This window comes from Vitis riparia, chromosome 17 (assembly GCF_004353265.1).
Source record: "Vitis riparia cultivar Riparia Gloire de Montpellier isolate 1030 chromosome 17, EGFV_Vit.rip_1.0, whole genome shotgun sequence".
NCBI lineage: Eukaryota > Viridiplantae > Streptophyta > Magnoliopsida > Vitales > Vitaceae > Vitis > Vitis riparia.
Window position 1 is genome coordinate 17,058,580 of NC_048447.1, and position 72,089 is coordinate 17,130,668.

At 30.8% G+C, this 72,089-nt stretch overlaps 3 protein-coding genes and 2 pseudogenes across 5 annotated transcripts in view; 4 read left to right on the plus strand and 1 right to left on the minus strand.

Annotated features, from left to right (window-relative positions):
* Positions 1–744, plus strand: part of LOC117905098 (DExH-box ATP-dependent RNA helicase DExH3-like) — a 31,516-nt gene extending 30,772 nt beyond the window's left edge. Inside the window, exons 19-21 of one of the 2 annotated variants that reach the window (XM_034818002.1) lie at positions 1–206; positions 321–430; positions 543–744. The exon at positions 1–206 is cut by the window's left edge and continues 1,007 nt beyond it. The gene's annotated coding sequence lies outside the window, so the exon portion shown is untranslated. Of the gene's footprint in view, positions 207–320 lie in introns of both variants that reach the window. The other variant, XM_034818001.1, reaches the window with a different exon arrangement.
* A 1,980-nt stretch (positions 745–2,724) lies between these two features.
* On the plus strand, positions 2,725–15,764 carry LOC117903987 (annotated as a pseudogene).
* Positions 15,765–17,176: 1,412 nt separating this feature from the next.
* Positions 17,177–18,908, minus strand: LOC117904351 (annotated as a pseudogene).
* A 15,583-nt stretch (positions 18,909–34,491) lies between these two features.
* Positions 34,492–36,964, plus strand: LOC117905102 (protein DETOXIFICATION 16-like). 2 transcript variants are annotated; one of them, XM_034818005.1, is made up of 8 exons: positions 34,492–34,879; positions 34,975–35,519; positions 35,629–35,715; positions 35,886–35,942; positions 36,022–36,260; positions 36,342–36,460; positions 36,583–36,669; positions 36,787–36,964. In XM_034818005.1, the coding sequence occupies exons 1-8, from the start codon at positions 34,625–34,627 to the stop codon at positions 36,844–36,846; spliced, it is 1,449 nt and encodes a 482-aa protein (XP_034673896.1). In that variant the 5' UTR covers positions 34,492–34,624; the 3' UTR covers positions 36,847–36,964. The 2 variants fall into 2 exon arrangements, with proteins under 2 accessions (XP_034673896.1, XP_034673897.1); XM_034818006.1 differs by lacking the exon at positions 35,629–35,715.
* Positions 36,965–46,339: 9,375 nt separating this feature from the next.
* LOC117904279 (protein DETOXIFICATION 16-like) lies at positions 46,340–48,996 on the plus strand. The gene is made up of 8 exons (XM_034816806.1): positions 46,340–46,558; positions 46,661–47,205; positions 47,359–47,445; positions 47,577–47,633; positions 47,867–48,105; positions 48,424–48,542; positions 48,651–48,737; positions 48,828–48,996. The coding sequence occupies exons 1-8, from the start codon at positions 46,355–46,357 to the stop codon at positions 48,885–48,887; spliced, it is 1,398 nt and encodes a 465-aa protein (XP_034672697.1). The 5' UTR covers positions 46,340–46,354; the 3' UTR covers positions 48,888–48,996.
* The last annotated feature ends 23,093 nt before the right edge of the window (positions 48,997–72,089 follow it).

Genomic DNA, 72,089 nt, shown 5'->3' on the forward strand with positions numbered 1-72,089 from the left:
TCCTGCCCAAGCATACAATGGATATGAGCTAGACAATTCTATGACCCAAATATGTACTTGAGTGGAATTGTTGTGACCTTGAATGATGTTGCAGGCTTATATGCTTTTGATGCAGAATTTGCCATACCCATAATAAGATGGAGATGGAGATGCATAAATTCGTGTGTGCTGAACTGCAATGGGTATCTCCCAATCAACATAAAGGGGTATGGGATCCATATCTACAAATTTAGCCATTGCTGGTTTGCTCCATGTGCCTTTTGGTGTGCAATTTCTTGTTGATGTCCTAATTTTTGGTGTTTTGTTGATGAGGTGACCAGCTGTGGGAGGATTCATTTTCAGAAGCAACCTGCTACTCAACTTGCAGACGGTGTGTTACTGTCATCTAACAATCCATCCACGTTGGGGCGAAAGACCTGCACTGTAAGAGGTTAGAATGGTTACCCAGTCAAGAGCATTGGATTCCATTTGTTTCATCAGTTGAATAAGAACTAGCTTTGTTGCATAACTCTTCACTGTTAAGGAGGTTTAAATTCATTCAGATGCGGATATATTGGTTTGTTGCTCATCTGGGAAGATGTTTGATAATCCCTCAAGACAAAATCTCTGGAAAAGACCAGATTATTGGAGTTTGAGAGGTACATATAGCTTACTCATATTTGTCATAGAAGTTTTAGGTACTTGATCATGGAGTGATGATGTTTCTTAAAATATACACTCCAATTTAGTGTAGCATTTAAGTCACCTTCTTCAGGATGAAGCTGTGGGCTTAATCTAAATCAAAAGGAAAAAAAAAATATATATATATATATATTACAGTAAACTTAAAAAGACTGGTGAATGGTAACTAAGATAAGTCATATAATTTTTTTTTTTTCTTTTTCTGTTCGCGACTGAGAAAAAAACGATCAGACTTTTGAACAGGCTGACTTGTAAATTTTACAGGAATTTGTACTAAAAAGATTTAATTTCAAATATTACAGAAATTGTACCAAAAAGATTTAATTTCAAATATCGCTTCAGAGAAGATGAGTTGACCATTGTACTTCTTTCTTAAATAAGAAATTTAAGGAGTACATTCATCCAAAATTGAAGGACGACATCTGAAGACTGATTGATGGTCTGAGAAAAAGAGACTAGCATCCATGGCTTTAGTGAAAAATTATGGGTCGGAATGATTCCTGGGAAAAAGAAAAAAAAAGTTTTTGTGGATAATTTTTTTTTTAAAAAAAAGGGAACAGTTCACCAATGCGACGGTCACAATTTTTTTTTTATATTAATTGGTCCAACTTTTAAGTTCTATTAAAAAAGAAAATTAAATTGGTTAAAGAATTCCATCTTATAAAAAATGTGAAGGGAAATGAAATATAATTAAAATTTTATATATTTAAAAATTATTTAATTTTTATATAATAAATAAAAATAAGTGGAATGAATTTGAATAAATATATAAAATAATTTATTTAAACAAACATTAAGTTGATTAATACCTTAATTTATAGTGCCAAAAATGGTCCGGAATGACTATATCAATTTTTCTTCTGTCTATAACCCTTTTTTATCATTACATTTTCTAGCATTAAAAAATAATTTAGAATGATTATATCAATTTTTCTTCTACACATAACTACATATATTTTTAATTTTTTTTTTATTTTTTATCATGAGTTCTAAATCAAGGAGGCCTTGGATGTATAGGACTTATTAAGGAGTCTATCAATTTTAAAAAAACAATTTAAAAATAAAAATTAAATATTTATTGACACGCTTCTTATTTTTTATTTTTAAAAATAATGTTAATTTATATATAAATAAATAAAAACATTTGTACAAAATTCTCAATTTTTTAAATAATTTACAAAAATTATAATTATTTTAATATAAGTCTTGAAAAACTATCACTTTTTGTCACTAGAAATAGGCAATACAAAATATATCAAAGCTAATTGATATAAAATATTTTCAAATCAAAATCATTTAAGAATAATTATGCTAATTTCTTCTATAAAGTAATTTTTAAAAACAAGTATAGAAAACATATTATTAATTTTCAAATATAATTTATTTACTACATAAACTAAGATAGTATTAGCTGTCTTTTTGTAACATGGAATGCATTTTAATTATTATATGGTATTTATAACATATAAAAAAAAAGAAATTATGTTTAATAGTTAAAATAATTTAAAAATCAACTCATTTAATAGTTTATTAATTAAAAATGAAAAAACCTGATCTCCACCAATAATAGGTTTGGCAGTGTTTATTTTTTGATTGAAGAAAAAATTAAAATATTTAATTTTTTATTGTTAAAAGTAATTTGCAGATATTAATAAATATAATTAAATTGAATATATTAATAATAAATTTATTTTAATTATATTAATTGATATGAATAAATTATTTTTAATTAAATAAAAAATTTAATATATATATATATATATATATATATATATATATATTTTTTTTTATTCAATGAGAAAACTAACACCACCTTTGTGGCTTTCTTACTTGTTTTTATCTTTTCCTAAAAAAAAATAAAAATATTAAAAATAATGAAAGGCCGCTCAAGCCCAAACCTTTCATTTCTGACTCTAAAAACTAAAAAGTGAGTGTCAAGTATGTAAACATCTTTAAATTATTATACAGTAGTGTGAAGACCTCACTTTGACCAGCAGTACTCAGAAGGCTTTTTCTCTCTCTAGCCTGTCCACAACTTTAGTCTCATCTCTCACTTCTCTCTCTCTTCTCTCTCTCAAACTTTCACTCTCACCATTATTACTGGCTCTTCACTAGTCCCTCTCACTTCATTTATACCTCCCCTGAATCCACCCTGGACGCCCAAGATCCTCTATCCTCCTACTCCCCCTTTTCAAAGCCCACTATTCCACTCCTTCCTCCCTACTTCAATAAATACTCAAAACTCTTCCTTCAAAGTTCTACTTGTACCCCCACTTCTCCATTTTCACTCCTCTCTTCATGCCAACTGTATGTATTTTTCATTTTTTGTTTGTGTTGTTAGATTGCTGGGTTTCTCTGATTTTTATTTTTATTTATTTATTTATTTATTTGCTTTTGGGGTTTGTTTTTTATGGGTTGCATGATTTGTTGTTAATAAAGCGCAATGTGGTTTGATTCGTGGTGATGGGTGTTGAACATTCCATTACTGATGAGAAAAGTGTGGAAAATATGTGGGTTTTGATGAAGTTGGGAACGGGTTTTGATGGGTTTTGGATGATTTGGGAGAGATTTGCTTGGCCTGTGTTCGGTTGCTGAGAAAAATGCAGAAAGAAAAGAAAAGAAAAGAAAAGAAGGAAAAGAAGTAACTATTTTGAGTTATAAATATGTGATTTGTGTTGCTTTATTTCTATAAAGAAAGCAAAATGCACACCAAGTAATATAGATAAATAAATTTCAGATTCATAGCCTTTTTGCAGTACGTAATGACAAAAAGTTCATGTACTCATATTTATATTTTTGGGTTAAAAGCAAGCAGTCCTGAGTGATAGTGTTGAGATTATGATGTCCCAATCAATAAAACTAGGCTTTCTTTTCATTGCCCTTTTCTGTTTAATCCTATTCTTTGTTTTTAGATTCTTGGTATTGATTATGAGTTCCTGACCATTGATAGAAGTATACACCTTTTGTTTGATTTTGAGAAGTGTTATGTTGATAGAAGTATTCGTGTAGATTTGTAGTGACTACAATTATATCATGACTGTATAGTGTTATAATGACTTGGAAATGCATTCACATTAATGGTGGATTTTCAGCAACTTTCTTAATAGTTAGTTTGCTTTTACTGACACAGATACAACCCTTTTAACATGGCTTTTAGTATGACTTTTAGTGTGGCTTTTAGTATGGCTTTAATATGACCTTTAGCATGGCTTTTAGTTTGGCTACTTTATGATCATCATCATTATTATTATTTATCATTTTAGTGTCCATTGTATGGAAATGTTCAATATTAGATATGGGAGCATCCTAGTTGTCCTACTTTTCAATTTAACTAATTTTTCTTTCACATGCACAACTGAAGAATGTAGACAATAGTAATGACATCTGGTTCTTGGTGAATGAATGATGAAAGATATTGTTTCCTGATTGATATACTGACATGCTGTTGTGTGTGAAATAGCTGCTGAGTTCGTTTGTACAGGTCACAGTTTATTTTTCTTTCTTTCTTTCTTTTCATTTTGGGTACATGCTTCATTATGTAATTTGTTTTTATATGTATTTTCATTTTTCTGTAGAAAGTTTAAGCAGCTTAGTTCTTCTTTTTGAAAAAATTAAAATAAATATTTTTGTTGAAATGGCTGTTGGTGATGCCGTTAATCTCAGATTTCGTGGTCTAATCTTCTCTTATTTAGATTTCTTTGTGATGCTGAAACAACCTAATCCTTCTCAGTTGAAAAATGGAAACAAGTATGCTGATTTATGGCTGGAAATAAACCTTTGTTTCTTATTCTATACCATTTCATGCATGCCATTTTTAATAGTTTCCTGTATTGTTTAACTCAACCTATTAACTTTGCAATTTGGTTTATTTTCTAACTGCTTCTGGTGATTATGCTGTTGGGCAATCAAGAGTAACCTCACCCCTCAGGAATACCAATGTTTTTACTTTTTTTATTCATCATTTTCTTGAATGATACTGATTGTCATTTATGATTTTTACTAAGAAACTTGCTTTTTCTGGTTGCTAGGACATGGAACCTAATGGGCATAGGAAAATGAGGAGAAGTTATCTTATTACTCAAGAAAGTAGCAGTTTGAACTTGTCAGAAGTTATTGATGAACTTGATCCTTGGACTGCATGGGCTTACAGACCTCACACCATTAAACTTTTATTTATAGGCACATGTTTTCTAATGTAAGTCCTATGTGCTTATCAGTATTATTCTGGTGCTTATCAGTGTTTTAGCTTGTTTTTTATGTGATTAATAACTTGATGGAGTGATGGGATATTATATGTTTATTGGTGCTTATCAGTTGGGCAAGTGGAGCCCTTGATCCAGATACCACTTCATCTGGTGATCTTGTGACCTCTGTGAAAAGGTGTGCATTTTTTAGTGTGATTTCTTTGACTTTGAGTTATGTGATTGGTATTTTTTGAAGCAATTATTTTAATACATATGTTTTATATTGCTTTTGATAGGGGATATTTGCGATGATTGCAGTTTTTCTTGCTTATAGCTTACTTCAAGCGCCTGCAACGTAAGTTAAAAAATTAAAGTTTATTTTGAAACAACTTGCATCCTAAGATATTTGTAGATTAGAAAGGCTTTTCATGGTTACTTCAACTGTTTAGAGTAAATAATTATTTCTTGTGATCAGAAATGAACATGTGCCTATGTTATTTTGGTAACTTCCCTTATTCTTTGACCCATCTTTTGGCTTTAGAATACTTAGCTTCCAATATAGTTTTTAAAAACAGATTTTGAGAGCAGTTTTTAAAAACAATTCTCAATTATTTTCATGGACAAAATTCTATTTTGTAACTCAAATATAAAAAACTGTTTTCGTGACTTTTTTCCCATGAAGTTGTTGTGTATTTACATATAATGCAATTTTCAAAGTATTTTTCATATTTTCAATTGTTCTTAGAATTCTCTAGAAAAAACACTTAAAAATTACTTTAAATATGTTATAAAAAATTACTTATTTTCAGAACAAATTTTCGAAAAAACTATTTTAGGAAAAAGTTTGCCAAATATGTTTTCTAATTGAGAAAATGATTTTCTATTCTAAGAACAAAAAACTATTTTCAAAAACAATTTCCAAACAGATCTTAAAAATTTTGGGGGAATGATGCACTATTGCATCCATATTTAGGAAAGAAACATAATTGAAAAGATCTTCTATTTCAAGTTGCAGAATGATTTTCCTTTTTACTAGAAGGAGCTTGTTTAGGTCGATTCTTTGATGTTTGATGTCGGTGTGCTTGTTGCCTGTTGGCTCAAGATGCGTTGAGGACAGATTTACACAGAGGGGCTAGCATTTTTTTAGGTGGGTTAAAGTAGGTAGGCAATGGCTTTCTTGGCTCATAGACTGCTTGGATAGGTCATGCTATGGTGGTTGAAGACATTGCTCTGAGTAAAATAAAGGGAAAAGGAGTTTGGTATCATATGTGATGTAGTGCCAAAGTGGCAGCTATGCCCTGTATATATCGTGTATACTTTAGGTGCATTTTAGGCGCTTTTAATACAATTGTGTTTACCTATCAGAAAAAAAAAATGCCAAAGTGGCAGCCATGTTGTTGCCAAGTGGGAACTAAGGTGACATGGTTAGACTAGACAAGTGTGTGTGTGTGTATATATACATGATAAGTTGTACTCTATTTGGTACATCATCTAATCAATTTCCTGACTTTAGGAAGTAGATTAGTTGATTTTATGGAATAAGTTGTATTTATACGGGAAATTTTTTAAGTCAATGCTTCTTTTAATATTTTATAAATTTTAATGAGAAGAAAAGAAAAGAAAAGAAATTTGTTAAAAAGAAACAGAAAATTTCTTTGCAAGTTGTCGTCGTTGATCTTAGACTAGAGTGATTTGTTCATTCCATTCATGCATTTGGCTTAGTCTTGTCGAGTAATTCTGCAATTAGCAACGTTCCGTGAGTTTGCTGTGATTCGAGGCACACATCATTCTCTACTTAGATCAGCTGACAAAAAGCTTCCAAGATTAATTTTGTCTCCAATCCTTCAATAAACTCAATCTGCTGAAACTAGCCAAAGTTTGATTAAGATGACCAAGAATTAAGCTAGATCATCAAGAGTCCTAAGGTCTTTGGGTTGCTCATTATACCTTTGTTTACTTGGAAGTTGTGCCTAGTAATCTTAAATGGTGTGCAAACATGCTTAAATCTTTGAAGTTTTGTCACTGTGAATGAGTTATCCATGAAGCAACTTTGACTGACTGAAGTTTGTGAGGCAATTTGCCAATAATATTTTTAGAATAAAAATCCTTGCAATAGCTGTAACTTAGTGTGGATTACCTTCAGTGGCTGGTTATGTAATGTTGGTTGCTTATGTTCTCGGGTTACGGTATAACTTCCAGTTTCCTTGGCTGTTGTCTGCTGGTATGTTTTCTGGGGTGTGTGTGTGTGTGTGTGTGTGTTTTGTGGGGAGGGGGGCAGCATTAGCATTTACTCTTTTTCCTTTTTCACCTTAAAACTTATTGTTTTAAATATTTAAATTCTAGGCTTTTCTTGTCCTCTCATTCAGGGTTCTTATAAGGCCGCATCCTGCAATTTGGCGCTTGGTTCATGGACTGGCAGTTGTTTACCTTATTTCTCTTACGTTTTTACTTTTCCAGGTTGGTTTTTCTTACAGTCAAACTTTTCCCTGTACTAATTGAGTTAATTAATGAAAAACCCTGTTCACTTTCTTGCATACTTTGTTGCTATATGGCATATTCTTTTTGTAAACAAGACTTATATTTGGTATCACTGAAATTGGAGGTAGACCACTTTTTGATTGGACGAAAATCTAAACTCAGTCCCATTGGGATCATCATAGTTTTATATGGGCATTTCAATTCTTGGGTCAACAGTGTTGGAGGTGTTTTGCTACATTAGCTGCTTTGGAACTGATGAGAGTAAGGCTGCTTTGCTTGTTGGCAGTTAATGTTGTTCTGGGATTCATCAAGGGCAGGCATACAACTTAGTGGCCTGTATACCAGTATTTTTTTTTTTTTTTTTTTTAAATCAGAAGGCCTGTATACTATTTCTTCCCTCTCAAAATGACATGATATATCATTGCACACTTTAAAAGTCTCATACTAATTATCTCTTTTTTCTTTAGGTAATAGGGTTGTCTTTTATTCACTCTGATGGCATTTTTCTTTTTCTTTTTTTTTTTTTTCCTTTTTTCTGATCAGAACTCTGATGGCATGTTTCTGGTCTTTTCAATTTGGATGATCTTTTCAATTATGTCTTTACATGAAAAGAACCATGTCTAACTTGAGTAGGAAAAAGTTCAGTAGTGCTGTAACTCAAGATCTCCAAATGCTGTAAAGAAAAATGAAAATTTTCTTTTTCTTCTCCTTCAATGTCTCCTTCTGCCATAGCTGTTTACCCCTTTCTGCAGCCTCCAAAATATATTATTGAGAATGTTGCATAGGTTGGTGATGCAGGATCTTAAAAGTTCCAGCATTGAAGGATTTTCTTTATATCATGAGGTGAAAAGAATAAAAGATGATTGGAAAAGAAGAAATGAAACCCTTGGCAATCGCATCAAGGTTCTCAGGCAATCACACCTTGGGTTTTCTTTGTCCTTGATAAAAACTCCTATTTTTATTTTATCCCTGTTTTTTCTTTCTTATCCTTAAATGTTCTTAAAAAAAATCTTTTTTCATTAAATTCTCTTTTTCTTCAATATAACCATTCGATAGGAGGGTTGAAAGCAAAAGAACAAATCAAGCAAAATCGAATAGTCATAGCTAAAGTGAAATAGGAACATCTGACAAGAATCCATACCCATGTTGTTGGTGTTGACTTGGGTAGGTGAAGTAGGAGAGTCGAATTCTCCTAGGTTATTGAGAAAAATAATGAGCATATAATGGTCACACTTCTATGATTTTGTACCTTAGAACATTTTCTAAAGTTGTAAATTATTCCCAACTATAAATACTTTAATTTCAAAATTTGTTCTTTTCTAAATGAATTTTAAAAGAAAGCCTAAATAATTACATTTTGTATTATAAACAAAAATTAGAATCTAGGTTCATGATATCACAAAAAGGGTATAATGTCCCATGAAAGTCTGGATTATTTTGGTTGGTCAATCTAGACAAACTAAAGCGATAGCATGTCTACAAGACAATGCTTGGAATCTTAAGGGCATGCAAGAGAGGTTATCTATTGGCAACGTAATTGAGAGGCAATTGGCAAATGCAACTGAAGATGAACAAACTTTTACTGCCTATTCTACACATTCCAAATTCATCTGAAGCTGTCTACTTAGATGGGATTAGTAATAGTGGAGCTTTATCAGTAAAACTATGTCATGCAGTTATGTAATTAATATTATCAATATTGTAGTGGAATAAAAATCTCTATCTTAGATTTAGTTGCCTATTGTTCCTAAATTCTGAGAGCAATTTACCTGCAATAATTTTATATATGACACTTTCAGTGATCTGTAAACCGTTTTCCCTTTTCCAGAAGCGAGATGATGCTCGACAGTTCATGAGATTTCTGCATCCTAATCTTGGTGTTGGTATTGCATTTCAGTCTGCAAAACTATTGATTTCTCCAATTAGCTGCTGATGCAGTTCATATACTTGAGATTCATGACTAAGATTTTATGTTATGTATGTTGTACATCATGCAGAACTTCCTGAAAGATCATATGGATCAGATTGCCGCATTTATGTGCCAGAGAATCCCTCGAGCAGGTTAAGAATGTTTATGTATGATGTCTTTATTCACAGTTCACTCACTTTAATTTCTACACATTTACTCTGTTTACGGCATATCTAAACTCAGTTTTAAATACCACAGGCGTCTAACTTGGTTTTTAATTTTTTGTTTTTTTCTTTTTTTTTAGGAAACCTTGTTTGATGAATTTGTGCTTGCTCATATCTTTGGTTGGTGGGGAAAAGCCATAATGATCCGCAATCAACCTCTTTTATGGGTTTTGTCATTTGGGTTTGAGCTAATGGAGGTATGTTCTGATGTTGTTCACTTCACAAAATAGCACGGTTTCTCCTTCTGTTCATTCTTTTGCTTTTATTTTATTTTATTTTTTTCCTTTTCCAAAAAAATGAATTAGAATGTAGCTTAAAGCATGCAGAAAGAGTAAAATAGGAGGAGAAACTTATATAAAAATAGATAAATAGATAATAGTGGGAAATCAGAGGTGAACTAACTATTTAGGAAGGCAAGAATGTGAATACATGTAAACCAATCAGCTAATTCAACAAAAGTTACTTATATTAAAAAAAAAACAGTAATTAAAAGCTGGCAATTTTCAATTTCCCCTATAAAGGTCTATTAACTCTTAATCTTAGATTCTGTATTTTCCCTCTTTTACAAGCTCAGAGATTTCAGTTCTAGCTATTGATTAAATCATAATTTTGGAAGGCAAATGGGCAATGCATGAGGTGTTGATCCACCTTTATGCAGTCTTCGCATGTTATTTTGCTGCTGTATAATTCATTTTCGTATTTGCAGCTCACTTTCCGCCACATGTTGCCAAACTTCAATGAGTGCTGGTGGATAGTATTGTTTTGGACATTCTAGTATGCAATTGGTTTGGTGAGAGTCTTGCTACTTTGTTCTCTATTTGTGATTTGATATGTTTATAAAATTTGAACATCAAGTTTCTCCTTTAAAATTAACTTGTGCTGTTGTTAACTGCATGCCTGATCCTTCTTCCATAAGATTTCTGATTGCCTATTCAGCATGTGTACTTTTCACCTTCCTTTCCAGATGTGTGAGGGTTTGGTCATCGACACCTTTAGGGTTTTCTTAGTGAGCTCTTTTTTAGAGCTCTTTCAGCTTTGTCTATTTTCAGTCCTTTTGCTTCAACCAAATTTATCTGGAAGTCAAAAACTTCAGCTAAGATTAAGCCTTTTGCATGCTTTGTGGATAATAAGAAGGTTGATACCAATGATATGCTTCAAATGAGGAGATCTAACAAAGCTCTTAGTTTAAACCAGTGTGCTATGTGCTTGGAGAATAGAAAATCAGTTGATTATCTCTTTCTTCATTGCCCTTTAGCATTGAGACTATGGCAAAGATTGTTTGACTTGCCAAGATTGATTGGGTACCTCCCAGAGGCATAGTAGATATTTGTAATTTTGTACCTGGGGTTTGGTAGTTAACCTAAAGGGAGAGTTCTTTGGTGAGTGGTTGATATGGTTTTTATGGTTAAAAAAAAAAAGGATCTTTGAGAGACAAATGGAGACTTGTGGAGGTTATTTGGGATTTGGTTTACTTCTTCTGGTCTTTACGGGCCTCTGTATTTGATCCCTCTGTAGGTATTTCTTTGTACGCTCTATTGCTAGATTGGAATAATGTTTGCTACTCCAAGAGGTTAAATAGTAAGTCCATGTGTGGGTGGTTACCTCTTGCTGTAGGTTTGGTAAAGTTAAACTTTGATGGATGTTTTCTTGGTAACCTGGGGCAATTGGGTATAGGAGGTGTGATCAGAAATCATCTGGTACAGTAGTAGGAGCTTACTCTAAACCTGCTGGACTGGGTTCAACTATTGAGCAGATATATTAGCTTTATAAAAGGGCTTGTTGCAAGCTATTTGTCTCTCCAACCTAAACGTAGAAGGAGATTATCCCATTGTTATCTATGGTGTCTTATTGTGAGGGAGACTCTTGGAAGTTTGATGGTTGGCTCTGCAAAATTCTAGTTACTACTGGTGAAATGGGATGCTCTTTCTCTTGGATTCCTCACTCGGCTAATTAAGTTGCAGATTGGTTATCTAAGCATGGAGAAAACACTTGGTTTCTTTTGTTTGAGACTTTTTTCTCCTTGAGCATATAGAGCATTTGTAGTGGTTGTACATTGCTTTGTCTGCTTGTAGTTTGTGCTGATGATAGTAAGTTTTGTGAAGCCTTGTATACATTCTCGGCCATCTCCCAATAACTTAGGTTTTTGGGACAGTTCATAGCTTAGTCTGGCATCAGAGTTATGGTTGACTAGAGTTCTCAAGTTCGAGTTTCTCCTATTGTTTTATTCCTTCTAATTTATCCATCCATGTGCTACAATCCCTTGATTCAGATTTAGATTCAATTATGTGATCTGAATTAGAAAAGCATGCTATGAGTTCTTTGGACCTTTATTCACGATTTTTCCATATATCATTTTCTTAACGAGACCCCTAATCCTGTGCTCTGTACCTGTATTTGGTATTATTCTGATTTTTCAATATATAGTTGTTTTAATTAGAGACCTGATCTTAGTTTCTCACTTTGTGCTTGTTTAATCACAATGTAAAGGGAACTATCAGTGCCATCCAAACTGTGTCTATGTTGGGAATATTTTTGCCCTTTGTTAAGTACTATGTCGTTGTGCTCTTTGGTCAAGACATTTTGGTTATTTTGTTTGTGCATGAAGTTCTTTGTTGTTAAGGTTTGTTTACACAAAAATTTATCTTCGATAAACAAATTTTGCCTTACCCTTCCATGCAATTTTTTTCCCTCCATGGATGGACTTTGCATCAAAAGTTATAAGGAACTTCTCTTTAAAAATTTAAGGTAGTGTCCTGCCAATAAATTATAAAATATGTTCTTCTAAATCCTACCCTTGTTACAGATTGGCAAGTAAAAACATAATAAGGTTGATTGCATGCCCCTACTTGCTAAGCATCCATAATTTTTGCTAGTTTATAAACATTGGTTTCTTGACCAGTTCAAGATTCAGTGTGGGCCTGTGATTTTATTTACTTCTCAGTAGCGTCATTCAATACAAAATCTTGGTTGAATTGTAACCTATAATATTCTCTGATGTCTTCCACCATGTTGGAAATGGTCTGAATATGAGCTGGAATATTCACTGTTTTGTACTTAGCAGATTCAAGAGAGCAGATTCGAGAGAGCACTTTCTCTCTCTGTCCTTGAGCTTAACCGCAGTATTATTAGAAGTATGGCCAAAAAATTCAGAGTTGTGCTGTTGTGAGACCAAAAAGTTCTGGTAGATTGTTAGTTGGCAGAAGATTTGTGTCAAGGCACATGGTGATTCTGAATGGGCCATGCAAACTCAGCCATTAAGAGTGCAGCACAGGAGCATCAGAGCCGGGCTTGAAAGGGTGAAATTAGAACCGTGTGTGATCCAACATGAAATCCATATGATGCTGCTCTTGTACCATTATCCTCATTTAAACAGGTGGAAATTTGACTTGTAGAGTGGAAGAGTGTACCCCAATCTAAAATTAACAAACAATTTGGTTTGTGCAGATATACAAAGAGACCATGATGACAGCATTATTGGCCACCTTTCGCTCATGGGTCTCTTTCGTTTTTATAATCCCATCTAATTGTGACAAACAATATATTGGTGTAATATCTTGGAATTATGTGGCTCCAAAGATCAAAGGGAACTTAAATTGATCTCAATTCATCATAGATAAGATTGGAAGAAATAGTTGCAAAAAAAAAAATGATGCAAAATCTCAACTTTCAGTTAGTTGCTCCAAATTCCTTTGAAGGTCTGTTAATGCAGTCTTTAATATTCAGTAGATGCCTAAGGAGCTTTGAAAGCATCCATTTATGTTGTATAATAACGGATGAGGGCTTTGTTTTTACCAAGCAAAACAAGGCAAAAGAAAAAGAAAAAAATGAGAAAAAAAAGAAAAAGAAAGAAAGGATCCCAAAATTTATAAGCGTTGCACCGCTATTAGTTTAGGACCATATGTTAAGGCAAGAGGAATCTGCCATGTAGTGCCTCACATTTGGTTGTGCTTCTCAGGTGATTTATAACCCTCTAACTTGGCATTGTTGAATGTTGTTTCTCCTCATCTTTGCCTAGAAGTGAGCCTCAAGATTAAATGGTCAAAAGACCTAAAGAATAAATAGTGCCTCACATGTGGTGTGCTTCTCAGGTGACTTAACCCTCCAACTTGGCGTTGTTGAATTGTTGTTTCTCCTCAGCCTTGCCTAGAAGTGAGCCTCAAGATTAAATGGTCAAAAAACCTAAAAGAATAAAATTGATAAAATATCTAGGTTGTTTGTACCAGAATCCTGCTTTCTATAAAATTCTGATCAGAAAATTGATTTAATGATGTTTAGAATTTTATTTGTTTAGTTCCCTGAAGCGTCTCCTCTCTAAGTTATGAAAATAATTTCTCTTTTTTCCAGCTTCTGAAGACATGTTTCATATTTTGTTGGCAGGCATATGGGCAGGCATGCGTACTGTTCGATACTTTGATGGGAGAACATATGAGTGGGTTGGTATTAGTCGACAACCAAACATCATTAGTAAAGTATGTTCCTTTTAAGTGTTCGGCAATTATATTTCAGCCTTCTCTGTTAAATGTCTATAAGTTTACATATTTTGTTACCTATCAAAAAGTTTACATATATTTGTTATACAAGACATCATGTTCCATCTGGAGCTGCCTGGTCTGCAATTGGATTTATTAGATGGGCATCATGTTTTGTGCTGAACCGGACAGTTCTTTGGCACCTCTGCTAGTGTCATTTGGTTGAGCAGGTTACCAAATCACTTTTTTTTTTTCTTTTTTAAGTACAAGTTTAAATTCAAGGTACTCATCCTACTAAAATTTAAGGTACTCAGCATTGTCTTTCCATCCTTAACACCTGAAATTTAATTTTTAAGTGGAAGACTGACTGGTTTTTCTTTAGCATGGAAGTTGAGACACTGTTGCTTTGTTCAACTGATCTAGCATCTCTTATCAGTCTTCTCAGTTTTGAATTGCATCTCACTGCTTTGCTATGTATCGGGAATTTGTCAAGATTGTTTGTTAGTTGCTTGTATGTAGCACCTGGCTTGGTGATCTTGGAAAATTTTTTAAACAAATCTAATAAAGGCAGTGACATTTTTGTTGTCATCTAGTTTTTTGACGTACTTTTGCTTAAGACCCTATGGACATGTTCTTCTCTTGGTAATTGTTAGACTGATATCCTAGCCACTTAAAATTTTAGGAAAGTTGGTAGCCTAACATGATACAGGAGTCTGGTCAGTTAGAGGTCTCAAGTTCCAGTCTGTCCTATTTTTCCCCCTCTATTTGATTGTTGCTAGTTTAATTATTTTATCCCTATTTGGTATCATTTAATTTGTTTGGCCTTTTAATGTAGAACTTTCCTTGTCTGACTAATGGAACTGATGTTATTTTCTAAAATATAACATGTCAATATTTAGGCTTGATATCTTCCTTACCAGAATAATTTCTGCCTCTTGCATCCGTTTCTGCTGGGCCAACAGCATTTGCTTCCATTTTCCCTTTCTGACTTTGCCATGGATAAGACGTTGTCCAGATAGTATTCTGCCTCTTGCATCGCCTTTTTTATAACCCAAGAGACATTGACTTCCATTCTGTTTTTGACTTTACCATGACTTTCTCCAATATATGATTTCTTTTGACCGAAAACTAATGATGGCTTCTGTGTCTCTATTTGTCACTGTTTTCAGGTAAAGCGAACATTGGGACAATTCACACCAGCACAATGGGATAAAGATGAGTGGCATCCTTTACTTGGTCCATGGCGATTTGTTCAAGTTCTTTTTCTTTGCATTGTGTTCTTGACAGTGGAGCTCAACACATTCTTTCTCAAGTTCTGCCTCTGGATTCCTGCTCAAAACCCCTTGATTGTGTATAGGTTAATTTTGTGGTGGCTAATTGCTATACCAACAATTCGTGAATATAACTCATTTCTACAAGACCGGTACTCCCTCTCTACACCCTCTTTCTCTCATATGCATGTAGAATTTCACCTATTCTTATTTTTATTACCTCTGTTTTTAGAACTCCAGCAAAAAAGTTGGGAGCATTTTGTTGGCTCTCCATTGCTGCATGCATAGTGGAACTCCTCATATGTATCAAATTTGGTAATGGTATGTTCTCCATTTTCATGTTCGGTTTTGTGTAGACAATGTGATTAACTTCTAGCTGCCATTTCTCTGTTGATGGTGATTTTGAACTTCTGCTGATGACTATAAACTCTAACATGATATTATTGTTCCTCACCAGGTCTGTATCCAAATCCAATGCCTAGGTGGTTGGTAACATTCTGGATATCTGTTGGGGTTGCTCTGGTGGTTTTCTGATTGTATGGTCATGGCAACTGCATAAGCCTTGGAGCAAAAGAAGCTCTGATCTTGCCTATTCAGTGTTTGGTAAAATTAATTTTTGAGTACTTCTAAATCAATCAATCCTGCTCATATTTTTCATATTCATAATTTATAAATGCCTATGCTTTCATTTCAATGGACTTTCCTGTGTATAAAATTGTTCTTTCTTTATATTGTTTGACACAGGCTTTTGAATTAGCTGCATTTATCATTTACCCAGTTTGCAAATCTTTCTTAACTTGGCTTGCTGAAAGCCAACATAAGCATTCTCACATTCTCTTGATTCCTTCTTTTCTTCTGTATGCCTTTCATCTATATATGTATTGACAGAGGTATGAGGATACTAATTGCCAAGCTAACCTACATTTTCGTCTCGACCCTTGTCTAGACTGAGATCTCCAGTCCTATGGAAAGGAGGATTAGTACTAACTGAAACTTTCTTCTAGCATATGTCTCTTACCAATTGTGTGAGAGTTACACTTTCTTCTAGTCTATAAATCAACAATTTCCCCTCCCTAGACGAAGTGTCATATAAATTCCAAGATCAGAAGAGAAAGCATAATAATGATTTCTTTATGGGCACCGACAACTTGTATGAGGCCGTCATCACAAGTCTTTCTATGCACAAAGGCCTCCTTCCTCCCATCCATGCAGAGACTCTTAATAAAATGAATTAAGAATTATAGAAGATGGTTTGGATCCCACTTAATATGCATTGATTAAATTAAGTCACTTAAGTCTACAACCTTTTTTTTTTTTTCCTTTTTACTTTTTAAAAAGAATGAATGTTGAATTGTTAATTGTTATGGTTTGGTACTTCAAGAATTGAATTTTATACTCTATTTATTCATTTATTGCTAACTAGATTTGACTGAATTATGAAATTAATTCTAATAAGTGTTAATGAATCAATAATCATTTTGTTTTTATTTATTTTTTCATTTTTGTTGAAAGTAGTTGAGGTTAATATTTTATAAAGAAATACAAAAATGGAAACCTTAGGAAATTGATTACCCAGTATACATTTTGGGGTTATTTGATAAAAGAGATGGAATAATCCGTATTTTATAAATAATCAAATTTTCATAAAAATATCGTTATTTTTTTTTCTTATAATTTTTTTTTTATCTTATATGTAAATAATCAAAATATTGAAGAACGTTTATTTCAAAAATTGATTAAATTTTCAAATTCAAACATGAGAGGAGGTAGATTTACGATTTTGTGATTATTTCATCCTTTTAATCAATTAATCCTATATTTTATGATATATCAATACAACATAAAAAATGCTTCTCCTCGATTAATGTTCTATATATATATATATATGCAAAAATGAAAACTAATCAACTATTAATTATTGATTAAAAAAATGCAAAAGATAAACAGGAAGGAAACAATCAAATAAACAGATACGCTAATGCAGAAGCTGAAGGGCTTGCAACAAGGTGTTCCTAAACCTATTCAAATCAAGCTTTACATTCTGTTTGTCCAGGTATACTGCCTTAAGCTCTAGCCATCCCAGCTTTGTAATTGAATGGGGATCTCTTAGAACTGCATGCTCATGTGGGTATTTCTCTATCAGGCTGCTCTCTTCTTCCTTTATCTGATACTCTATATACCTTATCTTCATGTCCACTGCCGGCAATCCAAAGTCATATCTAGCCACCCATTCCAGCCCACCCAAGGGAACTACTTGGATCAGGACTGCATTTTCAGGGAGGAAGACGATGTTTGTAAGCCCAGCTCCATGAACTCCCATCAGTACATCGCAAGAATTCACCAGTTCTGCGAATCTTGATATTTCTGTCCCATTTGCCTCTGCAACAATTACTTCATACCCCAAGCTTCTGGCCATTTCAGCGATTTTGCCGTCATTAGTAAATGAACGTGTCTTCTTTCTTGCAATGATCAGAAGCCGTGGTTTTTTTGTGTCAGTACCGTCTCTTACTTTGATTGCTGTAGCTCTCTTCAGTGAGTATGAGCTTCTCAAGAACTCTCTGAAGTCTTTCATGGAGTATGGAGACTTTGAAGGGTCGATGTCCAGCTCTTTGTGACACTTAAGGCGATGATGGCGCTGGAGAAGCAATGGATACCTTCTTCTCTATCAATGTCAATGATGGGATATCGGGACAACTCTTGAAGTAGTATTCTGAATTTTTCAATCCACCTTAACGATTTTGAAGTCACAAGAAACTGTACTTCTCCATTGAACTGTCTGGAAGTCAAATACAGTGGGATCAGGACGTCACTGAAGGCATGAAAATGGTTTCCAGAATATCCTCCGAGGGAGAAAAGGACGGCGGGAACAGTGTGGTTTTGAGTGCAATGTGGGAGATGTTGACGACCCGTTGTCATTTTCACTGTGAAATTCCTAACGTGCTTCATTGCTCTTGCGTCTCCTTTCCGAGCATAAGGTCTTATGCTCCATGAACTATTCTCAGGCAACATGTCCACTGGAGCTGATGAAGCAATAAAAATGGTGGACGAGTTCCCTTGAACCCTAACATCCCCACTCATCTCACAAAAGTCTGACCTGCGGTCCATATATTGCATACTAAAGCCTCCATTTCCTTTCTTCCAATCTCTGCAACTTCAAAACATCAGCAAGAAACCCACCTTCATCATATGTAACACAGAAATAGAACAATCAAATTGCAGGCCATGTTCATCAAATTCTAGCTAGTCTTACCTATTTGCTGAGTACTGGTCGTATCCTCCACCATTAGCATCTTGAAACCCCCCGTTGACAACTGTAAATTCACTGCAAAACCGAACAAATATCGATATAGAACGTATATTGCATGTATGTATACCAAATGCATGCATTACAACATATAGAAATTTCACAAAGTGTGGACAAAACTTAATATGACAAGGACTTACACACTGGTAGAGGGCCCAAGTAAGGCTTCAACACAGTGAAAATGGTGAAGGTGATGAAGAAGCAAACAGCAAACGCGCCATATCCCAATTTTTTCTGCTCATGCCGACTAAAGCTTCTGGCGAAAATGGTCTCGTACATCATCTTTGCCTCCATGATCAAACAAGATAGGGTGATCATGAAGAGGATTCATTCATTGTGAGGCTATAGCTTCTAGAACATTGCTGATGAAAATAGCTAGCTAGGCTTGGATGTTTCAATGTGCTAGGCTTGGAATTGAAGGGAGGAAGATTTGGAGGGTCCATTTTATATGACAATGGTAGAAGGTTGAGGTTCATTTTCTTGAGTGATTGCTTCCCACGATTTGTTGTATTTAGGTTGATTTCCCAAAGCGATGAAAAAGTTGTGAAAGGACTTGGTGGTTGACTGGAGACGAGCATCTTCTATTATCATATACATTTCTTGCATGTACTGAGATTGAACTGCCGGCCATGGATTTCATCTCTGAAAGCTATCAACCCAACTAAAGTTAGATAAATTTCAAACAATTGTTTTTGAAACAGTTATAAATAGACTGCTCAATTACTTCACAATTTCCACTCAAAATCTAATTTGGAGTAACTTGACTCGCTTGACTCAGTACTAGCAAGATCAATAAAATCAGAAAAATAAAAGAAAAAACACCACTCAATTATTTACTACTTTAAGGAGCGATAAGAGATTAAGTGAGTGAGATTGGGAGTAGTGTATTTTTTTAAAGAACTATAATATAAAAAAAGATGAATTTAATATAAAAAGTTTTAAGGTAAAAAGAAAACTCATATTTCAAAAGATAAATTCAGTACAAAAAAATAACTAATTCAATATAAAAAATAAATTTGTCTTTTGAAAAAATAAGTTTAATGCAAAAATAAAAATGTGATAAAAGGTGTAGTATTTTTTATTTATGTTTTAAACAATTGTATTTTAATAATATTTTTTTAAAAGAACTTTTGAAAAAAAAAAATCCTAGTGAGATAGCTTGGAAATTGCTTTCCCTTTATCACATATCATTTAGAAACTTGTACAACTTATAAAAAAAAATTAAGGTATTAAAAAACTTTTATTACCTCAAATTTTGAAAATAAATTATAATGATATAAGATAAGTTCATACTTTTTGTGCAATAGTTTCTATTTTTTTATGCAAAGATTTTAATTTTTAAAAACAAAAATCACAAAATGTATCAACTACAACTGAGCTTAATATATATTATATTTACATCAACTCAAACTGAGTGGACTCAGCGAGTTAAATGAAGCCACCCCAGTAGGTTGACGGGTACAGAATGAGACATTCTAACAAATCTATGGCTAAGAGTTTTGGTGGGATGCATGCTACTGATTGGGTAGGAGGAAGGAGACTTTTTTAATAACTATATAGTCTAGTGGAGACAAAAAGAGTGGTTAATGGGGTGTTACCATAAAATACTACAATCCTTGGTTTTCTACCTACTTTCCTAAATCAATTATATCCCATTATTTTTATTTTATTTTATTTTTTTTAATGTGAGCACCACCTCTTTCTTTCTCTGTGTCTACACAAGCATGCTGTGTGGTAGGGGTGGTTTGGAGATTAAATACATGTATTATTTAATATGATGGACAATTAATTATATTTAATTAAGTTATTTATTGGTTGTAGTTGAAATAATTAAGGAGGGTTGATTTTGATAGAAGTGATGGCATGTGGTTATTGATCTCCATGTCAAGTAATATTTAGTGTTGTGCACCAAGTGGCTTGCTGGCTGAGTCAATCAAGAAATTCATGGGCGGAAAATTGTGGGAGTAAAAATTGGATTATCATTATTTAGAAAAAATAAATGATAATAGGACGATAAAATTTAATATGATTTATTAATTCGATTGGAATTCAACACGTTTTGTGTAGGTTTGGGTTGATAATTGGGTTTAAATTAAAGTTGTATTGACTTGTGATTTAATAAATAAATAATTTTTAAATTAACCTGTATAACATGAATTTGAATCGAATTGACTTATTTACTAATTTTATTGATTAACTTAATTATAAATTTAAATTATTTATTTAATCTTTGACGTATTTTAAATAAATAGATTAATTTAATCATAAATATATTTGATTGAGATATTAATTATATAGGTTTGTACAAGATTTAATTTAATATAATTATTAAATAAAAATATTTGATTATTAAATGAGTTATACTTATTTGATAATTAAATAGTATTTAGGTTTATTTTTTTACATAATTATTGTTTATGTCGGGTTTGAGTTCACTTATATACTAAAATATCTAAACTTTGACACAATGCGAACCCACCAACCAACCAATATAGATTATCACACCTATTAAAAGGGTTTAATTAATTTAATAAAATTTGTAAGGGAAAAAAAAAAAAGTTAAGTTGAAATCGATTAGAGTAGGTGGTATTTGTTTTTTGGCTGAATAAAAAAAATCAAAATATTTTGTTTTTTCTATTCAGCTAAAAGTAACTTGTTGACATCATGCAACATAGGTGAAATGAACTTGTTATCAATAGGTTCAGTTTAGTTATGTTGGATGATGTCAATATGTTACTTTTAGCTGAATAGAAATAGCCGAATATTTTGACTTTTTCTATTCGGTCAAAAAACAAACACCACTTTTAGTCTTATGGTAAAAAAGAATTTTACACTTATGCTGAACTAATGGGTCATGGTGATAAAGGAATTAGCAGGAGAATTTGCCTAAAAGGCTAAAACAATAGAGGTGTATAAGGTGGATAAAAGATAAGGGTTATTACTTATGAGTTCAAGATATGTTCAATTACCAAAGAGATTGTGGGACACGTAATTACACTAATATGGACTGGGTGAGAGATCCAACATCAAAATCAATCACGTTGTCCTTTCATCATTAGAGATAGGGTAACCCAGGTTCCTTACGATTTCATCAAAAGTAACCATTTCCCATTTGTTCGAATTCCTTGGGTTTCAATCAATGATTTGATTTGAGGGTGGCATCCCATATTTGTGGAAGAGTTTTTATCCTTTTTGCGAGGATTTTTACCATCTTTATTCAATTGTGGAAGAGTTTGTTGAATATCCAAACGTGGGATTAGTTTCGCTATCTATGGTATTATAGAAAGTGAATTCCCCAAGTATCGATTATTACCTATCGATAATAGACCAATGACATTATAGTATCCGATACATAAATTAATAAGGGTGACATTAGCTCGTCAAAAGCTCTCAGCTATCCAGGTGGACCAGGTGCAGTTTGATTAGCACAGTAAGTAATGGATCAAAAGATTGTTAATTCCTATGATGGAAAGTTCAAAATCATAAACTTATGAGTTTTAGACTATGAGTCTATTTGATAATGATTACAAGAAACATTTTTAATATTTTTAATACTTGAAAATTTTTATCATTAAATATTATAAACGTTTTTTAAAACCATTCTCAAATCCACTCTATGTTTGAAAAAGTGTTGTAAGAAACAATTTTGAAAAATAGTTATGATGTAATGTTTTATAAAATAAAAATTTATTTGAAAATCTAAACTATTTTTAACTTTGTTTTATATGTTTTTTAATATATTTTAAAAATAATTTTTATATGTGATATTTTATTTTTAATCATTTTTCATATTTATATAATTATTTTTTGAAACAGTCTCTGAAAATAAATTAAAAAAAAATTATCTAAAAACACCTTAATTTCTATTTTAAAGAAAATAAAATTATTTTCTATTTTCTTGTTATCACATGTATAATAAAAAACTATTTTAAAAAATAATTATATGAGTCTTAATATCCAATGCAAAGATAAGGTAACTTTCTTGGATAAATGAACCCAAAAGCATTTTGGTGTGATATTAGATACTTGAGAATTCAATTATAATTCTTCAACTAATATGATAAAATTCTTCTATTTGTTTAATTAACCAATATTATTCCAACCTTTAGTTGATTTAACTTGGGTGAAATAGTAATAAATAACCCATTATAGAAAGGACAAGAAGAAAGAGGATTTAGGCTACAATACTTTTTGTTCATAGAATTAGAATGAAAGTATTTAGAATTAGTTTCCTTGATAGGACTAAACTGATATCCTTAAGTTATTTTGGTACACTTATGCATTGGACTAGTAAGGTGATGTTTGTTTTTTAATTTAATACTAAATGTAATTTGCTTTTAGATTTTAGATGATTTGTTTTTAATTTTTTTAATTTTATTGATTTTTAATTAAATAGAAAAAATTATAATATTTGACTTTTTATTAAATGCTAAAAATAATGTTTTAAAACGATTAAAATATAATCTCAACATGACCCTCACCCTATTGATATTTAATACTTAATAGAATAAAATAATAATAAAAAATAAACAACTTAATACTTAATACTATTAAGTTATATTTGGATTTGAATCAAATCAAGTTCTATTTAGATTTAAGTAAAAGAAACAAACATCATCTCAGTTTATTTTGAACTAATTAGACTTCACTCAACCCACCCCGTTTAATAATATGTTATAATGAGTCTTTCTTTGCATTTTTTTGTGTTCTAATATGATACAAGATAAAACACTTTATTTTTTAAGCATTATGAATGTTAAACACACTTCTAAAAATCATTGCACTCTTAAGTATTTTAGATGTGTTTTCATTTCTTAGAGTTTTTCTTTTTTAGTTTTTTTTTTTTTTTTTTTTGTATTGTAATCAATTTTTTTATTTTTTCTTTTATAAAATTCAGCTATCGATATTTTCTTATATTTCTATAATAGAAATGGATTATATAATTGTTATAAATACTAAATTTATAAAATTAAAAAAAAATTAAACATAGGATAGTTTAATATACTTGAGTTTTATGGTGAAATGGTGAAATTGTTTAGGGGGGCGGTTAGGAGTTATGTCATGGTAGTTGGATAATTGTGATACATGATGATAACTATTCAAAAATTGTGATATACATGGTTACATAATCACCTTTGTGCATACCTGTTTTTATTTCATAGAGTTCGCTACTTTATTGTCTTTAGATATGCAGGTCATAATAATTTGAAGAGTTCATTTTTTGGTTTGATTCTATAATTATTGAAGTAGGTAATTTTATTAAATATGATTTTGTAGTTTATTTTAAAGTTTTTTTAGATTATGAATTATATATTTACCCTTTATCTCAAAATTACCTATTACGATCCTGTGTAAAAAAAATTGGTAATCTGAATTTTAATTAAAAATGTATCTTGTGAACAAGAGGAGCATTGGAATAAATTTTATGAGCTTCTATAAATAACAAAAAATTTATTACCATTTCAAGCATTCATGGATGATTTAATCTTTAATCTCCAAAAAAATTAAAGATTAGGAATTATAGGATTCAGGTTGAAAAATTGTGAATTTTGGAATTACGGGAAGTATAAAGGTTTCGGCATGCTCTATACTCAAAAGAGATTACAATGATGAACATTGTTAATATGACAATTTTACTTGAAATATGAATATTGAATCATGAACTAATGAAAGTATTATCATATAAAGACATACGGTCAGATCTTAAGTAGTAATGAGATGAGGTAAAAATTAAAAAATCTAGAAAGAAATGGAGGAATGGACAACCAAAAAGGGGAAGAAGGAAGGAGAATGACGGATTGGGGGGTGCTAGCAAGAGAGCGACGTTCAATTGACCAATAGTTGGCGACAGTGGGAGGTAGTAGTTAGGATAGTCATGTGGGAGGGGTTGCCGGAAAAAAAAATGGTTGAATCAGATGGTTCGGAGGGAACCGTTTGGTTCACCGGTTCAAGCAATCCAATTCTGGTTTGACTATTTTTTGGCCCAATTCACCAGATTGGACCAGAACCGTGATCGGTCGACTGGTCCAATCTGGTTTTTAAAACCATAATTTTCTCCACTGTCTCAAATATATTTAAAACTCAGTATTTTTCATTAATTACCATGGAATAAAATTTTATATGCATATTTCTAATATAAAAAAAAATGAAAAATGTGTTGTAATGTGTAACCGCTTATCACAAAATTCTCACTTCTATGCATGCCTGATATGATTGTAAGATGACTGTTAATAGTTTTGTACAACCATCTATATTTATTTGGTAGATTATGCCCTTGACTTTAATAAAGAATTACTCATGTGGTTACATTGATTTATTATAATTATAGAAAATACAATTAATTATATTAAATAATTAAATATAAGTTGTTGCAAAACTAAAAATAGTATCATTTAGTAGTACTATACTTCATTTGAAATCCCAAATAAGTAAATGAGTTTGACTATAGCATCGAATGATATTTTTTCGATACTTATAAAAAGACACCATTAAACAAATAGTGTCACATATACATTTCTCGATCATATTATTTGTACTTTAATCTCATTTATTTGTATCATTATACCTTAATTTTATTTGTTTATATCATTACCCAATGACTTAAATCTCATCATATATATTCTACCATTCAAATCTTGTATGTGAAAAGTACCATATCTTAGCATTTTCCTAAATAAATATAATAGGAAAAATTGTTGTAAAACCGCACTATCATTTCACTTTATTTTAGCAAAATAAAAAAATATTGGCATATTGTCATTATTTCACCATATTAATATTCGTTGCAAATTAGGAATAGGCAAGGGAAGGCCACAACTTTTTAAGATGCATCAAAATGGAACATTATTGGATGAATTAATTAAATATCAAAATATCATTGGGGGAGTGATCCAACAAAAAAACAAACACGTTTTCCTTTTTATCACTAGGAATAACATAACTTAAGGTTACTTACTATTTCATCAAGGAACCATTTTTCATTTGTTTTTTATTCCTTAGGTTTCAATCAATGAATTAATTTGAGGGTGGCATCCAATCTTTGCCAAGCAAGAGTTTATATCCTTTTTATGAAGGATATTTTACCATCTTTGTTCAATTTAGGAAAGTGAACTTCTTTAATATCAATTATGCCCTATCAACAATAGACAAATAACATTATAGCATCTAGCACATAAATTAATGAGGGGTAACATTATCATTTAGTGTATGGTGACTTCCCTGGGTAAATGAGCTCAAAAAAGTTGTAGTGTGATTAATGATACTTGAAAATTCAGCTGTACAATTCTTCCACTAATATAATAAAGTCCTATTTATTTAATCAACCCATATTATTTCAACCTTTAATTAATTTAACTTGGGTGAATTAGTGGTAAAGTAACCCGTTTTCGCAATTAATTTAGCCTCTTTTGGTTGACCTTTTCTATTTCCTTGAGCAATTAAAAGTTCTGATATAGAAAAGAGCTTGGAGCACGTGAAATGCCGTAACACAAACATTTGGAAGAAGAAAGAGCATTTAAGGGACAATGCTTTTTGTTAAGAGGATTAAAATAAGAGTATTTAGAATTAGTTTCTCTAAATTGACATTCTTAAATTGTTTTGACACATGTATACATTGGACTAGTACTTCTACCTTGACTAGTTAGGTTATAATGTATCGTGACATGTTGAGATACAAAATAATGAAAATTTACTTATTTCAAACATGACTCGTTTAATAATATGTCCGAATGAGTCTTTCTTTGCATCTTTTGTTGAGTGATTAAGTACATGAGAAATGTATTATTGTAAAGAAAATAATAAATGTTTTTTTTAATTAATTATATATTATTTTATATTCTTAAATACATTCAAATTAAGTATTTTAAACATATTTGCAAGTGCAAAATTATTTTAAAATATCATAAATTTTATTAAAAACATATATTATTTTTATTTAATAAAACAATTTTCATATATAATTTCTTGTTTTATTTTTTATTAGAATTTTTATTAATATTTTTATAAGTTTGGATTAATTTTTATTTTATCGATATTTATTTTTCAGATTTTCATCCGATATTTTTTATATTTCCATAAAATTCATCTATTGTTATTTTAATAATGGTAACACAAATTATGAAATTAAACATAGGATAACTTAATAAACTCAAGTTCTACAGTGAAAAGGTGAAATTGTTTGGCGGAAGTGTTAAGAGTTGGCTTATGGTAGTTGGAATGTGTAAGAGAATTTTTAGGTGAAAAATCAAAAGTAGCATGAGCACAATTTTTGTGATGATAACTGCTTAATTATTGTATGGTTACATATTCACCTTTCATAGAGTTTGCTACTTTATTATATTTAGATATGCAGGTTATAATTTAAAGAGTCCTTTTTTTCGTTTGAAGTAGAGATTTTTCTTAAATATTATTTTGTAGTATATTTAAAGTTTTTTTAATTATGAATTATGTATTTAACCTTTTATCTCAAAATTGCCTCTTATAATCTTGTGAAAAATAGGAAAGCATCATCTGTACTTTAAAAAGATTACCATAAAAGAATGATAATACTTTATTTCAACTTTTAACTTTTTTTCATAATATCTTTAGGTTAAATAGACAACTTTCAGTGCACTCAAAGATAATACAACTATGAGCACAAAAATGGTGATACTATAATTCAACTTTTAACTTTCCTTTTTCATTAGGTTGATATCATTATATTAACTAGGCAAATTCCGTAAATATTAATCTTGAAACCATGAGATTAAAAAATAAGTACAACCAAATATATGGGAATTGAGCCGATAAAAGAACTTTTATATGGAAATTTTATGGTTTTCTCCAAGGTCTCAAATATATTTAAGACAACATTTTCCATTCATTAGCATGGCAGCTGTCCAAACTTTTACTGCATGTGCATATTTATAAAGGAAAAAAAGGTGAAAACTATGTTTTAATGCTATAATGTGTGACTACTTATCACAAAATTCTCACATCTATACATGGTTGATATGATTGCAAGAGAATTGTTTTTTTTTTTTTTTTTAATTTTAAAAATTGAGTTCAACCTTTTAATTGATATCAAATTTACAAAAATCTATATTTATTTGGTAGATTGCTCCAGACTTCAAAAAAGAATTAACTCCTATGGTTAAATTGATTTATTATACTCATAGGGAATGTTATTATTTATATTAAATTATCAAGTATAATTTTTTGTCTGATATTAAAACTAAACATTGTATCATTTAGTAGTACTATACTTCATTTGAAATCACAAATAACTAAATATAATGGGAAAATTTGTAGTAAAATTACACCATCATTTCCCTTTATTTTAGTACAACTTTTTAACATGCATTAAGATGGAACATTGTTGCATAATTATGAAAGTTTCTTTTATGTCCATTTTTTCTACATTAAGAGAGATTATAGAAAGTGGATGTGCGTAGAGTGTATTCTTATTTATTATTAAAAATAAAGATAATTTTAATATTTTTAAAATTTTAATGCAACAAAAAATTCTTATAAGCCAATTAGGAGCCTCATAATGCATTAAAATGTACAAAAATCAAATTAGGAAATATAATTGGACATTTTGAAAGTTCCATCTAAAGCTATTTGAAAATTATATTTGGTATTCAAATGTTATTTATAATTTTGGAAGTTGACTTAAACAAGGTTTTTAGTAAGTTACATATACTAAAAATGAAAATGATAACCCTAAAATGAATAATAAAAAAAAAGAAGTCATGTTTGTGAATTTCATTTGATGAAAATTTCAACTCTTAATAAAATATCTACTCACTAACCAAAATGAATAAAAATAATTTTTCCAAATATATCTTCACAGTCTAATATCATAGAAATAAAGATCTACACGAGTTCAATCCCTAATCTTAGAGTCAATAAGACGTGACCAGCATGAAAGTCAATAAAAAAAAGTCATATGTTTAAATATATAATATAAAATAATATAATTTAATGTAAAATTTTGAATGATACAATATAATATTTATTATGTGCAGATAAAGAAATAAAAATAAATTATTAATTAGTTACTGATATTTAATTTATTATTCAATACTAGTTACACATATTATTTTATAAAATAATTTAAAACGTTATTAGAAAAGGATAAAATGCCTTTATCTATATGTTTACAATTATTTCAACAATTTCTTTTGAAATGATAAATTGGTTTATTTAATTAAAGGTTAATTTTCACATTAAAAAAAAATGGTTAAAGGTTAATTTTCACATCAAAATACAAAATTTGGTTAAAATTTTAATGTTCATATTTTCGTACTCCATAAAACTTCACTAATTTAATTTATTAAATATTGGAAATTTTTTATACTCATCAATATACTTTTGTACAATAGTTTATCACTATTTTGAATTTTTTTTATAATCGGCATACTTTTAAACAATAGTTTACTACATATTCAAATTGAATTTTTCCAATTCCGTAGGTCGCTAGCTAGCTTGTTGAGCAGTGGGCCGACCCTTCTCTAATGGGTATATTGAGACTGACCATGTTTGCACATGATTTAAACAAATAAACATACTTTGCATATTGCTTTGCAAGGTAGTTAATTTGCTAGCTTGTTCGTCAAAAAGGTATGATAATACTCAACCACGGAAAACTTTTAAGGATTATGTGGGAAGGATAAATATCCTGTGGCATAATTTTATCGACATGTTAACAATTAACTCATGTATCTTAAAAACCCTAAGAAAAATAGGACAAGAGAATAAAAAAATGGTTCTTACTTTACAAGTGAACAAAAGCACATTTAACTTGAAATTTGATGGTTTTCTCCCCTGTATTTAATATTAGTTTTTTTCTTAGTACCTCAAAATCCACTCTTTATTTACATACACATATTTATAAAAAGAATAAATAAGAAATAGAAACTAAAAATGTGTGGAGATATACCACTAATTTTTAGTTACATACACTCATTTATATGAAATATGAATGAAAAATGTGTGATAATATATCACTAATAATTAGCATAAAAGTTTCACCTTACACGTAATTGATATGATTCTAAAAAGGAATATTAACCCGTAACAATATGTTTATTTACCTACAACATAATCAAGATGATTTTAAAAAAAATATTAATAGTCAACTATATATGTATTTTCGATAGAGTTGATGACCAAATTCTTGAACGACAGTCTCTCTAGTCCATGGAAAATTCACTCATAAATTTAATTATACCACGCTTATTATTACTATTATTATTATTTTCAATGCATGAATACCATTTATTAATATTTTTGTGAGTTGAATGAGTTATTGTGAATTAAAAAAAATGTATTTAATATTATTTTGCTATGTTTATTCTAAAAAATAGTAAATTTTTTTAATAAAGATGATTTTCTTATTTGAATAATAAAACAATTAAAAAAAATCATGTTAAGTAGAACAGAAAAAACCTCAAAAAAATTTTGAAAAAAAATTAGATAAAAAACTTTCCCTAATAGTTTAATTTCCTTCTTTCAATTTTTTTCACAAATAATTAATTAAGAGACAACTTATTTATTTTCATTTTTTTCCTCTACTTTTGAATGTTAACACAAGGTGAAAACATAATAAGATAATTACTCTAATTGAGAATTAACCTCTTATGTTAAGATATAGATTTATGTCAATCAAATCAGACACAACCAAACAACAATATGAGGAGAAAAATCACTTTAATTAAAAATCCATCTCTAATTTTATATACATATCAACTAATGCAAACACAAGGAGACAACAACAAAATGAGATAATTACTCAATTAATCTCTTATATTAAAATATCAAAACATTTAGATTTATGTTAATCAATACTAAAACAACCAAACAACAATATAAGAAGACAATCACTTTAATTGAAAATCGATCTTTAATACTTTAATTGAAAATCGATCATATATATATATATATATATATATACAAAGCCTTATTAAATTCATTCACACTCTAAATCAAAGGCACAAAGATTACTTCTTTGAAAAAAACTCTAATTGAGAAAGAATCGAGTTAAAATATCATATGAAGGAAAAATACTTATTCGTATTCATTATTACTATGTTTATAGGCTGTAATATAATAATAAAATATAAAATTTAGAATTTGTATATGGTATTACAAATGATATGATACAACTATTTATTGTAGTAAAAACTATTATGTAGAAAAATAACCAAAGCTACAAAAATTAGAGGAAAAAAAAGTCCCACATTGGAAAGCATAAAGCACTTCAGTGGGTTTATATACTAAACCACCTCTTGGCTCATGGGCTCACGAGAGGTGTGGGGGGCCGTAGGCCCACTTAAATGGAATTCGGTTGCTTCAAGTCGAAAAACCCTTAATACGCCACTTGTGCCCGCACACCGGGGGCCTACACCAAATGACAACCATTTTCAAACCCTAAAATGTTGTTTTGTATGAATTTGAGGAAACTTCAAGTCTCATTGGAGATATGTACTGACCCAGAAGAAGGAAATTTAGTATTTTAAACATATTTTCAAGTGCAAAATTATAGAAAAATATCATAAATTTTATGATGTATATATTATTTTTTTTAAAGAAATAATTTTAATATATGAATGATGACTTGTTTTATATTTCTTATTAATATTTCTTTCTCAAATATTCATTTGATACTTTTTTTTATAGATATTTTAATAAAATTCATCCAGAGATATTTTAATCCTAGTAACAGAAATAGATAAATTTATTATAAAAAAAAGGAAATTAAACATAGGATAACTAATAAATTCAAGTGTTATGGTGAATGGGCGAAATTGTTTAGCTAAGGGTTAAGAGTTGTCTTATGGTGGTTGGAGTTGTGTATGAGAATTTTTAGATCCAAAAATCAAAAATAGCACGAGCACAATTCTTGTGATGATAACTGTTACATGTTTTATCTTTCCCTACTTTATTATATTTTAACTATTGAAGCAGGGATTTTTATGGAACATTATTTTGTAGTTTATTTTAAAGTTTTTTTTTTTTTTTAGATTATGAATTATGTATTTAACCTTTTATTTCAAAATTGTCTGTTATGATCTCGTCTAAAAAATAAAATAAAATAGTAATCTGAGTTTTAATTAAAAATGTAATTTGTAAATTTTATGAGTTTATATAAATAACAAAAAAAAAAATTAAAATCATTTTGAAAAATAGGAAAGAACTTCAATGTTGAAAAGTTGGGAATTTTGGAAGAGATTACAATGATAAGCAATAAAACAGTCATAGAACATTTCTATTTTTTAACTTTCTTTCTTCCATTAGGTTAATTAGGGAACTTCAACTGAAATATTAATCTTGCACCATCAATCTCAATATCGTACTTGAAAAAATGAAAATACCATTAAATAAAGAGATGCAGCCAAATCCTAACTATAGGACTTCATTGAACCAATAAAACCATTTTTATATTAGAATTTTATGGTTTTCTCCACTGCCTTAAATATATTTAAGACAACATTTTTCATTCTTTACCATGAAAACAGTCCAAACTTTTACTTGCATGTACATATTTATAAAAATAAAAAATAAAAAATAAAAAATATGTATTATAATTTGTGACTGCTTATCATAAAATTCTCACATCTATACATGGTTGATATGATTGTAAGAGAATTATTAACAGTTTTTTTTTTTTTATTATATTCAATCTTTTATTTAATATAAATTTTCTTGAAAAAATAATTAACTCCTATAGTTACATTGATTTATTATACTCATAGGAAATGTTATTATTTATATTAAATTATCAAGTATCAATTTTCTTTTTCTTTTTTCCTTTTTTTTTTTTAAAAAACAAAACGTAAAGACACTGTCATATTGCCATTATTTTCTACGTTAAACTTTGTTTCAAATTGGAAATAGGTTTCAAGGGAAGGCTACAACTTATTTATAATTTTGGAAGTTGTCTTAAACAAGGTTTTCAATAAGTTACATATACTAAAAATGAAAATGATAATCCTAAATGAATAGAAAAAGAAATTCATGTTTGTGAATTTCATTTGATGAAAATTTCAACTCATAATAAAATATCTATTCACTAACCAAAATGAATAAGGATATTTTTTCCAAATATATCTTCACAGTCTAATATCATTGAAATAAAAATCTACATGAATCCAGTCCCTAAGAGGCAATAAGATACAACCAGCATGAAAGTCAATAAAAAAAAGTCATATGTTTAAAATATATAATATAAAATAATATAATTTAATATAAACTTTTGAATGATACAATATAATATTTATTATGTGCAAATAAAGAAATAAAAATAAATTATTAATTAGTTAATTTATTATTTACACATATTATTTTATAAAATAATTTAAAATGTTATTAGAAAATGATAAAATGCCTTTATCTATATGTTTACAATTATTTCAACAATTTCTTTTGAAATGATACAATGATTTATTTAATTAAAAGCTAATTTTCACGTCAAAATAAAAAAAATTGGCTAACACTTGCTAATTTAATTTAGCATACCTTCAAACGATAGTTTAATATATATATTTAAATTGAATTTTGCCAAAGAGTATATCAAATCAACCTTTAATTTTATTTTTTTTAATAGAGAAATTGTGATTGAAAACATTTCTTGGTTCCAGAACTAGACTCAAAAGGATTGTGCCTCCCAATCAAGATAACAAGGAGGGAAGTTAGACGTCTCTAAATCAAAGCACCAACCCCCTTCTCTAAAGCTCTTATTAAGATTGAGCTTACTAGCATATAATCTAAAACTTACAGCACCTCAATTATATTGCTTGTGTGACTGAACAATAAGCAAGCTTTAAACAACATTTTCCCTCTTGCTTCGCAATGTAGTTAGTTTGATTATCAAAGAAACATGATAGTGCTCAACTACAAAAAAACTTTTAAGGATCATGCTTAAAGAATAAACATCCTATGATATAATATCATCATGTTGACAATTAAATCATCTACCTTAAAGCCGTCAAAAATTTATAATAAGAGAATAAAAAATAATTATTTTGAAATTTTATGGTTTCTTCCACTATCTCAAATGTATTTAATATTAGTTTTTTCATTGATTAGTACCCACAAAATCCAATCTTTTATTTACAAACACACATATATAAAAATTATAAATAAGAAATAGAAGTGAAAAATATGTAATGATATACCATTTATTTTTACTTACACATTTATAAGAAATATGAATAAAAAATATGTGATAATATATGACTAATCATTAGCATAAATGTCTCACCTCACTCATAATTGATATGATTCTAAAAATGAATATTAACTAGCAATAAGATATTTATTTACCTCCAACATAATTGATATGATTCTAAAAGAGAATATTAACCATCAACCCCATTTTTTTTGGTGGGGGGGGGGGGGGGGGGGGGGGGGGCGAGAATGATCAAATTCTTGAACAATTGATGGGTGTCTCTAATCCACACTTATTATTATTATTATTATTAGAGTTATTAAAAATGTATTTAATATTATTTTGCTATGTTGATTCTAAAAAAAAATACTGACAAAATTAATGCAAATGATTTACTTATTTGAATAATAAAAAAATTATAAAAAAAATGCTAAAGAAGAGAGAAAAAACATTCAAAAAAATAGATAAAGAAACTTCCCTAATAGTTTAATTTCCTTCTATCAACTTTTTTACGCATAATTAATTAAGAGGAGAAAATTAATAAATTTAATATTTGAAAACTTTTCTAAGAAAAATAAGAATTCTTAAAACATGGAGAAACCAGAAGGAAAAAAATTGTTTTTTAACTCTCAAATATTACTTTCAACATCTAAAACCGCTTGCAACAGAATTTTAGCTCACGTCTATAAGCTTACACTTGTCACAATCACCCCATTCAATTACTTCATGATCGCAGAATCTAACTGAACTTCAAATCAGATGATCAGGTTGGACCCATTCTTCCAAGAACAAACAGGCATATTAATCTCATCAGATGACAACCATTTTCAAACCCTAAAATGCTGTTTTGTCTGAATCAGAGAGAACTTCAAGTCTCATTGTAGATATGTACTGACCCAGAAGAAGAAGAAGAAGGAAGAGGAAAAGGTTTATTTGACTAGTGATCAGAATATATGGATTCAGAAGAAGAAATACTGAGTCTATGTGTTTCGGATTCTGATGTTGATTATAAGGATTTGTGGAGGGTAGAGATTGGTGAAGAGGTGAAGAAGCAACTGGCGTTAGCTGGACCTCTAACAATTGTTGGTGTTTTGCGATACTTTACACAGGCTGTGTCTTTGATGTTTGTGGGTCATCTTGGAGAATTACCTCTCGCAAGTGCTTCCATGGCTGCTTCCTTTGCTTCCGTCACTGGTTTCAGCCTTTTGGTATTCTGTTTTTTTTTTTCTTTTGAGGCTTTTATCTCAATATAATTTATTACAAGACTTGTTCATTTCTCGTAAGTTTTGATTATGTTGGCTAGATTGGAATGGGAAGCGCATTGGACACCTTGTGTGGTCAGGCCTATGGAGCAAAACATTATCACATGCTTGGCATTCATATGCAGAGAGCCATGTCTGTTCTTTTACTTGTAAGTGTTCCTCTGGCTTTCATCTGGGCCAAAACTGAGCACATTCTTATGAACCTTGGCCAAGATCCATATATTTCAAGGGGAGCTGGGCGGTATGTTTGGTTCATGATGCCTACACTATTTTCCTGTGGAATTCTACAATGCCTTGTTAGATTTTTGCAAACTCAGAAGATTGTATTTCCAGTGATGCTAATCTCAGCAATTACTACTTTATTTCACTTCCCCACTTGCTGGATCCTGGTTTTCAAGACTAGCTTCGGCAGTGCAGGTGCTGCCTTGGCCTGTTCAATCTCTTCTTGGATCAACGTGTTCCTGTTAGTACTTTATGTCAAGTTCTCACCTGCCTGCAAGCAAACTTGGACTGGCGTTTCTGAAATGAATATTCAAGATGTCCTTAGCTTTCTAAGATTAGCCGTTCCTTCAGCCTCTATGGTCTGGTATGTTGCAGGTTTCTAGCTAGTCTGTATTTCCCATATACTGAGACATATCTAGCTCCTTTTGTCTATTTGGCAAGATGATTGTTCTCTCTAATTTGCCTTGAAACAGTTTAGAGTTCTGGTCATTTCAAGTGTTGATTCTCATTGCTGGTATTCTTCCTAATCCTCAGCTGGAAACATCAGTATTGTCAATCATGTTAGTGTCGTTCTCGTCTTTAATGGTTTTAGACCTTACAATATGTTTCCCCAAAACTCAATATTATAAGATTAATAACTTCAAAATCCAGTCCCTAGCTCAACTAAATTTTTATACATACAATTCCATACTTACACTTCACTTTGAGTAATTTTTGTTCATGTCTTCAGCCTCACTACATGTGCAATGTTGTTCAATATATACTTGGGAATAGGCAGCGCTGGGAGGTCAGTCAAATTGGAATTTATCATGGTTTGATCTTTCATTTTTTACATAGTACACAATCTCAAGTATTGTAAATAACAGTATAAGGATTTCAAATGAATTGGGCGCTGGGCGACCACAAAAAGCATACTTGGCAGTACATGCTGTGCTAATCCTGGCCAATGTGTTCGGAATGCTGCTTGGGTCGATCATGTTTTTGTTGCGTCGTACTTGGGGCTACTTGTTTAGCAATAAAGAGGAAGTAGTGAAATATGTTGCCTCCATGATGCCTTTGCTAGCTACTTCAGCCTTATTGGATGCAATCCAGTGTGCACTTTCAGGTTCTAGTCCTTACCAATCTAACCATTTGTGCTATTGAGTCGAGTTGATAGTGAATGCAACAAATCGATCTCAAAATTCAGGTATTGTTAGAGGATGTGGGTGGCAGAAGATTGGAGCCATTGTCAATCTGGGAGCTTATTACCTTGTTGGTATCCCTTGTGCTCTTCTTTTTACATTTGACTTTGGCCTTGGAGGGAAGGTACGTACTATATATACACTTAGTTCTTTGCTCCTTTTTCTTTTGTTTTAAACTGTCATCTATGTGCTTGTATCTTCTGTTCTAGCTACAATTTCTTCCTCATTTTCAATTCCCGCAAGCAGGGGCTTTGGATGGGGATTCTATGCGCGCTCTTTCTGCAAATGTTGTGTCTTCTTGTTGTGACTTTACAAACTAATTGGGAGCAACAGGTAATTGAATTGATTTTTCATTTTGGTTAAGACCACATTTCTTCTTCTTCTTCTTCTTCTTCTTGTGTTGTTGGTCATATTAATTGAAGTTTTCCATTATTTTAAACTTCTTGTTAGGCAAAGAAGGCTGAAGCTGAGGTCTGCAGGTCAAGGTATATGGATTATGTTCTAAGATAGGCCTGATTAGAGCTACTTCTTCCATGTAACAGTGCTTACAAATGATTTAATTTGTAGAAGACTGAGACAATATGTAGTTGTAAGGGTGGAAAATGATTTATGTTTTACTCATACCTAATGTTTCCTGAAGTATATCCTATAATAATATTCATTCTTATGCAGTTAGGAAATCAGTCACAGGATTTCAATCTCTGGACATCATCCTTGTACATCAGACATGTTTGTGATTTTATGTCAAGAAAACATCCCACTCTTTTAACACATATTTCAACATTTACGACCACCCTAACCCTAATTAAGTGCCTTAATAACCATCATGACTAGTGGGTATAATGAGGAAACTTCAATGCTGCATCCTCAAAATGGTTGTTCTTTCTGCATAATTGTCCTTCCCTTCCCTCTCTCATATGATGACTTCTCCATTATATGGTGAAAACACTCTCTTAGGCCAACACTGACACTAAGAGACGAAAGCTAGGAGAGCGAATGGGATTAGATACCCTAATAGTCCTATCCGTAAACGATGCATACTAGGCGCCATAGATATCGACCTAACAATATTGTAACTAATGTGTTAAGTATTTCGCTTGAGAAGTACATTTGCAAGAATGAAACTCAAAGGAATTAACAGGAGTCTGCACAAGCGATGGAGGATGTGATTTAATTTGATGCAAAGCGAAGAATTAGGGATTGACATAAGTCTCTTCCTAGTGTTCAAATAGTCTTTTTTAATGATATAATATGTATATTGAATCAAAATTCTATGGATTTAAACTTCTAATTAGAAAATTAGTAATTTAATGTAGTATCAAAAGTTGATTTAACGGGAGTTCTCAATTGTCTCTCCACGCGCGGACATGGCATGCAGTTTTGGATGGCACTAGAGATGATGTGGGTTGAGGGTGTGAGAGGAGACTTGTCACGCCCCAAGACCCACTCCAAGAGTGTGACGGTCATTTCACACCTCAAACTCGAAGGCTTAAAGTGTAACCTGACCCAAACAATTATCTTGTAACTGGAAATTACCAATTACCAAATATCTGTTCAGAGTAGCGGAATAAAATTCTAAAATTTTCAAAACTTAACTTTAAAACTAAGCATTCATCAACCAAAATCCATTATCCAAATAGATTACAAACTCAAACAATTCAAGTGCTAACAAAATTTTCATAATCTCCAAATCTCAACTTCAAACTATCATAAAAAAAATAAAAATTTAAAGTTCAAATCTAAATAGCTTTCAAAAACCAAATAATCCAAATGAACGTAAACTTATAAGTTAACAATGTCCAAAATAGCATCCTAAGCAAAATCCTAATGATGACCATTCCTCGACCTAGCCATCACTCCTTACCCAAACTAAGGGTACCTGAAAAGTAATCAACAAAGAGGAATGAACTCAAAGCCCAATAAGGAACATTAATACAGTTCATGGATCAAATATTTCAAGTTCACTTGCAAAATATGAGATATTATAACTAATTATTTTCATAAACCTTTAAATTAGTTTTGTCAATACATTCAAAACTTTTAACTGTACACTTTCAATTCTGATTTAAACATTTTCATATCAAATTCAGTCAAAACATTCAAATCATTTATTTACTTTGATCATCAAACATCAAATGGTGTCCAGTTATGTGAGACTTTTCAAATAGGTGACTAGCCTCAAATTGTTCCTTTAAAGTGAACAGAATCAAACACTATTAGTACTAGTAACCTTTAACCAAACCCTTAGAGACTAAGGCCCAAATCAATTACATTTTCTACCAAAAAATGTAAATGTCAACTATTATATCCAGTTGACAAAGGTCAAACAAATTAGAGTCAGACATTTATTTCAATTATTCCAATTTGCAAAACATAATATCTTCACATTTCTCTGTTGTAAACAAAATGTAAGGTTCTAACATACTTTTCATACAAAACATATTTGATTGATGCATAAAATGAATAATAACTCAAAACGTTTCCAAATGATGTATATAAAAATTTGTTTCAAAAAAATAAAATTAAAATAACTACATTAATTTCCTTTACCTTAAAAGCACTTATATTTTATTATTTATTAATTATTTTTTTTTTCAAAAATTTATCCTCAATAATTTGTTTCTAATTCTTAAACTAAATTGAATTTCTTAGAAATATTTATTTGAAATAATTTATCTCATCACTTTATACAAGAATTTATTTATTTAATCCAAACTCATCATTACATAGGTTTCCTAGACCCATCCCATATTCTACATGTAATTTAACTTTTCAAAGTACACACACCAATTTTGTTATTTGACTTTCCAAATCACACACACTAAACGACACCATCTTTAGAATTTCTTCGTTTTTTTTATATACCCAATCACGTCTCTCAAGTCCTCCCTTAAAGGCTTCTTCCACGTTTTTTTTTTTTTTTTTAAAAAAAAAAAAACAAACCCTAATCTAGATTGGGGTTTCTTCAAAAATTACCTAAAGTTTTCACAAAAAGTGACGGATCTAATAAAATAAAATTGAAGAATTAGAAGAAAAAAAAATCTTACCTATAGAAATTTGCTCTTCAAACCCTGAATTCCGACTTCAACCTTATGTTCTCTAGAATTCTGTGAACAAGAACGCTATTTAGAAAAAAACAAGAAGAATAATAATTTTTAATTTATACCTAGGGTATTTATTCGAAAATTTATATTTTTACCCCTCTTTCATTTTATTAAATTATTTAATTATTATTATTTTTTTCTTGAAACTGGTCTGTTTTAAAATGCTGCAAATTAGTAGGGGCTCTGGTCGGGTATCATATACTCATAGTCCAAATGTTCTCTTTTCTCACCATCACCCTAAGCACTAAGTGGGAGCAGGAGATAAACCAGTCTTTCCCTACTTTCGCTTTGTTCTTTTTTTTTTTCTCTTTCTGCACTTCATTGAAATTTTCTCTCATCTTTTCTAGGCAAAGAAGGCAACAGAAAGAGTGTATGACCCTATAATCCCAGTGGAGAAGTCATTAAGCTGAAATATAGATTACAGGAAAGTAACTTTCCCATTAATTTGGAGGCTTGCAAAAGACTAGGCGTACTGCTAATGCAAACATCATTGTGCTTCTTGTTGGGAGCTGGGTTTAACTCCCAATGTTTTGACGGACTTAGTTATTTAGTTTGAATTTCCCCCTTACTTTGTATACAGGGAAGTCTCGGATTCTCGTGAATTTATAATTAATCTTTGTTATTTTTTATTAAGCTCTACTTTTGTAAGGATTTCTAAATATTCATTTTTGATCATTAATTTCATTCATGGCTCTTAAAGTTTTAACATCTTTTCTTTTCTAATTGATCTTTTTCATTTTTAATTTTTGTTGTTATTATTATTATAACCTATAAGAATTATATTAATACTAATACATATAAATATTTTTATATAATATTAAAAATATAAATAATAAGGTCAATAATAATCATAAAAATAATAGATAATATTAATAAGAATGATATTGACAATAACATGAATAATTCAAAATATTAATATCATAAAAAATAATATTAATAATTAATAATAGTAATGTGTAAAAAAGTATAAAAGAAAAACGGGGAATAAGAGGAAAATACAAAATATACAAATATATAATTGAAATTCTAAAATGTTCAACCTTTCAAATCATTACTCAAAGAGGGTAGGAATTATACCTTATCAATTCCAAGTTTCCAACCTTATATATATATAATTGAAATTCTAAAATGTTCAACCTTTCAAATCATTACTCAAAGAGGGTAGGAATTATAACTTAGTGAACCTTATCAATTCCAAGTTTCCAACCTTTCCTACGTCGTAATCTTCCCAAATAATAATAGCTTTAATGACTTTTTGTGATTTGATGTGAGCTTACATTTTCAAACCTATCATCTTAAGTTGAATTTCCTCTGGCCTTTCACAGATTCAGAAAAAGGTGGCCACGATGTGATACACAAAATAAATCATTCGATCCCAAAAGGCTTATCTTCTTTTCTTCTTTGGTAGTAGACAAAAACTCCATCCCTCACCTATAAGGGACTTTTGACATTGACAAGAGTACGGTAAATTAAAGAGAGCGGATTATGTAGGTATTAGAAATCTTCTTTTCAAAAGACGATTTTCATCCAAACAAATAAATAAATAAAAACCTCAAAAATCGTTCCCAAAAAAAAAAAAAATCCCTTAAAAAAAAAATCTCAAATGGAAATCGTCTCTTAAAAAAAAAAAAAAAAATTATTTAAGTAAAAATCGTCTTTTCAAGAGACGATTTACATCCAAATTTCAATTTAATATCTTTAATTATATCTGTTTTATAAAATAAATAAATAATATAATTTAATATAAAAATATATTTGAATCTATTTCAAAATTAAAAAATTAATTATACTCATACAATTATTATAAATATATATTAAAAATTAATTAATTTAATTTACTAAAATTAATTAATTTAATTTACTAATTTTAATATAATATAAATAATATTTATTTATTGTTTTTTTTCTTTCACTTTGCAATTAAAAAAAAAACTATTATCAATTTATATGAAAAATGAGTTTAAAAAAATTATTAATTTATTAAATAATTATTTACAAAATAAATAATTTTGTTTTGTTTTAATTTTTAAATTAATTATATTATATAATTTTAAGATTAAAAATATTAATCTTTTAAGTTAAAATGTCATGTGTTTCCATATCTATTATAACCTATTATACTTCATCACACCAATTTGAAGAAGACCGTTTGCTACCCTCACACCAATTTGAAGAAGACCGTTTGCGACCCTCTCATACCTAACACCAATTTGAAAAAGACCGTTTGCTATCCTCACACTAATTTGAAGAAGACCGTTTGCTATCCTTTTATACCTAAGACCAATTTGAAGAAGACCATTTGCTACCCTCACACCAATTTGAAGAAGACCGTTTGCTACCCTCTCATACCTAATACAAATTTGAAGAAGAAAGTTTGTTATCCTCTCATAGCTAGCCCATAGGTATAAGTATAAGAGAATCTTACCTATTGCATGTGTTGTCATTTTCACCCATTTAATACTCCAATTTACTCCACCAATTTTACCGTTATACTCCACCAATTCCATTTGAAACTCAAATTTTAACCATTTATCCTACACACTACACTCATCTTACCTTTTTCCAACTTCTCATACCCTATAAATTTTCACCTTCAAACTTCTTCTTTCTAATTTTTATCTTCAAACTTCTTCACTCTCATTTTCCTATCTTCCCCACCTGAAAGTCAATTTTTCACTTATCAGTTTTTCACATTCCATCTTTGGTAGACTTTGAGCATATCTCATCTCTTTTCTTCGACACTCACTACTAATATTTTTGCTTTATTTTTATTTCAAGTTATTTTATAATATATAGTTTTTATTATTATATAAGTTTTTAAATTTATTTGGATTATATAATATTTGTTTGAATAATATTTATTGGAAATTATTATTTTAAATAAATTAAATCATTCAAAAAAAATAAAAGATATATTATTTTATTCGTAGGTAATATTTTTGCCTTTATTTTATATTTATTGTATAATGCATGATAGATATTTATTGTTACATGTATTTTTTAAAATTTATTTGATTTATGGTAATTTTGTTAGAATACTATTTGTTGTAAATTATTATTATATAAAGATAAATGAATTAAATCATTCAAAAAATAAAAATGATATTACTTTATTTAATTAATATAAAATAATAGGATTATTGTTTATGTTTATCAATCAAATAATACGTTTTATAAAATATTAAATTTTAAATTTAAAAATAAAATAAAATATTAGTAAAATGAGAATGAAAAATAATAATAATAGAATAATTATATTTCTATATATTTTGCATAATATATGATTGAAAAAAATATTAAAATTTTAAAAATAGAAATACAACATTATCCAAAATTATGAATTTATCCTATATATTTTTTAAAATTAATATTAGTGTTAAATAATTGAAAAAATTGTTGTAAAACAATGAGATGTAAAAATAAAAATATAAATAAAACTAAAATGTTATTTGATTTATTTAAAGTAATTGTGTATAATATAAAATAGTAATCGTGGGTATTAAAGGTATATAATATATATTTAAATATTAAATTCATATATAATATATATTTAAATATTAAAATATTATATAAATTTAAATGGATAAATGAAAAGAAATATATAATTGTAAAATGTTAGAATATATAATAAAATAAATAAATTTAGTAATGGTTGTTAGTGTTAAATTATTATTTTTTTACATATAATATTATTTAAAAAATATTAAAATATAAGAAATATAAGTAGAAAATTATCTGAAATTATGAATTTATCTTCTATATTTTATAAAAATTAATATTAGTCTTAAATTATTGCAAAAAATCTTGTAAAATATTGAGAGCTAAAAATAAAAAATAAATAAAAGTATAAATAAAACTAAAATATTATTTGATTTATTTAAATGGATATTTTAATGTATATAATATATATAAAAGTAATTGTGTATAATATAAAATAGTAACGGTGTATATAATATATATTTAAATATTAAAATATTATATACATTTAAATATCCATTTTAAAAAAGCAAAGAAATATATAATTGTAAAATGTTAGAATATTAAAATATTAAAAAAATTTAAATGATGCAGGAAATACATTCTCATAGATCTTGGACTTGTAGATCGTTCTATTTTGTATAACCAAGAAGTACATCGATCTTCGCTTATATAGGAAGGAAATGATCCCAGTGAGCTCCATTGTCGACGTCGTGAAACTAGTTTTTATCGTAATAGTGTTTTGGATGCACATATCATTCCATATTTGCAACAATCTGGATTCTGTGGTGTTGCCCGATTAGGTATCATTTCATTGGATTGTCACCTCATTACAACATTCATATAGAGATGGCGCCTTGAGACCTACACTTTCCATGTACCTCAAGGAGAGTGTACCATCACACTTCAAGATGATGTTAGCATTATTTTAGGTTTATCGATTGATGGTGTTGCAGTTAGCGGTAGTACGTGGTTGGATTGGAGAGAGGTGTGTGATACATTGTTAGGAGTAGTGTCTGGAGATAAAGATATATCTGGACAAAGACTTCGTTTGACTTGGTTGACAGAACATTTTCCTTCATTGCCACCTGACGTTGATGTGGAGTCCGTGAGATGCTATGTCAGGGCATTCATCTTACAGTTGATTGGAGGTTTTCTTTTTGCAGATAAATCGAACAATATGGTACACTTAATGTTTTTACCACTACTTGAGGATCTTAAAGTTACTGGTACTTATAGTTGGGGTAGTGCTTGCCTAGTTTGGCTATATCGAGAGATGTGTTGAGCATCCCATATTGATGCACATGATGTATCGGGTCCTCTCATTTTGTTACAGTTATGGATAAGGGATAGATTTTCCCTTCATAGCACCTATGCGCTTACATTCGGCCCCACATGATGGAGTACTGCCACAACCACCTTTAGGCATGCGGTATGTATTCAACCTTAGCTATAGCATATGTAAACACATATATGCATAAATAAACAATTACTAAAACTTTTAATATATATTCTTTTTGTAGTTGGAGAGATAAATTTTGTACTACTTCGATGTCTATGCATGTGTTACCTCAGTATAGATATCTACTTGAACAACTTATGCCAGAGTAGGTGAGAAATTCATTATTTTGAATAATTTTTTTATACGATTTATAATCATAATATTATTAAATAATGTAAGTCATATTTCAAATTTAATTGCAGATTATATGGGAGCCATATACTGATAATGTCATCTCTAGACTCCCAGATTATTGTACTATTGTCTCTGACTTGTGGTTGACTATTTCACCACTTATCTGTTTCCCCATAGTGGAGTGGCATAGACCTGATCGTGTTTTGAGGCAGTTTGGGTTACTATAGCATATTCCTGAGCAATGCGATACAGAATTGGGATTACATAGATATGATTTGAGGGGTTGACATGATTTGGATTGGATGAGTATTCATCACCACTATATTCAAAGGTGGGAGGCTAGGTACGATCATCTTGCTAGAGCTGAGGCAGCATATACTTCTTACGGGTACAACCACCCATATATGGTGTGGTATCGTTCTATCACTCGCCTTTTCCTGACTCCACATGGATCTTCATGGGAGATAGTGGTAATTACAATGTCTTTTTATTTATTATTATATTTTTCTTCTAATTAGAAAAACATCTAACTTTTCATTCTTAATTCTCACAGAATCGCAGTTTGCAACAGATACATCTATGGACTGCTCCAGATACACCGAATATAGGTCATCATGATGAAATTCATCAATTATGTGCAACCACTTTAGAGGCTATACACGAGATTGGTTGGTTGCTTATTCCCCCTAATGTCGTTGATACAGAGAGACAATCATTGGATGGGGAGATAGTGATAAGAGATGGTGGGGTACGAACTAGAGGTGGTGGGATACGAACTAGAGGTGGTGGAGTGCGGACTAGAGGTGGTAGGGTGCGGACCACAGGTAGTGGGGTCCAGACTAGAGGTGGTGGGCTACGGACTAGACATTCAGATATACACGAGGTCGATAGGTTGCTTATTCCCCCTAATGTTGTTGATACAGAGAGACAATCATCGGATGAGGAGGTAGGGATGAGAGATGGTGGGGTACGGACTAGAGGTGGAGGTGTACGAACACGTGGAGGCCATATTTATGATGATCCACACTTCCCTATCAATGATGCATCTATATATTTTCCATCATCAGCTCTACAACATTCTTCCTTCAATTTTTCTACACCACTTGACCAATCACTGCCTTATTCATCAGTTTCATCCATTGCTAAGGGGGTGATACAGGAAGATGTTGGGACATCATTCATGCAAGAGCTATTGCATTCTTCTACTTTTGGGTCTTCTTTTCATATACCTATGTCGTCTAGTATCGATGTGTCATTTACTCCACCTACAGCACCACTCATTACTTTGTCACTACAATCATTAGGACATCCATTTAGAGATGATGTGGCGACACAGATGCAATACTCTCCCACACCACTTGTTGAACAATAGGGAGAGGCTCAGGTTCAAGATCAAGGATGTGGACGAGGAAGAGGTTAAGGCCGAGGAAATGGAGCAACAACATTCGATGGTCCCTCATATCAATCCGAGTTGGAATTATTTTTCCTACTACTGTAATTTAAGAATTATTTTTTAATTTACCGTACTCTTGTCAAAAGTCCCACCAATAAGTTAGGTTCACTTTTTGATATCTATATAGGTTCATTTAATATTAATTTCTACACTAAGTTACCAAAATATTTCCTTTTTAATTGATGGGTATTTTAGTCAGTAAGAAAAGATAACTGGTTATATATGAAGAAGCATTACCTGAGCATGCATGATCTCTGTGTGAAGGCGAAGATGGATAGAGAGGATGAGAAGCCAACTCTGAGGACTCCACTGATCCAATTATGTGGACAAGATGGCGGAGGAATAAGCATGGAGAAGGTTCTTCAGAGGGAGAAGGTAGTAGTAGAAGTGAAGAAGCAGTTGTGGTTGGCAGGACCTTTGATATCCGTCAGCCTATTGCAGCAGTGTTTGGAGGTGATATCACTGATGTTTGTGGGTCATCTGGATGAGTTGTCTCTCTCGGCTGCTTCCATGGCTACTTCCTTTGCATCTGTCACTGGGTTCAGCTTGTTGGTCAGTTGCCTTTCATTTCTCCTTCCTTCTTGTTTTAGTTCTGGGGATGGTTAATTGTCAAGAAAAATTGTTTTTCGTCTTTGGTTTTGCTTGCATGTATAGATGGGGATGGCAAGTGCATTGGATACCTTATGTGGGCAGTCCTATGGAGCAAAGCAATATCATATGCTCAGTATACACATGCAGAGGGCCATGCTTATTCTTCTAATTGTTAGCATACCTCTTGCTACCATTTGGGCATATACAGGAACCATTCTAATGGCCGTGGGCCAAGATCCTGAGATATCACAAGAAGCCGAACTTTATGCCCGTTTCATGATCCCGAGCCTCTTTGCCTATGGCCTCCTTCAGTGCCTTGTCAGATTCTTGCAAACCCAAAACATAGTCTTCCCAATGATGCTGAGCTCTGGAATCACAACCTTACTGCATGTTCTGGTGTGCTGGTTTCTGGTTTTCAAATCTGGCCTCGGAAGTAAAGGGGCTGCTTTGGCAAATAGCATCTCCTGTTGGATAAATGTTTTATTGCTGGCACTATATGTTAAATTCTCTTCTTCTTGCTCGAAAACTGGGACGGGATTTTCAAAGGAGGCCCTGCATAATATCCCTAGTTTTCTTAGACTTGCTATTCCTTCTGCTGTTATGGTCTGGTAAATTTCCATTTCTTATGCTTTCAAGAGGATAACAAAAACATCTGGAAAATTCATTTTATCTTCCTCTACTATGAAACAGTCTCATTATCGTGATTTGTATTCAATGTGTCTAAAGATTTTAATGCAGTTTATTTCCATAAAATTGAACAGCTTGGAGATGTGGTCATTTGAGCTGATGGTTCTTCTATCTGGTCTCCTTCCTAATCCAAAGTTACAGACTTCAGTGCTTTCGATCTGGTGAGTGTTCAATCCCAACATTATCTGTCTTCATTTCTTAGGATTTTCTTGATTTCCATTGAGTTTTATTGATTTCTTATGTACAACCCCACATTATAGTCTGATCTTAGTGGAACACATTTGTTTCCCAGCCTTAATACTGCTGCAACAGTTTGGATGATCCCCTTTGGACTCAGTGGAGCTGTGAGGTAAGTCGGTCTAAATTGAACATGTATTCAACATTGAACTTTTTATCATTAACGGCTAGGACTTGATTCAGAGCCAAAATTCCCATACTTGGTTTACAAGAAAGTCAACTAATTAATTTGTAGGATATCATCTTGATTTCAACCACAAGTGAACTTGATTTTGTAATGGAAACTCAAAACCATGCCTCCCACAACTTTGATTTGATGCATGTATTCTTCATTTCTCTGTACAGCACAAGGGTCTCAAATGAACTTGGGGCAGGGCATCCACAAGCTGCACGTTTAGCAGTATTTGTCGTCTTAGTCATGGCCATAGCTGAAGGCACTCTCATTGGACTACTTCTGATATTGATAAGGAACATCTGGGGCTATGCCTACAGCAATGAAATAGAAGTGGTCAAATATGTAGCAGCCATGATGCCAATTCTTGCATTATCCAACTTCCTAGATGGAATGCAGTGTGTTCTTTCAGGTTTTCTTGACTTTCATCTACTACTAATATAATTATCATCCATTTCTTTAAGGCTCCAGACCATAAGAAAATAGACAAACCACAAGAAAACAGACAAACCACCACCTTTTATTTGATAATGTTTGTGCTCATTACTCAATATTTGAAGTAATGTCAACATTTACCACTAAACAAAACACATTTTTGTTGTCACAAAAAACACAATCACTTTGCACTTAGAATATAATCTCCATCAACTGAATGGAATATTGAAGATGATCTTCTGCAGAACTTGAATGTAGACTGTAGCGGCTAATTTTATTGTTCATGAACATTTAGGCACTGCTAGAGGATGCGGTTGGCAGAAGATTGGTGCCTTTGTCAATCTAGGATCATATTATCTTGTGGGAATTCCATGTGCTATTTTATTAGCTTTTGTCTTCCACATTGAAGGAAGGGTAAGAGTTCACCATTCTCCCTTTTACTAGAATACGTTTTTTGTCGTCTCCAATTAACTTGAAGCAAGTGATTTCATGTAATCTTGTCTGTTAAAATGTTTGGATTAGGGCCTCTGGTTGGGGATTATATGTGCGCTCATAGTTCAAGTGTTGTCCCTTCTTATCATAACCCTACGCACTAACTGGGAGGATGAAGTAAAGCATTCTTGCCTTCTTTTCATTTTCAGTGCTTGAATCTCCTTTTTTTTTCTCCTCCAATTGAAGTCTTCTCTCTTTTTTGTATAGGCAAAGAAGGCTACAGATAGAGTCTATGACGCTATAATCCCTGTTGAGACAGTGCATTGAGCTGAAATATACATTAAATTCAATAATTCTCTTTCTATGCATATTAAGAATCTATGAATTCTGTTTATAAGAATATGAATTCAAAGTCAGAGTCTAAATTTAGGGCTATTTGTAGGTGGGGTACATGCAATTTGTAATTTTATGTTACATATCAATTTGATACGAATTTCATGGAAAATTCATGTGAGATAAAATATAATCTCCATGAAAACTCTTTCAAAATGCAAATTATTATCCATAAGAAGTAAAGTCAGTATAATGAAATTCCAATTTAAGAACTCAAAATTGAATATGGTACAAAAAATTCAAGATAATTATTACATTGAAGGAAAAAAAATGTAGTAGTACATGAAAATTTATTGCTTTATAATTAATTAGAAGTATTGTTAATCATGCATTTTAATCAAATCTTTAATTTTTGGTGGTGTTCAATGAACATGGTACCAAAAAAACTTGTTAGAGTCAACAAAAGTGAGTTTTTTACATCAATAAAACATGCATGCGTGATCATATAGATTCCTTCTTATCATAAAAGGTCTCACATGCAAAACATTTTTATTAAAATCACTCTTTTAATGTCACAATTCAACTACTTATATTGCAATATTAGAGTTCTCATTTTATGGTCAGCTATAGTATAAGACTAAATTGAAATATTGGAGGAAATTGAACAACAAAATGTAGGTTACAAGTATTATCAAATAGTAATGCATATCTGAACTTTGTTCTTTTATGCTATTATTACTTTGATGTATAAGTTTCTTCATTCCTCTCCCTTGTTGAAAAGGATTTTTCTTTAGGTAAACTATGTAAAGGTTCATTACTTATAAAATATAGAATATTTAAGAACTTTTAAAAAGTAATCCAATGAACATGTATACAAATAGTAACTCCTTTTATTCCTTTATCCTTCATAAAAAAAAAAAACCCCTTGAAATAACAAGTTAAAAGATGTCAATTACTTTTAAGGTTGACATGTAACTAATCAACTTGCCACATTATTTTTCTTTTTTCTTCATTTTATCTAGAAAATAATTAATATTTTTTAAATTTTCGTTTTTTTCACTCTTGCAACTTTCCATAGTTATCGATTTTAATTATTTAGAGACACTTTAAATATATAACAATCATAATCATAATAATAATAACAATGATAGTATATTATAAATAACGAATGAGAAAAAATTAATGTACAAAGAGGTTTAGAATATAAGATTTTATATATCATATTAAATAAAATATTAATTTATTTGATATATCTTATTATAGATTAAATAAAAATACTTTTATCATATTATTTTATTGTTTCTATTTTTAAAAAATTTTAAATTTTCATGTGAAATTGAAAATCAATTATCATGTTTTTTTAACTTTTTGCTTACAATTCTTACTTGAATGTGGTTTTAACTTTTTTTTTGTAGTTAAAATGTTTAATATTTTTATTTTAAAAGAAAAAATAAAAAGCTTGGTTGTGGTTCAAACATTTTGCTTTATTAAAATTCTAAAATTTTTATTTATATAAAATAAAAATAAAATATATTTTTCACAAAAATTATATTTAATCATTTATGTTAAATTTCTTTTAAATTTATTAAAAATTTAAAAAAAAAATTATGATGAAGTTGCGCACTAATAAACATAACTTTCGAAAAAGAAAATACCACTCTTTTATAATAATAATAAAAGAAAAAAAATAATTCTACAATATATTAAAAGTACCGTGTGTTAAAAGTAACATATTTTACTGTTATTTTTTATTTTAATTAAAAAAGTGATGTTTTTTTTCATAGAAGAGGAATACATTTTTCATAAAAGAATGATACTTTTTTTATGGTTATGTTGATCAATGCGCAATATCACTATACAAAAAATTTAATTTTTAATAAAATTAAGAAAAATTAATATAACCAATTAAATACATTTTTTTATGAAAAATATAAATAAAAAATTAATAAAACAAAATGTTAGAATCACAACCAAAATTTCATATTATTTAATTAAAAATATTAAACATTAGAAAAATTTATGTTCTAAATCTTTAAATTTGTTTATCATGTATTTATTTGTATATTAAATTTATTATCATTAATTATTTATTATATATTATTATTTTATGTTTAAAATGTCCATAAATAATTAAAATTAATAAATATAAAAGATGAAATATTATAAAAAAAAAAATTGAAATTGAAAAGAATTCATCAAGCTAACATATTTTAAAAAACAAAAGCAAAAAGAAGATAGAGATATTATGAAGGAGGAGAAAAAAAAAAGCATACCTTATGGTGATTGTCATGTGTCCAAGTTATGTTTTTTAAAAAATAATAATAGTAATGATAACTCATTTGTCTTGTCAAAATAATTTTCTTTTTTTAAATGACAAACAAAAAAAGTGATAGTTGGTGGGAGGTAAGAGAAGAGGAGTTTGAGGGTAAGTTTAGAATGTTGATTAATTTGATTGTTTAAGAGTATTAAGGATTATTTTTCCCAAAATACATATTCTTTGAAAATGAAAAGTCAAAGTTCTAAAAAAAATTAAGTTTTTTGTTTTAAATGATGCATGATTACATTATTCTCATTTTTCTTTTATGCTATTATTACTTTGATGTAAAAGTTTTTTCATTATCTCCCTCTATAAAAAGGAAAAGGCAAGTTAATTAATGAAAATAGTATGAGGATTAAGAAAATGTTATCATAAAGTATCTACCATGTAATATTGCAAAAATATCTATCTTGATTGGATCCTAAAATTTTGTTTTTTTTTTTTCATATTTCAAATATTGTTCTCATTTTTGTTTTTGAGATTGTGTTTGCTATATAAGAGTAAGAATGAGACCAGTACTCAATGTGTATTGTATGAGTAAGAAATAAATAAATAAATAATTAAAAAAATTATTTTTCATATTTTCACATACCCAACCATTATTTTTATTTTTGTTTTTAGATTCTTATGTAGGAATGAGAATGACAATAGAAGTAAATTAGAACGTAGGATCAATAAAAATCCTAACAAAAATAGTTTTTTTATTTTTATTAAAATGAATTTTAATTTCTATTTTAATTTTATTTTTAGGGGTGAAAAGGGATTTTTTTTTTTTTTTTCTTTTTAAGCATCCAACTCTATCTGATGAGAAGGATTTAGATAAAAATAAATGGTTTAAGACCGATTTAAATTTTAAATTAAAAAAAAAAAAAAAAAAAAAAAAGCAAGCAAGCAAGTTTGTGACACTTGGGATATTGCTTTGTCACAATTTTTAATATAATTAAATTTTTTAAAAACAAAAAATTAAACGAGTAGGAGTTTAAAAAAATAAATTATTTAATTAATTAAACAAGACCCATCCCCTTGTCTTCAAGTAATGCAAACACAATAATAAATGAGAATTTCTATGAATTCTCTCTTCTTATTCCTTATTTCAATGTGCGGAAAATGTCTTCATAGTTTTTAATCCAATTTAAGCATTTAACCTTGATGAGAAGGTTTGAGTAAGCTCCCAAAATGATCTCTTCATATGGCAACCCTATCTTTCACGTTATTTTTAATACGCAAATTTTAATGAACTGATAAGGATTAACAAGAAAAAAAAAATGCCAAGCACTCCGCAAATCTTATATTTTTATTATAAGAAGCTCATAATTGGGAAGCTCAGTTTACTCTTGGTAATACATGATACCTTGGATGGTTGCAGGTTAGAGGTTTTCTCTTTCCTTCTTAATACTTCATTTGGTAATACGTGATTCCGTGAAGGAATAGAGTTGTAATTCCTTCGGCTGTTGTGGTCTTAGTCCCCATTTATTAGTACTTCATTTGGTTGTCAAGAAGACAACAAAAGGGAAGTGAAAAGAATGCCAGAGTTTTACAACTGCCTTACATTCCTAACAAGTCAGAAATTCTGAATTTGCTTTTTATTTTATCGTTTCTTTTCCTACTATTGAAATGTGTATTGTTGAACAGTATGGAGTGGTGGTCATTAGAGATGATGCTCCTCCTATCTGGTCTCCTTCCTAATCCAAATTTGGAGACTGCAGTGCTTTCAATCACGTGAGCTCTGAATCAGTATGTCATTCATCTTCCTTTCCAAGATTTTCTTGATTTCCATGGAGTTTTAATAATTTCTCTAATACAAATCCATTGTCTAGCCTCGATACAGCTGGAACAGTTTGGATGATCCCCTGTGGACTCGGTGAAGCCAGGAGATACTCAGTCGTTCTAAACTGAACATTTGACATTATTGGAAGCTCATCTCTAACAGCTAGGACTTCCATCCCATGTGGATTAGATGTTCAAATGTAAATTCAAAACAAGCCTTCAACATTGAATATGTACTTTTAAACCGATTCTTTCTCTCTGTATAGCACTCATGTTTCAAATGAACTCGAGGCAGGGCATCTACAAGCTGCATGTTTAGCAGTACTCGTCATACTGCTCCTGGCATTAATTTCTTCGATATTAAAAGAAACCCATATCATATTTTTCCCTATCATAAGTGTTGTCCGCAGCAGCTAATTTATTTGTTCATCATGCATTAACATTTAGGCACTGGTAGAGGACGTGGTTGGCAGAACATCGGTGCCTTTATCAATCTAGGATCGTATTATCTTGTGGGAATTCCTTCTGCTATTTTATTAGCTTTCGTCTTCCACAATGGAGACAAGGTAAAAGTTCACCACTCATCTCCATTTTTAACTAGCTTCATGCTTTTTGTCAAGCAACAGATTTTTCATGAAACCGGTCTGCTAAGAATGCTTCGAATTAATAGGGGCTCTGGTGGGCTATCATATGTGCACTCATAGTCTAAATGCTCTCTCTTCTCACCATCACCCTGAGAACTAACTGGGAGCTGGAAGTAAAGCAGTCTTCCCTACTTTGGTCTTCATTTTTTTGCTCTCTTTACGCACTGATTACTACTCAAAAAGTGCTATTTCATAGCTTATAATTAATCCTTTTAAACACTTTTGAGTAGTAGTTAGTGCCTTTTAACCCAATTAGCATGTTAAGGCCCCTTTCAATTAATTCTAATCAAAATGTGTAAGTTTTGGTGTTTTTGTTAGTATTTTGATCACCAAAGCATTAGGAGATTGAGGAGAGTTATATGGAATCCTTGGCAAGCAATGGGAAGCTTAGAGGAATGAAGAATCAAAGCTTTGAAGTCCTTTGCCATAAGCAAATCCGGAATGCAAGGAGAAAAGCAAAGAGGAAAAAACAGAGTGAAGAAAACAGAGGAAGCATTCTTGATGACAGTCACTGCAGCCACTTTTGGAGCACTTCCTGGAGTCCAAATTATGCATACAATATGTCATTTGAAAGCTTAGGAAGTCAACAATCCAATGCTTCAAACCGTGTGCAATTTGGAGTTGAAATGAGGAAGTTACAGCCTTTGGAAGACAACTGCTCCAAGCTGAAGGAAGGCTTCAGAAAAGTGCTGCGGAATCAGCCATTTTGTTGCGAAGTGATTTCGCAGCCTTTTTGCACAGTGCTATGGAGTTCCCCTGAAGCTTCACGCCACGATGGAAGCCAAACACCTCAAGATGGAAGTCCACTTTGCAAAGGTGTTGAAGCAGCTAGTTGCTATGAAGAAATTTCGCAGCTCTTCTTGTGCACCTGCGAAATTTCGCAGACCTCACCTTTCACCTGCGAAGTGGTCCTGAAGCTTCCTGATATTTGTAACCGACACCAGGAGATATTTTTCATTAGATTTTTGTTGCCTAAATGCCCAAATTCTCCTTGTAAACCACCAGTGATAGAATTCCTTAGCTTTTAAGTTAGGAATTTGGCAAAATATCTATGTAATAGCTGTAAGTGTAATTGTGGTATAAAGTGAACCCGAGGAGCCTGTTCTGAGGGGTGTTAGAGGTGTTGAATCCTTTGTACAGTTTTGGGAAGGAAGTAAAATATAGAGCACTTGCTCTGTTTTTCCTTTATATTCTTATTTTCTCTTTCATTTTCATTTTCTTGCTAGCCAAACATTCTCTGAGATGTTTTCTCAGAGGATGAGAGGCTAGGCTCTTTGTCTCTTGGAGCTAAGGTAGCCGGGTAAGTTCCCTCATGCATAAATTGGAAGTTCTGTTGTTTTAGTTGTTAATGAAGAGAAAGTGTGACCCGTTGATGGTTTTTATGTTTTTAGTTAGCTTAAAACACCTTGGAATCACCTGGGCCAACACTTGGTAAGGCAAGTGATCTCTAACCATGGAGATGCACTAGTTTACCCCTTGCGAGCCTCTGGTAGGTGACTTGAAGGTAGGATTTTCTAGAATAGCCAACACTTGGTAAGCTTTTGGACTCTAAGGAGACATCCATTAGTTATCTCTTGCGAGCTTGTGAAGGGAAATCCAAGGTTAAAGATCACCTTGAATGGCAAGTGCTAGGTGAGAGGTATGAGCCATTGCAAGTTGCATCAGTGAGAGGGATTTAGTGTTTGAACCCAGTAATGGGAAGCATCTGTACAATACCGGTTGGAGAAGGAACTATATGTTAATTCTCTAATGCGAGGAAAAGAAACAAGTGACTGGAACTTTCCTTTTTGTATGAGGAATCTGAGCCTAGTGATCTGAAACTCCAAGAAACACCTTTGCTTTTCTAAGTAAAATCAGTTACTACTTTTGGTTAGCTTAAAACCTTTCCTTTTTCATTCAAGCATCTTTATGTTTTCCTTTAAAGCTAACCTTGAAATGAAAATGCACCAATTGAGCTTTGAATTGATATCATTTGTGAAGTGAAAACCCATCCCAGTGAACGATCCTAGAGCCACTATGCTATAGTAGCTTTGTCTTTGCTACCCTAGTATATGGTGTAATAGGTTATAAATTTTGTTGATTAATCCCTCAATCAAGGAGCACCAGCTGGACACGAATCAGCTGAGACACCAATTAGGCCTGAATCAAATGGCGCCGTTGCCGGGGATGGTGCCACTTTGCAGTGATATGATCTTTTGAGAACACTTGTGATCTTCATCACAAGTTTGGTGACTTTTCTTTTCTTTTTACTAACTCTTTTTAATTGTTCTTTTTCTTTATTTATGTTTTAGTTTACCTTTCAGCTAGTTTTAGTTAGTCTTAAAGTTTTTGAATTGTTTTTCTTTTGTGTTCTCTGTTCTTAATTCACAAATTGCTAATTGTGCATGCCATATTGAATACGAGATAGCAGAGGAAGCCATGAACTTCATCAGTTATGTGGCTGAATTTTCAAGAAGATGGGATGAACCAAATGCTAGAGATATGGGAAGAATGATGTCTCAACCTAAAGCTAGGGGTGAGATGTATATTTTGAATGATGGCATAGACATGAAGGCGGAGATTGCAGCTATGGAAAGGAGATTGGATGAGCTAGAAATGAAGAACATGCAAGAAGTGCAAGCCATCTCTCAGACACCATTGCAAGCTATGCCTTGTGCCATTTGTCTATCTTATGAGCACTTGGTGGAAGAGTGTCCTATCATTCCAACGGAGAGGGAAATGTTTGGTGATTGCAACACCTACAATTCCAATTGGAGGGACCATCCAACATTCTTTTGGAAACCACAGCCGCCTCAGTATCAGCAACCTGCTCAAGCACCACAGCAAGCCTCAAACCTTGACCAAGCTATGATGAATCTTAACAAGGTCATGGAAGACTTTGTTGAAGCTAACAAATCCATCAATGCTCAGCTCAGTCAAAGAAATGACTGTGTAGAGAAAAAGATGGATGAAGTGCAAAATTATCTATCTCAGAAGATAGATAATCTCCAAGATTCAATCTCAAGGTTTGCCAACCTCAACACAGTGCAAGAGAAAGAAAACTCTCCTTCTCAACCTTATCAAAATTCCATGAGTATCCATGAAATGGAGGCTAAGGAGGGAGAATCTTCACAAAAGAGGGAAGTCAAAGAAGTGATCACTTTGAGTGGTAAAGAGGTTAATCTGCCCACATGCAAGCTAGAGCATGAGGTAGAGAGTGAAACAGAGAAAGAAAAGAGGGAGGAAATCAAAGGAAAGAGAAAGGGGAAAAGGATAAAGAAAGATGACTATGATCTTAAATTGGATGAAGAACCACAGAGGATAGTCATCAAGGAAAAAATGAAGAAACACATGCATCCGCTTTTTCTCCAAGCTTTGTATGGCAAAAAGGGAATTGGTTTTGTTGCCATCATACATAGCAAATCTCTAATAAAGGATGCAAACTTCATATGGGATCCGGGCAAGCTGAATCAGGATCAAATTTTTTGATGGACTTAGTCTTTCTAAAGACTAACTAGTCCATAGCTTTTTGTTTTATTTATTACTTGTTTTAATTTTGATTTCAATGTTTTAATTTTGATTTCAATGCTTTAATTTTGATTTTAATGCTTTAATTCTAGTTTGTTTTGTTGTAATATAGGTTTTTGGATGATCAAAATCAAGAGGAATTGCAAAGGAAGAAATCGGGAAGAAATCAGAGCGAAAACAGAGCAAAAACAGAGCAAAAACAGGGGAAAAACAGGGGTCTGCGAGATTTCGCACCCTCTGCGAAATCGGCCCTTTGCTGCGAAATCACTTCGCAACACTTTTAAGCCCTCTGCGAACGATTTCGCAGCTGCGAAACCGGTCTTTGGCACACGAGTGCCACTTCGCAGCACAGGAGCCCCCATTTCGCAGCTGCGAAAGCGGCTGCGAAGCTCCAAAGCATGAAATCCTCCATTTCGCAGGGAAAGCTCCATTTGGAAGGGTGTTTTGCAGCTGCGAAACCACCTTTTGGCACACGAGTGCCACTCCGCAGCACAGGAGCCCCCATTTCGCAGCTGCGAAGTGGTCTGCGAACCACTAAGGCGTAAAAAGCCCCAATTCCGCAGCGATTCCTCAGCAATTTCTCCATTCCGCGGGGTGTTTCGCAGCTGCGAAGTCACCTTTTGGCACACGAGTGCCATTCCGCGGTACAGTGACCCCAATTTCGCAGCTGCGAAACGGCTGCGAACCACCAAAGCATGAAAGATCCCATTTCCGCAGGGAAAGCTCCATTTTGCAGGGCACTTTTGGGCTGCAAAATCACCTTCAAGCTTCGAAATGGCTGCAAAATCACCTCCAAGCTTCGAAATGACCTTCAAATTGTGAAATTGACTTGCAAAATGGAGGGAAGTTTGCAAAAACACCTTGCAAAGCCAAGGGAAGTTGCTAAAATGCCAATAGAGCCCCACGCACCAGCTGAGTACCCTCTGGAACTCATGAACAACCACCTCTCCATTTCAGCCATGGCCAAGAGAAGAGGAAAGCCTTGCGCACCCTGGGATCACACACATGAAGCCTCTCATTCCATTTCTTACCTCCTTAAACCATCAAATCCCATAGCTGCCAACTGAGAGCTCCAGTTGAGGAGGCTATGCCACCTAAGGAGACTACCAGAACAGAGGTTGAAGTTCTGATCCAACCCACTCAAGAGGCTACCAGAGATGCATCAGCTCCACAGGACCCTTCCATTACTTGATCATCTTTTTATTTTTTTGTCTTTACATATTATATTAGTATACATAGCTCCATGTTATGATGTTTTATATTCTGGGATTGGAGGTATCCATTGATCATATCTTATGTTTTACTTTCTCAGAATCATACATAGACATCATTTTTGTTTAAACTTAGCATTTTTCTATTTTCTCTACTCACTGAATCTTATGTTTTCTTTGAAACATGTGGTTTCTCCTATACGACTCAAACTCCATGTCACTCAAGAGGTACCACTTCCTCCCTATTTTTTAATCGTTGTTGTCACATTGAGGACAATGTTCAGCTTGGTTGGGGGGAGAGTTGAGGAAGTAAGTATTGCTATTAATGCTAAGTTATTTTGGTAATTTAGTTGCTTTTTGCTTAATTTTAAATTTTTTTTTTTTTAAGTTTTTTATTCTACTCTCCATGGTTATTAAGGAAAAATTTTTAAAATGAAAAGGGAGAAATTGAATTTTTGTCTTTTTACTTGACTTAGAGTTTGTATTATGCTTACTAAAGTTGATGAATTGTTGAAACATCTATTGAATTCAACCTCAGTTCTTCCACTTTAAGCTATCCACACACTGTGCACACTAGGTTCCGATTATAAGATGAAAAACTATTTCCCTCTTGACTTAGGAAAATTTTAGACTTGGTACCTTTTACCTCATTTAATAGTGTTGGGACACCTTATAAAAGGCCAATGAGCCTTTGAAAAAGAAAAAAAAAATGTTTGCTTGCCTTGAAACCCGAGCAAGGTCTGAGGGGTATATGGTGAAAATCTTTAAAACCTGGTGCCCTAAGCCTTCATTGGTTGGGAGTCACCGACCTCAATGCTCGTTACAAGTGTGGATAGGTGGAGTTTAACATACTGTAGGTGCTTGGGTATTAAAAATTCATTCTCAAAAGTCCGGGGTGAAATCCGAGGAGTTAGTGGTTGAAAAATCCTTAAAGCTTGATGCCCTAAACCTTGATAGGTTGGGAGTCATCGATGGACCCCCGTTACATGGACAATTTAGAAAAAATGCCTTTAAGCCTTGTACTCCTACAATGAAAAAAAAAGTGTGAAAGAAAAGAGGTGCGTTCTTAGCCTATTGGAGGTTGATTAGTTTGCTAAGCTTTGAAAAAAAAACTAGGTTGAGGGGAGAGATTAGTTTGACATACTATATTCGGAAGCTAATAAGTAACACATAGATTTTGTGGAAGAGTAAGGTTTGACCCTTTGGGAGTGGAAACTCTTTTGAAGCTTAAATTTGCATAATGCCTACTCTTTAAGAATTGTGATTAGACAAATTATTTGATAGCTCCTATTGAAGTTTGAGTTTTATTTCTTTCATGTTCCATGTGAGAGTTAGATCATCATGTCACTTGAAAATTGTTTTTTGATCAGCATGATGTTGTAAATTATGGTACTTTTATTTTATTTTTCTCTCCTTCATTGCTAAGGGACTAGCAATATGTCGGTTGGGGGGAGTGATTACTACTCAAAAAGTGCTATTTCATAGCTTATAATTAATCCTTTTAAACACTTTTGAGTAGTAGTTAGTGCCTTTTAACCCAATTAGCATGTTAAGGCCCCTTTCAATTAATTCTAATCAAAATGTGTAAGTTTTGGTGTTTTTGTTAGTATTTTGATCACCAAAGCATTAGGAGATTGAGGAGAGTTATATGGAATCCTTGGCAAGCAATGGGAAGCTTAGAGGAATGAAGAATCAAAGCTTTGAAGTCCTTTGCCATAAGCAAATCCGGAATGCAAGGAGAAAAGCAAAGAGGAAAAAACAGAGTGAAGAAAACAGAGGAAGCATTCTTGATGACAGTCACTGCAGCCACTTTTGGAGCACTTCCTGGAGTCCAAATTATGCATACAATATGTCATTTGAAAGCTTAGGAAGTCAACAATCCAATGCTTCAAACCGTGTGCAATTTGGAGTTGAAATGAGGAAGTTACAGCCTTTGGAAGACAACTGCTCCAAGCTGAAGGAAGGCTTCAGAAAAGTGCTGCGGAATCAGCCATTTTGTTGCGAAGTGATTTCGCAGCCTTTTTGCACAGTGCTATGGAGTTCCCCTGAAGCTTCACGCCACGATGGAAGCCAAACACCTCAAGATGGAAGTCCACTTTGCAAAGGTGTTGAAGCAGCTAGTTGCTATGAAGAAATTTCGCAGCTCTTCTTGTGCACCTGCGAAATTTCGCAGACCTCACCTTTCACCTGCGAAGTGGTCCTGAAGCTTCCTGATATTTGTAACCGACACCAGGAGATATTTTTCATTAGATTTTTGTTGCCTAAATGCCCAAATTCTCCTTGTAAACCACCAGTGATAGAATTCCTTAGCTTTTAAGTTAGGAATTTGGCAAAATATCTATGTAATAGCTGTAAGTGTAATTGTGGTATAAAGTGAACCCGAGGAGCCTGTTCTGAGGGGTGTTAGAGGTGTTGAATCCTTTGTACAGTTTTGGGAAGGAAGTAAAATATAGAGCACTTGCTCTGTTTTTCCTTTATATTCTTATTTTCTCTTTCATTTTCATTTTCTTGCTAGCCAAACATTCTCTGAGATGTTTTCTCAGAGGATGAGAGGCTAGGCTCTTTGTCTCTTGGAGCTAAGGTAGCCGGGTAAGTTCCCTCATGCATAAATTGGAAGTTCTGTTGTTTTAGTTGTTAATGAAGAGAAAGTGTGACCCGTTGATGGTTTTTATATTTTTAGTTAGCTTAAAACACCTTGGAATCACCTGGGCCAACACTTGGTAAGGCAAGTGATCTCTAACCATGGAGATGCACTAGTTTACCCCTTGCGAGCCTCTGGTAGGTGACTTGAAGGTAGGATTTTCTAGAATAGCCAACACTTGGTAAGCTTTTGGACTCTAAGGAGACATCCATTAGTTATCTCTTGCGAGCTTGTGAAGGGAAATCCAAGGTTAAAGATCACCTTGAATGGCAAGTGCTAGGTGAGAGGTATGAGCCATTGCAAGTTGCATCAGTGAGAGGGATTTAGTGTTTGAACCCAGTAATGGGAAGCATCTGTACAATACCGGTTGGAGAAGGAACTATATGTTAATTCTCTAATGCGAGGAAAAGAAACAAGTGACTGGAACTTTCCTTTTTGTATGAGGAATCTGAGCCTAGTGATCTGAAACTCCAAGAAACACCTTTGCTTTTCTAAGTAAAATCAGTTACTACTTTTGGTTAGCTTAAAACCTTTCCTTTTTCATTCAAGCATCTTTATGTTTTCCTTTAAAGCTAACCTTGAAATGAAAATGCACCAATTGAGCTTTGAATTGATATCATTTGTGAAGTGAAAACCCATCCCAGTGAACGATCCTAGAGCCACTATGCTATAGTAGCTTTGTCTTTGCTACCCTAGTATATGGTGTAATAGGTTATAAATTTTGTTGATTAATCCCTCAATCAAGGAGCACCAGCTGGACACGAATCAGCTGAGACACCAATTAGGCCTGAATCACGCACTTCATTGAAATTCTATCCCTTACTTTTTCTAGGCAAAGAAGGCAACAAAAAGTGTTACGGCCAACTTTCAATCATATAAATATTGTCCATTTTGGATCTAAAAGGGTCTCACAACTTTAAAATGTCAATTTCCAACCTTGATGTAAGGGTTTGTTTGGCCCACAAAGGGTATTTGTCTATTTGGTCTCGTAATCCCATGAAATATAACAAAAATGTTAAATCAGTATGAGAGTGTTTGTGATATTTTATATCAGATAAGGGAGAAAATTATCAAGTCTATATATGTATAGGTTCCTTTTAACTTGTAGAAGCGTTTTAAAGACATGAGAATCCCTTTGAGCAAATAATATCTACATGATTAGATATGGATCATTAAAGAAAAAGTGTATAACTCCATAATCCTTGAAGGCTTGCAGAAGACTAAGTTTACTATTAATCCTTCGCAAACATCATTGTGCTCATTGTTGGGAGCCAGGTTTAACTCTCAATGTTTTGACGTACTTAGAGTGCATTTGACAATTATTATAGAAAGTGTTTTTGGGTTTTATAATACTTGAATGATGAAAATTTTCAATTGTTATAAAGTTTAGAAACACTTCTTAAAATCAATATCAAACACACTCTTAGTTATTTAGTTTGGATTTCCCCTCTACTTTGTGTCTCATATTCTTGTGAATTTATAATTAATCTTTCATATTTTTTTTATTTGGATATACTTTTGTAAGAATTTCTAAATATTCTTTTTTGAAAATTTTCTAATATTAGATATTTTATAAATATTTATCCAATTAATGTTTTATATGAGATATTTGAAAAGTATAAAAAGAGATTTTGTAATAGAGAGAGGTCCTTTTTATATGTAAATGCAGCTTGATATTTGAGGGTTTTAGAATTGTAATATTTTATAATAATAGTGAAAGTTCGTGGATTTTTGTAGATTTTAAGTGAAATCAAGTAAATCCTTTTTAAATCGTAAATTTTCTAGTATTTGTGCAAAATCATATTTGGAACATTTGGACTTTGAAATAAAATTATGAAAATTGATGACACGTTATAGATGCATGAAGCTACTTAAAAGAGGGAATAAGTAATTTATATTTATTTACATCAAACTCAAGTTTATTGGTTATTATTAAGACCATACTTTGTTCAATTTTTATCATAAAAATGTCGATTTTATTCCTCTCAAAATCAAGTTTTTGGTTATCATTTAACTCCACAAGGTTGAAAAATTATCTTTAGACAATAAAAATATTAGAAAATCAAAGGGGACTTGATTCATGTTCAAATCATTTCTAAAAGTTTTTGTAGGTTTAAAATCATAGATTTAATCAATAAGATATTAAATACATTAAATATGAAAAAAGTGTAAAGATTCAATTAATCCAAAGCAACTTTCTCCCAAGGACTTATACCAATCAAATCTATATTTTTCTTCCATGTTTTCATGTCATACAGGTTGAGTTCACTTAGAATACCATGTAGATGGAATAATGAAACATGGTATTTTAAATTTTTTTAATAAATTATTCATTTACTAGCCAATTATATTAAATAAGTTTTTATTTTTAAAAAAATAGATATAAAAGTAAAAAAAGGAAAAAAAAAAAAAAAAAGGTCAACTAAAAGGCAAACAAACAGTCAAAATTTACTCTGAATATGGCTATTTATAGAGATAGGTGGGGTGCATGCAATTTGTACTTTTATAATTTAATAGGAATTTGATAGGAATTTCATGAAAAACTCATGCCAGATAAAAAGATAATCTTCATGAAAACTTTTTAAAATGCAAATTATTATTGATAAGAACTACAGTCAATATAATGAGATTCCAATTCAAGTACTCAAAATTGAATATGGTACCAAAGAATAAAGATGATTATTAGGTTGAAGGAAAAAAAAAATTGGTAATACAAGAAAATTAATCTCTTTTATAATTAATTAGAAGTATTGTCTATCATGTTCAAAATTGAACATGGTACCAAAATAACTTTGTTGAGTCAGTATAAATTTATGATAATGATTTTACACAAATAAAACATGCATGATCATGTAGATTTGTTCTTATCATAAAAAGTCTCACATGCAACACATTTTTATTAAAAATCATCATTTTTGTATGAGAATTCAATTACTTATATTTTAATATTAGTGTTTTTCATTTTATGATCAACTATAATAACCAAAAAAAAAAATTGTGTGCAAATTATGAAACTAAATTGAGATATTGGAGAAAATTAAAGAATAAAATGTGGGTCATAGGCAGGGATGAAAAAATTGTGAAATGTTGTGTTTATTTCCTCAAGATTTGGGCTCCTAGTATAGAAGCATTTTTCGAAATTGTTGACAACATTTTGATATTTATAGGTTTTTTTTCAGATTTATAAAGTTTGGTTAGATCAAACCATCATTCCTTTTATATGTTAAAAATGTTAGTAAAAGTAATTAATTAATTAATTAATTAATATTTTTCTAAACTTTTATATAAACTAATATAAATGTATGTAAATTTTATTGAGAATTATGCTGATGGAGATCAGTGGAAATGAAATTTGAAAGACCGATCATTTTGTGATCTTATAATTTTATAAGTTAATTTATAGTATCCAATAAATTTGATTTTCATTCACAATTACAAAATACAAGTCATGATGAATAAGGTTAATTTATCAAGCGAGAATTCAAATAGAAACCCATTTATTAATTCTGTCATTAATATAACTTAGTATATGAAGACATATTTTATAGTTTGCCTTTTAAGTTTTGCTTTTTGGGAACAATACTGCAATTTTAAAATCCTAAGTATATAATGCAGTAATTTGTTAGTTTCAATATTTCGTGAGAAAATAAATGTAAGAATAAAAAAATTGGCCAAATGAAAATATCAATATTTGCGAAAATATAAACAAGTTAGTTTTAAGGAATTATCTACAAAAATATTCATTATTCCATAAAGTTTCAATAAAAATTGAAAAAAAAATCCCACGACTTGATTAAAAATATGGAAACCTTTTATGAAACTTTAAAAAAACAATAAAATAATTAATAATAACATATTAAACTAGTTTTCTAGTAAGAAAATAAAATATTTGTGCAATAAAATTATTGAAATTATCAAAACATGAGTTTGAAAATAAATATTAAATACTAATATGAAGATAAAAATATTATTTTAACTTATTATATTATGTTTAATACCAAACTAATGATCATTATTCATAGTAACAATAGATCCAAGATTAAATTAAGATGAATTAATTTTAATAATGATAAATCTAACCAAATTTAAACATATTTAAATATATTTACCAATTATAAGTCATATTGAGCATACATATTTCTACATGAAATAAATAATTATAATAAAATATTGATAAAAAAATAATTTGTGTTCGTTATAACCAGGAAGGATAGAAGGGGCTTAGAATGAATCATCCTAACCTCGGAAAAGTGTGTTTCTTTACGCACATTTAAAATAAAAATCATAAAAATGAAAATTTTATAAAAATAATCAAAATTTCATACACTTTCATAGAATATGAGATGTTCAAATGCAAACATTTGATGTTAAAATATACAAAGTTTTAATTATTTTTAATAAATATTTTGAAAACAAACTATCAAGATATCCACTTTCGTTGATTATTCGTAACTTTTTCTTTACATTCAATATTGTTTTTTCTTTTTCTTATTTTTTTCTCTTTTTTTTTTTCTATTTTCCTTTAAGTACGAGTGTATTTGGCAATGATTTTGAAAATATTTATAACATTTTTTATACTTAAAAAATAATTTTTTTCAAGTGTTAGAAAAACTAAAAATACTTCTCCGAATCACTACCAAACACATTCTAAAAGTGATACAAACTCTCCTAATCTCCTTTCTACCACATGTATTCACATGTTGAAAATTTGTCCACGCATGTTTGGCATGTCAAATATGTTTTTATGAATGTTTTAGTCTCAATTTGTAGCTTAGGAACCCAATGGCCCTTACTTGGCAGTTGAAGTTTTTAACCAAAATAATGCTATTTAAAAAATAAATATAAATTGATATATGTTATAAAACGAGGATAAATGCAACACAATTCAAAGTAGAGATAAATTATATATTACTCTAACAATATATATAATGGGGGGAAAGAATTAGAGAAGAGAGTTGAGAAAATGAGAGAATGAAAAATTTTCTTTCTTACTGAGGGATACATATTAGAGGGGATGGAAAGCCCTTTCATAGACTTTCCAAATGACTTCCATTAATAAATATTGATGGAAGTCATAAATGATGTTTAATTAACATTTATTATAATTAATAATGTGATGACATTCATTACTTTCTGTTATAACAATATCTAAAATAATTCCTATTTTAGTTGGTTTGAATGATCATGGACAAAATGTGAATGGAGTTCTTCTAATTTTTATTTTATTTTTGTAAGATAATCACAATTACTCACTACTTATATTTATTATGTCTTTGGTTTTTGTTCCTTACCTTTATGTGGGTGTTTGAGAAACTAACTTAATAACTTAAAAGTAATTTAATAACTTAATTTAAGTCATTAAGGAAATTAAGCATATTTGGTAAAATAATTTAATGGTATGACTTAAAGTAAAAAAAAAAACAAATTTAAATAATAGGTAAAAACAATTAACTTATCTTGAAGTCCATATTTTTATTTTATCTTTTTATCCTCATTTACCCTAATTATATGATCTCTTTTTACTCTCCATAACCTTTATTGTTACTTGATTTCATTCACTCTAGTTATATTTTTTGAGGATAATTATGTTAATTTGATTATTTAAAATAAATTTTAAGTTAATTTTATCAAAAAACCTTAATAATTAGAGTGAAAATTAAGTAATAAGTTTTAAATCAATAATTTAAGTATATTTTACCTTAAAGTTAACTTAAGTTATTAAGTATATTTCTCCCTTACTTTGCATGTTGGGAAGTCTCCAATACGGTGAATTTGTATTAATCTGTAATATTTTTTTATAAGGATGTACTTTTGTAAGTACTTTTGTATTATTATTATAAAAGAAGTATTCCTTTTTGAAATTTTTTTCAAGATTAAATATTTTTGATAAATAATATTTATATTTATTTATATCAAATTCAAGTTTATTGGTTATTATTAAGCCCACACTTGATCCAATACTTATTATAAACAATGTTGATTTTATTCCTCTCAAAATCAAGCTTTTGATTATCATTTAACTCCACATGGTCGAATTTTTATCTTTATAAAATAAAAATATTGGAAAATCAAATAGGACTTGATCCATATCGAAATCATTTTTAAAACCTTTTGTAGGTTTAAAATCATAGATTAAATCACTCACATATTAAATTCATTAAATACTAAAAGAGTGTAAAGATTCATTTAATCCACAGCAACTTTCTCCTTAGGACTTATACCAATCAAATCTATATTTTTCTTCGACATTTTCAATGTGTTAATTTAATTATCATACTTCTTGACAGATTGTCGTATAGGTTGAGTTCACAAACATAGTATTTTAAAGAATTTTACTCATTTTATTAAATAAGTTTTTTTAAAAATAATTGATATAAAAGTTAGAAAAAAATCAACTAAAAGACGAGCGAAGTCAAAATTTACTCTGAATATGGCTATTTGTAGAGATAGGTGGGGTACATGCAATTTGTAATTTTATATTAAATATAAATTTGATACCAATTTCATGTAAAACTCATGTGAGATAAAATATAATCTTCAGGAAAACTCTTTCAAAATGCAAATTATTATTGATAAGAGCTAAAGCCAATATAATGAAATTCCAATTCAAGTATTCAAAATTGTATATGGTACCAAAACATCAAGATGATTATTGGTTTGAAGGAGAAAAAAAAAAAGTTTGGTACAATAAAATCTCTTTTATAATTAATTAGAAGTATAGTCAATCAAGCATTTTAATCAAATCTTTTGCTAGTGTTGAAAATTGAACATGAAAAAAAAAAACCCCTTATTAAAGTCAATATAAATTTATGATAATGAAAGTGAGTTTTTTACATAAATAAAACATGCATATCATATAATTTTGTTCTTATCATAAAAGGTCTCACATGCAAAACATTTTTATTAAAATCACCATTTTTGTGTGATAATTCAACTACTTATATTCTAATATTAGTGTTTAGGAAATTAAAGAAAAAATTGTGAATCATAAATAAAAATAAAATATCATAAAACATTGTCAATATTTCTTCAAAGTTTTGGGTTTTGGTGTTGAAGCGTTTTTTTTAGAGTTTTTGGCGATATTTTAGCATTTATGGGGTTTTTTCAGTTTTGTCACGGTTGTTTTTGTCAAATGGCTACTTTTATTTTCGTGACTTGGTCAAAAATTTCGTAATCAGATGAGACTTCAAACAGAAACCCATTTATTAAAGCAATCATTAATATAACTAGTATATGAAGACATATTTCACAATTTGCCATTTGGGAACAATACTGTAAAGCTATTTTAAAATCAAAAAAATAAATGTAAGAATAAAAAGATTGGCTTATATGTAAGAAGGATGAAAATATCAATATTTGCAAAAATATAAACAAGTTGGTTTTAAGGAAATATCTTTGAAAATATTCAATATTCCATAAAATTTCAATAAAAATTGAAAAAAAAAAAAAACCTTCACTTGATTGAAAATATGAAATATGAGACTTTATAAAAAATTAATAATCACACATTAAACTAGTTTTCTAGTAAGAAAATAAAATATATGTACGATAAAATTGTTGACATTAATCAAAACATGAGTTTGAAAATAAATATTAAATATTAATATGAAGAAAAAAAATATTATTTCAACGTATTATTTAATGTTTAATACCAATATAATGATCATTGTTCAAAGTAATGAACAGATTAAATTTAGATAGGCCAATTTTAGCAATGATAAATCTATCAAAATTTAAATATATTAAAATAAAATTGTAAAAGATAAGTCATAATAAATACACATTTATCTACATCAAATGAATAATTATAATAAAATATTTTTTAAACAAAATTGTGTTAATTATAGCAAGGAGACATCGGGTGACTTTGGAATAAAATCAATTTAAGATTAATTATTCTAATTTTGGAAAAGTATGCTCCTTTATACACATTTTAAAAAATTATAATTTTTAAATTTTATGCACTCTCAAAACAAGGTAATATATGGGATACTCAAAGATGATACATTTGGTTCAAAAGGGTACAAAATTTTAATTATTTTTAAATAAATGTATTAAATTTGTATTTGTCAAAATTTGGTTCTTATTTTGTTTTTTTTTTTTCAAGTGTATGAAAAAGACAATCTTTCCACTCTTCCTAGTAGAAACATTTTGTTAAATATGAATGGTAAATAATCAAAATATTAAAGAAAATTGGAAAAAAAATTAAATTATATAAAAAAACTACTCCAAAATATATATATATATATATATATATATATATATGGAAAGTATCTAATTTCATTGATTATTTACATTTTTATTATTAGAGTTATCTAGAAGTCAATTTTAGGAGGTGATTTTAAAAAAAAAATTGATTTTTTTTAAATAGGTATTTTTCCCAAAAATCTACGAATTTTTTAAATAAGATGCAATTATATGATACTAATATTTTCATGTATTCACATTTTGGAAGTTTGGCTACACGTGTCCGGTGTGTCAAGTATTCTTTTATGAGTGCTTTAGTCTCAATTTGCAGCATAGGCGTCCAATGCCACTTCTTGTCGCATGAGCATAGGAAGTTTTGAACAAAAATAATGTTATTTAAATAATAAAAATTAAATATAAATTGATATCTAAAATAATTCATAATCTAGTTGGTTCGAATGATCTAGACGTACATGTGAATGGTATTCTTTTAATTTTATTTATTTTTGTAACATAATCACAATTGTTGACTAGAGTCTTATGGACCCCGCATTTCGGCTCATGCGTCTCCCACTCGATGACGAGCTCGATTTTTATTTTGAAAAATGATTCATTATTGATTAAGAAAAATTGACTTGGAGTCGCCACTTATTTTTGTTTTATTTTTAAAAGGGTAAACAAAATAAGAAAGAAAAACCCTAAGTGTGACTCCTTACTTTGGAAAAGGTGGTCTGTGAAAAACCGGATCGGATTCGGGAGTCAGGTTACTTATCGAGAAGGTACGGTAAAGACCGTAGCACCCCTCTAAGTCCCTAAAGTCGGGTCTCTACTAATAAAATGAAGTTGACATGACAATTGATGAATGAACCTACGAATCCCTTAAATGATCATGCACGTATGAGAATCCGAACAAGCATAAGGAGTGACCATGGGGCGAGTAAATACGTACCTGGGTGGCGAACCAATATGTACTATCAAGAAGTGAGGTTAGTGCACAATTAAGGAATAATTTCGAACATGTCATAGAGCAAAATAAAGTCAATCATGCATGGCAATTAAATCAATCAATCATAAAGTCACCCATGTAGGGCCCCACCAAAGCCCGTTTATTTAGCATGACTTAATGTCACAGATTCCATTATTCTGGAATTATGAAAAATTCGTTCACGCTTATTAAAATCAAGAGGAGTGGAAGATCGTTGAAAACCAGAGCAGAATTAAAACTATTTGAGAGAAAATTGGACTTTTGAAATTTAATTGAAAATTTGGAATCTCGAAGATCACTAGAAAATTGGAGTTTTAGAGTTTATTTGAAGATCAGACTCTTAGATGTTGAATGTGAGAATGTGAATTTTAGAAATCGAATTTGAAAGAGGTTGGAATTTTGAAAATGATTTGAGGGTTCGGGATCTTAAAAAAAAGATTAAGTTACGAAAATTGGGATTATGAGAGTTGATTTATGAAAATTGGAAGTCTCGAAAATCATTTGAAGGCAGACTTTTTGGAAATTGAACTGCGAGAACATAGACTTTTGAAAGTTGAATTTGTAATAATAATGATAATAAGATTTTGAAAGTTTGAATTGATAATAATAATAATAATAATAATAAGATTTTGAAAGTGTGAATTAATAATAATAATAATAATAATAATAATAATAATAATAATAAGATTTGAAAGTTGAATTAATAATAATAATGATAATAAGATTTGAGAATTTGAATTAATAATAATAATAATAATAAGATTTTGAAAGCTTGAATTAATAATAATAATAATAATAAGGTTTTGAAAGTTTGAATTAATAATAGTAATAATAATAATAATAATAAGATTAATAATAATAATAAGATTTGGAAAGTTGAATTAATAATAATAATGATAATAAGAATAATAATAATAAGATTTTGAAAGTGCTTTGGGTTCATCCCATCATAAGCCCAAGTCTATGAGCCCAAGTCCATTCATTAAAAGAGCCTTGGGCTCCATCTCCATCAAGCCCATGTCCATTCATTAAAAGAAGCCCATGTCCATTCATTAAAAGAGCTTTGGGCTCCATCTACACCAAGCCCAAGTCCATAAGCCCACGTCCATTCTTTAAAAGAGCTTTGGGCTCCATTCATTAAAAAAGCCTTGGGCCATCCGACCCAAGCTAAAAGAAAAGGGCTTAAGGCCCACAAAAACAAACTTAAGCCCAAACATAGGAGGCCCAAACAAACATTACCAACAAGCCTAAACTAAAAGAAAATGGTTAAAGCCCACAAAAACAAACTTAAGCCCACAAGTCAGTGTCTTGGGAGCCTACCAATAAAGCCCACTGCCTAAAATATCCACCCAAAGATCAAAAGATGGTTTTACTCTTTTTTTAAAAAAAATTTCCGGGTTGAAGACCGGTGGTGGCAGGTTGGTGGTGAAGATGGTAGAACAAAGCTCCAATAATAAGAACCAAAATAAACTCATATCATCCTCACCCTATATATCCATCAACGAGCTTAGAAAAGAAGTTAAAAAAACAAGCATGGAGTGGAGAAAAGAAAGTACCCGGAGATGAAAAACAAAGAGAGAGGACGAGAGGTTGAAGAAAGGTCTATTTGGTGCCCGGTTTTCTCTCTTGTCCCCAGATTTTTTCTTCAAAAAAAACCTCCCAGCTGCTGCCCGTTTTCTTCCTCCACCTAGCTGCTGCCCCTCTTCCTCTTCAGTGCATGTGCTGCCCCCAAAATCTCCTCCAATGCATGTGTTGCCCACAAAAAACCCAATGCATGTGCTGCCCGGTTTTTTCTTTTTCTCCCCCCCTAGCTGCTGCCCCTAGCTCCAGCATACCCCCTTCCTTTTTCCTTGCCAAGCTTCCTGCCCAGATCCGGAAAGCTAGCACCTGCTCTCCTATTCCCTGCTCAACCTCCGTGGAGTCCCAACCACCACCAT

Excerpts from the sequence above, each read along its gene's own strand:
- LOC117905102 (XM_034818005.1), top strand. The coding sequence starts at position 34,625 with ATGGATTCAGAAGAAGAAATACTGAGTCTATGTGTTTCGGATTCTGAT. Across the intron at positions 35,943-36,021 it reads GGAATAGGCAGCGCTGGGAG|TATAAGGATTTCAAATGAAT; the intron begins GTCAGTCAAATT and ends TGTAAATAACAG. Across the intron at positions 36,261-36,341 it reads AATCCAGTGTGCACTTTCAG|GTATTGTTAGAGGATGTGGG; the intron begins GTTCTAGTCCTT and ends CTCAAAATTCAG.
- LOC117904279 (XM_034816806.1), top strand. The coding sequence starts at position 46,355 with ATGGAGAAGGTTCTTCAGAGGGAGAAGGTAGTAGTAGAAGTGAAGAAG. Across the intron at positions 47,446-47,576 it reads ACTTCAGTGCTTTCGATCTG|CCTTAATACTGCTGCAACAG; the intron begins GTGAGTGTTCAA and ends TTTGTTTCCCAG. Across the intron at positions 48,543-48,650 it reads TCTTCCACATTGAAGGAAGG|GGCCTCTGGTTGGGGATTAT; the intron begins GTAAGAGTTCAC and ends TGTTTGGATTAG.